Source organism: Oryza sativa, chromosome 10, assembly GCF_034140825.1.
Source record: "Oryza sativa Japonica Group chromosome 10, ASM3414082v1".
Lineage (NCBI taxonomy): Eukaryota > Viridiplantae > Streptophyta > Magnoliopsida > Poales > Poaceae > Oryza > Oryza sativa.
Window position 1 is genome coordinate 515,904 of NC_089044.1, and position 72,089 is coordinate 587,992.

Below are 72,089 nucleotides of genomic sequence, written 5' to 3' on the forward strand. Positions count from 1 at the left end.
CCTTCAGTCGGCGACGAAGGTATTTTTGAACGCAAGAAGCAACGCCTTTGTCTATTTAATTTAGTCAATTCAGGTGTAAAATCCATGAGTGATCTCTTACGGTCACTTTGTTCACTCGCTTGATTTGGTATGATTATAGCATGTTCTATATGCATCGCAGGTTGCCGAGAAAGAATATTTGCAACTCGTCTTTGCCGGCTAGCACGAACTCTGCGTACTCTATTGGTACTTTCTTCATTCATTTGTGAAAACATTTCACACATACAGATTGAAGGAATTGAGGGAAAAAAATACAGGCCCCAACTTAAATCAAGAGATAAAATAACACATGGTCCGTTGTTCCATATTACATTATAGATGTTCATGATATTAAGTTAAGCATAGCTGCAGTCTTGCAAAAGGGCCTATATGGATTTAAAGTACGTACACATAGGAACAATAAAAAAACTACAATGATATGAATCCGAGCTTACTATTGTCAATAAAATAACTAAACTATATTGAACAACATGCGCAAGTGATATCGTTAGAAAGTGATTGTCTGTATGATCGGCATGATTTAAACCGTCAAATACAACCTAGAAGCAGATTAAAGGGCAGATCATCCTAACTTTCTGTGCACTACCATTGACTGAAAACTATAATCGTGCACTACAAAATCATATAGTCAGTAGCTACAGGCTCGTGCGTAGTTTCAATGAGATCTGTCGTTTCACCAAAAAAAATAATGGCTACAACTCAACTGGGACAACAATGGATGGAACAAGTAGTTCTATGGCTACAAGCAACCTATCATCATAATGAAATTCCCAAAGAAAAGAAGGGGTCAGAAGCATGAGCTGTCGTACAGCAATATTCAGTAGGGAAACATGAGAGACATCTATGGCTAACTACAAAGGAAGAAAGATGGCCATGGAAAGTTGGAAACATAAGCTTTGACCATATATCTAATGACGAAATACCGAGGAGAAGGTAAGAAGTATGTATATATAAGAAGGCGACATACTATCATCGCAAGATAAAGTTGAGAAGAAAGCTATGCACACCCATCGACTTAACAGATAGTAAAAGGAACAAATTGGTCGTTATAACAATTGTGACAATTGTAACTTGTAGCGTCTCTCTTTTGCTACTAATACCCAAAACTATAGGGGGAAGAAGGGATCACTTTCAATATATGCACACAGCACAGAACCATCTAATTATATAAAAAAATGACAAAGCTAGGGAGGAACTGCAGTTGCACACACATAAACTTACTGGGGCACACATATACCATATAATATCATGCAAAGAATTAAACAACCAGAGAAATATAGTAATGTATAACAATAAAGAAGAAGAAAATACCTTCAGCACAAAGGCAGACCGAACTGACAGGAAGGGGAAAAGGCAGGGAAACAAGAGCAATATCAACCCCTAATTAAACAATAGACTGAAACAGCAAGCTTCGCAGCAAGGAAAGTTAACCAACACTATCTTGAGCGAATAAACAACCAGAGCTGCATGGTACAAACATCATGGTTAGACACTAGCAAGTTTAAATCTAACGCGTAACAGTAGAAGAACTCCTCAGAGAAATGCCAGACTGAACAGAAGGATGAACTGAAATTACCTGCCAAGTATTTTGTCACATCCTGATTTTCGTCTTAGGATTTATAAATTATTTAATAAATCATTATTAGAATTTATATTAAATGTTCATTAATTTACAAGTGAAGTTAAATGTGAGAAATAAAATTTCCTAAATATAAAGCATGGCTGGATTTAATTTTTATTAAATTCTCCATGGTTAATTATACTCTCTGGAATTTTCTCGGATTTTTCGGAGCTCAATTCCTAATTTTAATCATACAAAGAACATTTCAGTAATTATCCACATATTAAATTAATCATTAAATGGTCTGATTATAATTTTTTTAAATACTTTGAGGGTCCAAGTATTTTCAAGATTTTTCTTGAAATTATTTGAGGAATAGAAGTATTTTTAACAATTCAAAGATCATTTCAGTGATTAATTTAATTAGAAAAGTAATTAAAATTCACCTTTTCCTTTTCGGGCCGAATTAGGAAAAGTCCTCTCACTCTCGGCCCAGTCTCCTCTCATCCTGCAGTCCTTTCCCTCTCTTTCCCCAAGTCTGCTTTTTGTCCCTCCTTTAATCAGTCCTTGGAAGTGGAAGCCCAGGAGAAGTCTGTTTTAGATCCCCTCGCTACAGTACCTTCTTCTTCCTCCAGCCGGCCGGCTGCCAAGCCCGAGCCGCCGCCTCTCTCCGCCAAATCCGCCTCAATCGGTCGCCCTCGAGTCCGATTGCTTGAGGGTAAATCATCTCCTCCTTATCCTCTTCCTTTCCCCTAAGGTTTCGGAGATCAAATTTGCCCGGATAAACCAAATCGAATTCGTTTTGAGTTTATCTCTCCAAACTAACCCTAGTTTTTCCCGGCTTGATTTCTCGCGGTTGGAGTCCGATCTCTTCAATACAAGCCTATAAATAGCATCTCCTTGGCGTCCCCTTTCGTTTGCCCCAACTCCAGAGTTCCCTCGTCGCTCGTAGCGCCGCCGCCGCGTCGTCTTAGTCGCCGCCGCTGCCGGCCGTCGTGCAGCCGCGTCGCGCCGCCGCCAGCGCCGTGGCCGACGCCTCTTTTCGCCGCCGTTGGGTGCGCACGGAGGAGGAGCATCCTGGCCGCCCCTTCGCAGCCGCCGAAGACCGCCGGAGCGCTGCCGTCGACGTCGACCCGAGCCGTGCCGCCGCTAGAGCTCGCCGCCGGCCACCATTCGTCGTCGTCCATCGCGTTTGCTAGTACCGGTGAGTTCGCGTCGTCGTCCTCTACGTGTAGATGCCTTTAGATAGCCCTGCCGACCTCTCTATCGCCGGCGAGGTCGTCGCCGGTGTCGTGCCGGCGATGATGACGTCAGCATGACGTCATATTTCCTTTTTCCAGTTTTTTTTCCAGATGCAAATAGATTAAAACTTCAGAAATTCATAACTAATTCATCGTAACTCCAATTCAAGTGGTTCAAGTTGCTAAATTTTTCTAAAATCGAGATCTACATGTTAAAAATATCCACATATACTATTTATGCTTGTTTTTTACTGTTTATTTGGTTTTTATTAGTCTTTTTCTTCGTTTTGCGTGTTAGCTTGTTGTTTCCGTCGTTGCGAAGGTTCGTGAGTGCGTCGGAAGTGTTCAAGAAGATTAATTGAAGACCGATTATTGCAAGGCAAGTCACAAAGATCCTAAACACAATCCTTTGAGCATGTTGATCCTATATTTAAATTCTCTATTTATTTCAACTGTGTATTTATTTTCGAATGTCACCGGATGGTGTGAACCTATTCCTTTGTTATGGCCAATTTGCATTGAATGCCCTATTCCTTGATACCTTGGGTAATAAATTGATTAGCTTGAACCTTATGTATTGGTTTGGTTCAGCTAAATGTTATATATATAATTACTTAGCCATGCTTAGAAACATTAGCTCACTAATGGGATGAATCATATATACTACATTATTATTTATGGTTATATTTAATGTAGCTCACGATGGTTAATCGTGTTATGATAATTAACTGATAATTAAAACTTGTCAATGGTGGGTTGTGAGCACATGGTTGTGAAGGTCGTGCTCATGGCAATTAAGGACCGGTTCGCGAGCTACTATTGTGAAACATTAACCGTACCAACCAAAAGCCAGCGTGGGCAACGGCCTTATCTTTTATATAGCATGATTCATTACGGGGTGCTAGACTGAGAAGCGGCGAGAAGTTCGTGGGGGTCGCTGGGGAGTCCATTGCCTCTGGTTTTGAGGGGGAGATTATGATCCAGGAATGGTGCACTGTGGTGAGTTGTGTTGTGCGAAGGGTATTGTCACGATTTCCCCCTTTGAAGTGCCGTGGTGGTACTTCGGGGCATGGCAACATGTGTGGAATCGTGCCTTGTGGGTACAGTGGTACACCTCTAGCCAGAGTAAAACTATTCGAATAGCCGTGCCCGCGGTTATGGGCGGGTTGAGCAATGTTTTTCGTGATTAGTCTCACACCTCTCAAATAATTATTGATGCAATAACTGGTAATAATTTGTTTAGCTCCTAGTTTGGAGTTAGATCTGTACAGCCGGGTATGGTTGTTCAGGATGGTTGGGCCTGTGCAGCATTGGGGTGCTGTTCAGTGTTGATTAAAATTGATGATTAATTACTCTACTATTTTACTTCTCTTAAATGTTTGCTAAATGCTGCTTTTGCAAATGAGCCTATATTATGCCATCCTTTGGTATCCTTGTGCACTTGCATATTTGCTGTGTGGCTTGTTGAGTATGTCATATGCTCATTCTTGCAATAATCAATCAACCTCAGTTGAAGAAAAAGGATCCAGAAGGAGAAGACGTTTGGCTTATACCCCAGTTGAGCTGCCTGTGGGAGTGGAGCTGAAGCCATCGCTAGACCGTTATTCCGCTGCTGTTTTCTTTTCTTTTGTAAGTATGTAACGTTATTATTATGATGGATTTGTATATTGAATTGTCAGTTTGTGTACTTCGGCTAATTCCTGGATGAGAGTTTTATGCACAAATAAGTTCGAAAATTACTAGTGAATTTTCGGGCGTGACATATTTCCAGCAGCTCTTGCACGTCTAACTAAAAGTAATTAAGAACCTTTGAAGCTCCGATGCAACCCATGCAGATCTTCTCCCCTAACAAAATGGAAAGATCAAAGCAAATCAATAAGCAATCAAGATTGAACACCATCGAAAGGAAGAGCAGCAATGAATCTTAATTTTTGAGGATTTTACTTTAAAAAAATATGCTCCAATAGATTTCCTATTCAGATGCTAAACTTGTGGAGTTTCTATCCTGTAATATTCGCTCTCAATACTGAGGCTGAGTGAGGGCTCCTCTCCTATTCCCAATCCTACGCTCCCGCGTCTTCTCAGCCTGCGAGGAGTGAAAAATCATCTTTTTCGCGTGGCTATGTCAAGGCGTCTCCAACCACCGCCGCTGACTCGATCTGGTCAGATCGAGCGCCCTCCGTCCAGGTCTCCACTGCTAGCATGGAGCCTCATCTCGTCGGCCCTCTCATCCATGTCCACTGGGCCTGCGCCGATCTGGACCCACCTTTTTCCCTAACGTCACGCTAGCCTCCTCCGCCTCGTCTCTTGATTTTCACCGCCGCCTGGGCTGCTACTACCTTCGTCTGCAGGCCTTCACCCCGCCGCCGAGGGGACGGCGCCTCCTCGCCGTCGGCCGGGGAACACGCCTTCTTCCTCGTCACTACTGGTCGAGACCCACCGCATACAGTCGTCACCATCAAATTGACTCCGCCGCCAGCAACCATGTCCCCTTCGCTGCCTCACTCCTAGTGGCAAGCACTCCAGGCTAGACACCTCAAGCGAACAGGCCTCCTGCCGTCCTGCCTCGTTGGTTCCTATGCTATGAGACCTTTTCTTTCTCTGTTTATCTGGTAGGAATGAGGAGGAAGAGAGGGTCTAGCAGCCTAGCAGGGTGAGAACTGAGAAGGGGTTGACCTGTTTGTGTGGTTATGCTAGCTTGGAACCTCCTATGCGTTGGACATATATCAAAGTATTGGTACTGTATCATTTTTTTTCTTGCTCAGAGAGAATTAAGTCACCCATGGTCTCACTCTCATGGACCTCTACACGTCAACAACATCATCGGCACGCAGCAGGACAAATAAGTTGATTTCTTTTGGTAGCTTTACATCGGACTCACTTTTTTGTTTTAGGGATTTAATTTTACCTAATCTTTTGGAGGAATAAAAAATTTTACACATTAAATTTCATTTAGGATTCCCAAGATTATTTTTTTGGATGGAATATAGAAAAAACTTTTGGTGATGCATATGTGCAAGAATGAAAGAATACATATCGAACCAACTTTTACCTTGCCATGATGGATGGACGATTAAGTAGAGGCAAAATGGATAGAGCTTTGGCAGGAAATAAACGGAGAACAACAAATGTGAAGAAACCGATGAGACTGGAAAAGCGAAAGGGAAGGGAAAAAATGAAAAGCAAAGCAACAATTTTGTAGTGCTGTGGAGCAAGGGGAAAAAAATTAATTCAGACCCTACAAATTTACATCCACCAATAAGCAACAAGCACCTAAGCGTCTAATGGCAGACCGGCCCATCAATCAACCAAACAGCTGTGTCTACTCAATTGTAGCACCGAATAAAATCGATAATATACACTGTAGCATATATCATTGCTAGACCAACACCAATGGAGTAGAACACAGCTCGGGCCCACAATACAGAGATGAAGGATGTATAGGCAATGTCCACCATATAGGAACGATATGACTGAGGAGACCAGGAGTAATCTAGCCAATAGCATCTTGCATACTCTTGCAGTAGTGGAGTGGGCACACAGTGCTCCCACTACAGACGTGGTCTTCGAAGCACGCATTAAAATCCACCCATAAACAAAAAAAAATGTTGTCACACAAGGACAAGGGAACGGCATGGACATATTCTACCACTGTGTGCATCAAACACTGGCTGGCTGTACACGGCAACAGCAAGAGAGAGCCATACACCATGCCTACCCAAAAACAAAGCAACAACTTAGTATTAGCTACTTGTGTTTTTCGTCGCTGCTTGCGTGCTCTTTCGTCAACCATCCACCTGTCAAGGTGGGCCTTGCTGAGTCTGTCTGCCATTGGTCCATTGCGGTGCCGTATCGATGATTGCCAGAGCCACACGATGATGATCGAACGGTGTATGAACCAAGCAACCACATGACTCGAAACCCAGCCAAAATCCAGCGCCGGATGACGTGTCGGCACCCAGCGAGGGCCACGCCAGGGCAAAAGCCATTTTGAGCCGCTAATCCAGCTGGTTTGAAGTATTTAAATAAATGTACCAGTCTACCCACGTGGCAAGCTCTTGTATAATAAAATGGTGATGTACGGACTCCATAAAATTAATGTCCATGAAGCCATAAAATAGGAACGCTTTAATTGTACCAGCCACCAAACAGAAACAAATAGATAAACTTTCCAATAATTTTTATTCCTTGCAAGGCACAGCCGCTTTCCTAGCCCATACTATACCAATTACTAATATTCTACGGAAAGCCTCTAATTACGTGTATGTAATCACATATGGAAATCAGCAACATGATATTTTGCGACAATCATAATTACACATGATCTTCTCTCTAGCATTTTATAAAATATATATATAAACTTTTATTTTGAGAATTACACAGTACAATGCAGACACTCACAACACACACTCACCCTTATGAACGCACGTACGCAAACCCTACCCCTATGAGCATCTTCACACACTCACCTCTATGAACGCACGTACGCAAACCCTACTCCTATTAGCATTTTCGAAAACTGGACCAGCAAATCATGGAGATTGACGAAGTCACCATAGGCGTCTCGCTGTCAATGAGTATGTTGCTTACCACTGAAAGCACAATGTCGTTAAATCCTGGAAAATTCGCTCCCCATGGGAGCGAACCCAGGACATAAGGTGCTACTGAGGCTCTTTTAACCAATAGGCTAGATGCCCTTTCGCAAAATATATTGAAAAACTAATTAACATAAAAATCCTACAAGTAAAAATCCAAAGTTGATGTCAAAATATCAATTTCCAAATGATATAAGCAATGTTTTCTAGTTAAAACATACATTTAAAATGCTGAAAGAATCTATATATTGAAATTAGGGATGAGAAGACTGCTCTGAAACATGTGGAAACTACCTATTTTTGCTTCCATATTTTTTGGAATCAGAATTGGAAATTCTGAAATCCGTCCCTAAATATTTAATACCATTGACTTTTTTAAACTTGTTTGACCGTTCGTCTAATTCAAAAACTTTTGTGAAATATGTAAAACTATGTGTACATAAAATGATGAGGATGTAGGTCCCGATCTTCCGATAGGTATTGATAAACAACGATTTGGGCGAAGTCGCGACACAACTCGATCTGGCTTCTGAACGAACACGCTATTGAGCCCCGCAATTGCAGCACCACGTCTCCTCTGATTATCAACCATGTCGAAACCCGGTTGACCTCGCCGAGAAGGCTAATCCCTGCATGCGAATCAAAGAACACAAGCAAGAATAAGATATATTGCAACACAATTGCATATGAATGATTAAGCACTCGAATTTGGGGTTCCACAAACCGATCTAGCGGCGAAACTGTTCTTGACAGAATTATCTAAGCAAAACCCAACTCTAAACGATGACGGCTACTGAATAAATGTGATTAGGGACGTCCTAGGGTTGCCCTAGGGCGCGCACCCCCTTGGGCTAAGCCCACAACACAATTACAAGGCCCAAAACCCAAATCAGATTCGGACATGGCTTGTTTTGCAAATTCCCGGCAGCTCGGTAGGAATTTTGACGTGGGACCAAAACCATCTAAAAGTAGACTTCATAAGCTTTCCAACAAGTACTTATGGGCCCCGAAATTCCTTCTAGATCATTTCTTGTAGAACTTCATTTCTTGTCTTCTATGGACCAAAAGTGACGTGGTGAGATGAAAGAAGAATTGGAGAAGGTCTTGGTTTGGTACCCAATCAACTTCTTCAATCATCCATGCTTTCCTTAAGCTTGGTCTCTTTTCTTTCGCCCAAGCAAGTACCTCTGCAAACGAAAACACACAAAACTCATTGTGTAGCAACGTTTGTTCAAATATATAACAAGTAAATCTAATGTAGAACATATGCACCTTTGGTTTATTAATACATAAGGTAGTCATGGTTATATCCGAGCTAGTTGTGTCATCATCATAAATAAAGTATATTTAACAATGAATCAAATGACGAATTAATAATTATTTAAATTTTTTAAATAAGACGAATGGTCAAATATGTTTAAAAAAATCAACGGCGTCAAACATTTAGGGATGGAGTATCAAACACAAACACAAAGCAAACATGAATCAAAGCGAACATGGTAATGAATATTTATAGGAATATAAAACCCCATAAACTGAGCTTCAAAATTTTGTCTAAAGCAATAGATAAAAATTCCAAAACTTAGCAACTAACGATACTACGAGACCACTTTATCATAAGGAAATATCACAGATCACAGTTGACTTTGCCAAGTCCAAATTTTCATCTTTTGAGATAGTAAACACTTCCCTTAAAAAAAATCTCAAAGTGAAGAACACCACATCTCATACTGATATTTATAGGGCAGAAGTGCACATCTCAGTATCACATATCACATTTATAAGTTATTAACAATACAACATCTCACGGAGGACAACTGGCATTTATAGAGTAGGAAATGCGCAACACAAACACAGTCATTCACTGACTCACACCACAGACTTAGTTCATTTCCGTTTCCAATAAAAAAAATTGAATTCGTTTCGGTGAAATTTTCTGGAAAGTTTTTGCTTTCCGACAGATAGTGCCCTTCTTGTGTCTCTGTTGTCGAGAAAAAATAAATCCAAATTCGTTTTCGATGATTTGTGAAAATATTCTGATAGACCCTTTTCTTTCTTTTTCGAAAACAGGTCTGGCATCAAAACAACTTTCTGAACCATTTTCAACCAATTTCAAATATACACTTATTGCAATTTTTTATGGGAAAAGCTCAGGTATTGCAAATTTGAGAATTTAAAATGACATGAAAAGCTATCTTTCTGAAAAACATGCATGACGTGGAATAACTAGTTCCCTAATTAATTCCCGCCGTGCATGATTAATTTGGCATGCATGTTACGTGTAATGCTCCTCTCCTTTCAAGCTATTAATTTTTTAAGAGTAAATTGCGTCCGTGGTACACAAACTTGTTAGGTGGGTGCAATTTAGTGTAAAAACTTGAAAAACTCTCGTTTTGGTGCACAAACTTGTATAGGTGCGTGCGGACTATGACTAAATAGAATAGCAAATCTAATTTTGCTGAGTTGGATGATGAGTAGACCGCCAACTAAGCATTCACGTAAGAAGGACAGGTTTGCCTGCTCGTAAGCAATGGCCCTGTTTTATCAGAAAACCCCTTCTATTGTTTGGTATTTCGATCATGTATAATTTTTCAGTGAAACGAATCTGAGAGGTGTTCATAGCGGCGGGGAGCTGGGGAGGTCGAATCCGCGGTGGCTGTAGTGATGGGGGTCGAGCCCGATAGCTACGTCGTGGGGGGAGTCGAGTCCGACGGTGGCTACAATGGGTAGGTCAAGTTTGACGGCAGTGGCTGCAACAGTATTGCCGAGACTGACGATAGTGACAGATGGCGAGGAGGTCAAGTTTAGTGGGAGAGCTTAGAAGTTGATGCTGCGGTAGGCATTTGAGTGGCTTGCTTTAGGCCAACATCGGTTATCTCAGACTCTGACAATTCATATAGCAACTTTGAAGCCTAGCTCCAATGCTTCAGTGCAGACATTGAAGCAGCAAGGAATTAAGCCATTGTGCCGTCAGATTAACAGCATGAACATTAAATCCACTGAAGCAACAAGGATGTAATGCTTAATTGTACACATTGTGACAAAATCTGAACACAATGAAACACGTGAGTGCATATTTTGAACAGAAACTGAGATCCTGAATAAAATTCAGTGAATAGCCTGAATGAAAACTAAATGCATAACTTGACATGAATTTGATTGTGCACTAGTAATGTAGCTCAAAATCGATAACATGGAACCAACTTTATGAATGCATAGTATAAACTACTGTTTCTTTTTCTTGGGAGAGTTTTTCTTCTTGGGTGCTGCACTTCTCTTCCTCAATGTGGCCCTGCCTTGTTTGGTTGATGTGGTTAGTGGTGGTTGAACCCCTTCTCTCCTATTAGTAGCAATGAAAGCAGACTCTAGCACTGCTCCTGGATTCACCCTTTCTTGATGGTTGCTAGCAGCCTGTAAAAGATTATGTACTAATTTTATGATGGTTGCTATTAGCTGACAAAATGCTAGCTTAATGAAGGATTGTTTTTTCTTTGAGAACTTAATGAAGGATTGTCACCTCCTTAATAAAAGCTTCCACCACAGATGAACTCAGATAGTTAGAATTTTGTTGGGGTATGCTAAGCAGGTGCATTTCCTGAAACAAATATATGTTATGTTTAAAATTCCTTGTTAGTGCAGCTAAACATATACACAAGCAAAATGAGCATCAATAGTACCTGAGTGATGACAGGTTCCTAAAACAAATATACAATGAGTTTAAAATTCATAGTTAGTGGAGATAAACAAATACACAAGCAAAATAAGTATAAATATTACCCGAGTGATGACAAGCTCTTCTGAATCAACAATTGATGAAGTCGCCATTTGCTGCATAGGTTGCTTCTGAAGTTTTAAGTCAGCCTTCCTCTGTTTACAACTAGTTTTGTTGTGACCACCATTTTTGCAGTAGCTACAATGCATCTCTACTCCATGCTTTGAAATTTTAGTCCCACCCTCTAGTTCTTGGGGCTATTTTCTCCTAGTTTTCTTTGGCCTCCCCACTTTCTTCTCATATACTGGTGGCTTCACCTCTATACCCTGCATCTTCTCCCAGTGGATACTATCTCTCAGTGGCATTATGTTGTAGCTATAAGCTTGTTCATAGCACCTGGTTGAATAGCAAAATGACACTACATCCTCTGGCTTGATTCTTTCATGTCTTAGACAGAAAATGGCATGGTTACAAGGAATCCCAGTGAGCTGCCACCTCCTGCAATCACATCTCTTTACATTAAGTTCAACAATGTATTGAGATCCTCTGTCGCTAACCTGAAATGCTCCCATCCCAGCAGGCAAAACATAGCATGTATTAGCCATCTCTGTATTTTTCTCGACCTTCCGTTTTATTTTTGGGCAGAGGCCACATGGCCAATTCCTTTCTAGTTCTTTTTGCTTGGTGTACAACCTGTTCATGATCTGATTTCTAATCCTCTCAAGCATAGACAAAATAGGCATCTCCCTGGCATCAAGAATGTACTTGTTAAACACTTCTGAGTTATTGTTAAGAAGGATATCACACTTCGGAAAGTCACTGAAAAAGGCTCGACACCATTGGTTTGGAGGAATTTCTTCAAGGTACTTATAAGCTTCACTACTTAATGCCTTCATCTTTTCCATATTGGCATTCCACTCGGGCACAGTGCTAGATCTTGCAATAGCCCAAAGTTGGTTCTTTAGTGTCTCCCCTTTATGTAACACTTGAAAATTTTGATATAGATGCCTCACACAAAATCTTTGTTCAGCATGAGAAAACTCCCTTCTCACAGCTGGAACAAGCCCCTGGAAACGAATTATAAAGAATTATAGTTAGGAACTAAAATGTAAGTTATGTATATTATGAAAAATCAGACGAAGTTATACCTTCTGCCTATCAGTCATCACTGTCCATGCAGATGTATTCTCAATGCCAAGGTCTTTTTTTAGAGTGTCAAGAAACCAACTCCAGCTTTTCAAGCTCTCAACTTCAACTACTACAATTGCAATGGGAAAAATGCAGTCATTTGGGTCCATACCAACAGCAGTTAGGATATGGCCACCAAATTTTGTTTTAATATGGCATCCATCAAGACAAATGATAGGTCTACACCCAGACAAAAACCCTCTCTTGCAAGCATCGAATGACATATACAAAGTATGGAAGCAACCAAAAAGTAGGTTCAGGTAGAATGAGCTCCTTGGGTTAGAGGTTCTCAATTCTTGTCCATAGTCCCATAATTGGTTGTACTGAGATATTTCATCTCCATATATGGCCCTCATAGCCATCCTTCTAGCTCTACCTAGCTTGTGCCTAGATGGTGTTAAGTGGAGTTCCTTCTGAATTTTCTTAGCAAAGCTCATCAGTGTCATTTTGTCATTATCTCTAAATTCCTCAATGTACCTTTTTGTAAGATACTTAGCTGTGACGGCCTTGATCTCCCACTGTTTAGAGCGGGTGTGCTTCTCTATATATTCCCTTACCACTAAGCATTTGACTCTATTATCCATAGATGCAGACAACATCCATGGACAACCTTCAGCACACTTAGCTTCAATTCTTGTTTTGGTATTCCGTGTCTTCTTAATAGCAACTCGGTTCTTTATAGTATATTGATCTATTGCTTTCCTAAGCTCTACAGCATCTGCAAACATCATGCTAACCTTGAACTCAGGTGTCTCCATGTCTACATCAGCCCTAAAACTCTTAAAACTGAACTTGATTTCTTCTTCTTCTTCTTCTTCTTCAGAAATATCTGGCATCATCAACCTTTCATCTTCAGATGAACCATAGTCTGAACCCTCCTCTTTATTATGTGCTAACTCAATTTGCCCTTCAACACAATTATCAAACAAGTCATCATCCCCATGATCAATCTCATAATCACTATCAACAAAATCTAGATCTTCAGTTCTTGACTCCTCTTCATCATCAATTTTAGCGTCGGTAGCACGTTTATCTACAATCAACTCCCCACCATCACTCTTAGCCCTAATTATTTTACTTGGTTTCACAGCAGTACGCAAAGGATCTGAACCAATAATTGCCACATCATCTAAGTCAATAGCGTCGACTATGTCTTGATGATCTGCATACAAAACAAATGATCGGACCCTAGGTACAAGAGCGACCATACTATTAGTGTCTGCATCACACTTAACCCTCCTCAACCCATCATTTAATTGTTTGCCAGGAAGCAACCAGTAAATTTTGGTGTTATCAGATTTCTCATATCCTAATTCTTCAATGAAATCATCAACCCACAACAGTGACCAAGAATCTGACTCACAATGGTCAAACCAGCTTACTCTACCATCAACATAAGCCCGGTTTACACCATTTCCCATAAAAAAGCCTCCGTGGTGCATCTCAATGCTGAATTCTTCATCTTTGGAATCTACATATATTGTGTACAGATAATTATTCATCTTCAGAATAGTTTACTTTAGGTTCAGATGTTTAAGGGTATATCCAGGAAGAAAGCATAGTTAACAACAGAAGCTAGCAGTACATTAATGATCAAATTGCTCTCCAAAAATACAAATTTGCCATGATCACTTCTATACCATAAATGTCAACAAAAATTATAGCTTTTGTGTACCATGAACTAGCTCTTGGCATAAATTAAAACAACTGATAGTCCTTCTCGTTTGCAATACCTAATAAATCGACAATAAGAGGAAGAAATCTCCATAAAAATTGGAATTGAGAAAGACAATCTCATTTTTGACCATGATAAACTAAAGTACTCACTGTATACAGGAGATCGTGCACCTTCACTTCGCAGCCCTGGCACCATGTTGCCTCAGCGCCGGCGGCAACGTACTGCCACCGCTGCCCTAAACGTGGCCGGCGTGTTTTCTCCCAGCAAAGTCCTACCGCCTGGATCCAATTCGCGGCCTTCCACCTTGATCCAAATATCAATCTCCTGATTTATCTCCTTTTGTTGCTAACTCAATTGGCGGTAGGCTATCGTAAAACTGATCTCTAGCATGGGCATCATCGTGGGCTACAACACAAAAGAAGATTTGGAGGAATCGGAAGATGTATGAGGGGTTATTTGCAAATATGTGTAGCCAACTCACGCCCCCATAACGTGTGTATGCGCCAATGTGGCATCCTAATCACAAGCCAACTCAATAAGATTGGTGATGAAGTCATGTCTTGCCCTTGGTTCGCACGCACTACGCAAGTTTGTGTACCGAAACGAGAGTTTTTCAAGTTTTTACACTAAATTGCACCCACCTTACAAGTTTGTGCACCCACCTTACACTAAATTGCACCCACCTTACACTAAATTATGAGAATTTAAAATGACATGAAAAGCTATCTTTCTGAAAAACATGCATGACGTGGAATAACTAGTTCCCTAATTAATTCCCGCCGTGCATGATTAATTTGGCATGCATGTTACGTGTAATGCTCCTCTCCTTTCAAGCTATTAATTTTTTAATTGAACCATGAAAATACATATTTTAAATTAGAAAAAGAATTACGTATTAATGGTTAGGGGTAAGATGGGGCTCCTTTAAAAGGGGATCATAGCTCATACCGTCTCGGCATTGCTCCACTCCCTCGTCAGGCAACAGCAGCTGGTTCGTAACTGAAGTGAGGCAAGAGTCAACTACTGTCTACTGGTACGATGATTTTGTTCATATAATTTTTTTTAAATAGAGTACAAATCTATACGTCCACAATGTGCATACACTTCTCTCTATTAACACACACAATCACACTCTATCCTTACGAGCAATTTCAAAAATCTATACCGACATATATAAAGATTGACAAAGTAACTAAGACGTCTCGTTAATTCTTATGGACGGATACGCCGCCTACCACTGAAAAAATTAGTCATAAATACGAACACTTATATTAAGTCTAGAACTTAAACTCTAGTAGATTGGTTGCACCACAATAAACGTAACAAGTTGATGCTTTTGTTTATATTTTTGCTTACGAGATGCTGACTTATTGTTAGAGCTAGATATAGAGAAGTATGAGCACTGTGGTGAGCAAGTCGGCGCCGGTAGTCGTCCGACCATCGGAGCCGCCGGTGAAGACTTCCAGCAGCAAGATCGTTCTCTCTCCACTGGAGATGCCTCTTGCCATGGTGCCAATGACAGTGCTGCTTGCGTTCGAGCATCCCATCATCCATCACCATCAGCCCACGGCGGACACCATCAAGATGGCTCTCGCTCAAGCACTCGTCCACTACTATCCTATCGCCGGCCGTCTTTCCTGCAACGATGACGAAGACGGTGGCGGCGATTTCTACATCGACTGCACCAGCGAGCTCGGAGTCATGTTCGTGGCCGCGTCCGCCGACTGCACCATGGAGGAGCTCATGCGTGTCGCCGACAACCAACCTACCGACGACGAGACGGCGGTGGTGCAGCAGCTCGCCTTCAACTGCACGCCCGACGTCGGCGACGACGGCCCTCCTCCTCTGCTGTGGGTGCAGGTGACCACGCTATCCTGTGGAGGCTTCGTCGTCGGGGTGACATGGAGCCATGGCCTGGCTGACGGTGTCGGCATAGCACAGTTCATACAAGCCGTCGGCGAGCTTGCCCGTGGGCTGCCCTCGCCGTCCATCGTCCCGGTCAGGCAAGACGACATCGTCGCAACCCAAGTCGTACCTCCCTTCACCATGGCCCTTCTCCAGTTTCTACCCGGCCTCAAGCCATTAGACCTCACCTTCAACAACGTCACCGTCCCGACAAGCTTGATCAACCACATCCGACGATTCCGAGGACGACGAACCAACGACGATGGTGGGCAGCACTCCACCACCACCATCACGGCGTTCGAGGCAGTCGCCGCCGTGCTTTGGAAGTGCCGTACACGAGCGGTGATGGCGAGTCCAGAGGCTCCCGCCATACTAGTCTTCGTAGTGAACGCACGAAAGTACCTAGCAGGCGTCAACGACGGCTACTACGGGAACTGCAGCATGATGCACATGGCCATGGCGAAGAGCGGCGCGGTGGCGAACGGCGACATCATGGACGTTGTGGAGATCATACGGCGAGCCAAGGAGCGCATACCGGAGCAGTTCGGAGAAGGCAGCGACAGGATGGTACGGGAGCTCAGCGATGGGCAGCAGGTGGATGGATACGAGAGCTTGCTTTACTTGACATCATGGCGAAACATCGGGTTGGAGGAGGTGGATTTCGGCAGCGGGAAGACGGCGAGGGTGATGACTTACCCGCAGAGGATGCTCTTCTCTCTACTGGAGAAAACTACACCCATCTGCTTCATGCTCATGCCCACAAAGGAAGGGGCTAGGGTGATGTCTGGCTGTGTTACGCCCGACCACGTCGACGCCTTCCAACAACAAATACTCAAGCTCAACGCCAATTATACCGCCACCTGATTAATTAGACACGCCAGCTACCTCTATATGTGTCTAGGATCATAAATAAAATAATTTGGTCAAAGGTAGTACTTGTGTTATTGTTATGTACCTTCTTCATGTCATTTACCTTTACAATAAAATTATAAATGTATCGTGTGAGAATGGAAAATTTAATGGCCTCTCCAATCGGTATCCATCAATTGTATATATACTCCCTCCGTTTCAGGTTATAAGACGTTTTCACTTTGGTCAAAGTCAAACTGCTTTAAGTTTTACTAAGTTTGTAGAAAAAAATAGTAACATTTTTAATCCAAGATAAATTTATTATAAAAATATACTTAATTATTGATTTGATTAAACTAATTTAGTATTATAAATATTACTATATTTGACTATAAACTTAGTCAAACTTTAAATAGTTTAACTTTAAACAAAGTCAAAACATCTTATAACCTGAAACAGATGGAGTATAATATTGTAACGAGTCATCTGTAATGGGTCTAAGTGTGCCATTACATACCACATATTTGTAACGGGCGACATTCGGGCCATTAGGGATTAGCACTCATCTTGATAAGCTGTTACAGATGTCAGCCATCTCATGTGTGCCGTTACAGATGTGTGCACCTTATCTGTAATGACTCTATTTTAGGAGCCGTTACATCTGTATCCCTCCTATATAATTGCTCAACATTGGAAGTCGTTGCATATGATTTCTAGTTATAATCAACTCCAACTTACTCAAACTTCTTCTACCCGCCCACTCCCCCTGAATTCTCATTTCCCCTCCCCTCCTTCCCCATATCCGTCACCAGCTTGCAACTCTCTCCTTATCTCTGTTAACGGTCCTCACGTTGGTTGCCCCCTCCTCCCTCCCTCTTTTCCTGTTTACGGCGATTGGCGCAGGTGGCGGTGGGGCCCAGAGCGACAACAGTGGCCGTGGGTGCAGCAGAGGTGAGCGGATCCACCGACGCCACTGCCTTGGGAGCTCCCTCTCCCCATAGCCGGGATGGCATATATATCAACGGCTAAACTCGGCGACGGCGGTGAGCTGGCCTTGGAACCGCCATATCATGCGACAATGGGCGGCAGTGGCGAGCCTCGGCTGACGAAGGGCGTGGGCGTCGGCATGGTGATGGCTAGCGTGAGGGCTGCGATGACGTTGACTACACGGTCACTAGGATCCAACTAAGGTGAGCCACCTTCCTCAAGCTCGTGGCGCCTAGTGGTGGTTTGGATGATGAAGGGATGACACGGCTCACGGTGGTGTGGCAGCGTCGCAGAGAGGAGATGGTAGTCGGGCTGAATGTCAATTCTCTGTGAGGATTCTGGGGGGCAAGGTGATTCTCATGTTCATATTGTAGTGTTGATTCTCTGTGATGAATTCTTGTTCAGGTTCAACAAGTTTTTTGATGAGTTATGTGTTCTAAATGTTTCTAATGATGCTTTGAATTATCTGGTTAATTGGATCTTTTTTTAAAAAAGAAAATGTGCCACAGAGTAGCAACCGTGACATATATTTGTTTACTTAAAATCGTGGGAATGGCTGAGGATTAGGGCGCCACGTCATCGTTTTTTTTTCAGAAAATCCCTTGTTCTTTTCGCTAATAGCATGTACATCCCCGTTAATGTGGCCCGTCGGATCACATGCTAAGGTCGATCTGGCCGTCCACGTGTCCCAGCCTGACTACCCTTCCACCATCGTCAGATCGTTGGATTGGAAACGGATGGTCTGGATTCGCCAGCCCGTACAAACCCTAGCCGCCCGTCCTCTCCTCCCCACGCGCGCCGCCTTGCCCACCACCTCCAATCGTGCCGCAGCCTCTCCGTCCTCCTTCCCTCGCGTGCGTCGTCGCCGCCGCAACTCCCTCCTCCTCCACTCCCTCAACCTACTCGCGGTGCCGCCATTGCCGCCTCACTCCTCCTCCACTCCCTCAACCTACTCGCCGTGCCACCATTGCCGCTCCCTACCAATGAGCCGCCGGATCTCCCAGTGAGGAGGCCGGGGCCGCTGGATCCGGTGACCCCGTTCTCCTCGCCGGCGGATCCGGCGCTCCAGAGAAAGGAACGAGAACCGCCGGTACCGGCGGATCCGGCGTCCTAAAGAGGAATGAGAGCCGCCGTTGCCGCCCGGACGGGGTCAGCAGGCCGCCGCCACCACCCTGTGTAGGCTCGAGCACGACCATGACGAAGACAACCGCGGCTCGGCGACGATGGTTGTCTGGTCATTCGTGCTTTCCTTTTTCCTTTGTCTCACGTTTTCCCCTCCCAGAAATCCTCCGCCGTCTGCTCATGGTCTCATGGAGCCTATGGCCAGCCGCCGCCTTCCCCTCGAGCTCGCGAAGCCGGAGCCGCTGCCTTCCTCTCAAGCTCGCTGAGCCAGCCGTTGCTGCCGCGGTGCGGAGCCAGTGGTTACTGTCGTCGTCTTCCCAGCGAGCTAGCGGCGGCTGCTGCCCCCTTCTTGCGAGTTCGATGTCCACTGTCGCCGCCATTTCGTCTCTTTCTCCATCCCACGAGAACTTGGTTCTGCAAGATCTGTTCCGCATCGAGCGCCTACAAGCACGCGGCAACCAACAGGTGAAACTCGACATGGGTGGCAGCAGCCAAATCTCCTCCTGCTGATACTACTCCTCAAATTGATTTCTCAGTTCTCTTTACAGTCCTGCATCTCATGCTTTCTTCATATCAGGCTTATATGACTGGTGGAAATCTCTACTTGATTTTTCTGTGGTGCATGGTCAATCAAGTCTGAAGATATGAGGTTACAAATGCTTTACCTGCATTATGCTTCTCAAATTTCACTGTTAGAAGGCCATATTTCGTTGATTCAAAACTCATTTTTATGTGCAGGCCTGCATCTATTTTTGGAACCACAGATTTCGCTGTTAGAAGGCCATATTCCGTTGATTCAAAACTTTTTTTTTTATGTGCAGCCTGCATTTATTTTTGGAAGCATAAACGAAAGGATCACATATGTATGTCTGTTTGCTAATTAATACCTTTTCCTGCAAATACACATACACCACTTGGATGTAGATACCCATTCTGCCTTGCTTTACATGTTAATTAACTTGATTGGGTAAATGTTTACTGCATTGATCGACCGGTATCTCAAAGTACAATCAGTAAGTGACTGAAGCTAATTCATTAGCCTTTTATGTCTATATATGATCATAAAAATATCTGTAGAGTGCATCAGACAAGCAAAAAGTATATGGCAAGTGATAGCACATTTCTTAGGGAAGGGATTTATGAGTTCAATGTTAAAATCCTCTCTATCAGTCGCCTCGCATTTTTAACTTATCTAGGTTGCTTCCCTATTTTTTGCTACATAAGAACTAGATGTATGTCACCATATCAGAGTTATTTATATTCACATGTTATATTCTAAATCCATATGTTGTTGAGATGTGTTCTTTAATTGATCTCTTCATCTCTATGCAGAGTATCCTATCATAACATTAACAATGTTAGATCATACTTTTAGTGGGAGTTGCATGGAGTTATTATTATCAAAGCTGTTATTATTATCAAAGCTATTGAAGGTATTGTACATTGTTACATCTCCTTCACCCTTTATAGGTTTCTATATTACAGATGCTCCTGCTATTGTTTTAATTCTTTTTCGACCAGTACAACCTGATTAGCTATTCTTACTAATTCTTTTTATACAAAAAAATATTTAGACATGGATATTTACACCATCAAGTGTAAAATGTTACTTACACTGCTTGCATATGTAAGGGAAAAATACTGCCAGCTCCGTTCAAGTTCCCCAGAGCCATATAGACTATATTGCTATTTTGCTTGATCTTTAATCTTATGATAATGATTCTATGATTAAGGTTAATTATGTATATCGTCGTCATGTATCTTGCATTTCATTTGCTGAATAATACACAAATTGTTGTATAACAACATAACTACATAATTGAGCTTAATTTTTGTAAAGACCATCCAGTACAACTTCTGAGTTACATTGGTAACATAACAACCGGCGTTATTATACTGCTCTCATATGCTCTGATGAAATTTCTTCCATATATACATTGTACTTTGATAGCCTTTGTGTCTCTACTATTTGATCTCACCAATTCGTTTTTAAAGCTTTCTCCTGCTTGCATGAAGAGATTTTTTCTGTTGGTGTTGCTGAGTACGAAGAATTTGTTCATCCATGTGTTGCCAGTGCCTCTTCCAGTGTGATATGATGTGAATTGAGTATTCATGCTCTGTTAGCCTCTTTTAAGTAGCTAATGGAGGAAATGATTCTCACCATTTCAGTAGCTCCATTATGTCATTGATGATTGAGTTACACCCATTTAAAATATTTAGTTTCTACTTTAGTTACCTCATCAAGGTATATTGTTTCCACTGAGATTCACTTGAGATGGAATTTTAAACTAGCATTGATGTGTATCTTTCATGCCATCTCTACAAAACATGAAGGGCGCCAAAAGAATGTTATCAGTTGATTATGACTATATACACTGTTAGGATATGTCTTCAATCATTTTCTTTAAAAGAAGGATGGCTCCATTTTTGAGTCATGAAAACATTAGCAGTCTCGAGAATGACCTTCATTTATTCATGCTTCATCACATATCTCTATATTCTTTTTTTATTAGGTCGAAAAAGACATGGATGGATTGGATCCATCACGGAAAGCTGATTTCCTGTTCATATCTGAGACGAACGTAAATTTCTTTTGAAGGTACATTTCAATTTAGTTTGTGCATCAACTGTTCAATCGGAATGCTTTGCTAGACATATCCTAACCGTTACGATGCAAAGGTAAAGCAATATCATAGTCCATTTTTTTTTATATTTTGTCTTTCAGTTGGTTTGCTTTTACATGTCTGTGCTCAGATAGATTATTTCACTGTTTAGTTCACCAGTCTATTTTACACATGTTTTTTTCATTATTTGTGAAAGCACACTTTTAAATCCTAAAAGTTGTGCAGTCGATCTGTTTCGTCAAACTGTAGTGTAGCCTGCTGCCACTGTGCTTTTACAAGCTCTTTGTTTCCGCGTTGTATATTTTGCCGGCTACTTAAAAGGAACAGGGAAGAAAAAAATGGAACCTAACCTGAAGAAGTATATATGCATTGTAGAACTATAAGGCTTATGTTATTGCATCCATACTTTGGTTAAGTGATTATGCATGCTTTCGCTCATAAACTTTGCCACGTGGCCACATGGTAGCAGCACTTTGTACTACTCCACTCCAAAAAAGATAGAACTTTTGGTAGAAAAATTGGTTGCATGTGTTTAGAATTGTGATGCCAAGCGAAAATATTATCTCTCTATATAAGTGGTTGATACTATACTGTTTTAGCTGTACTAACATTACTATTAAAACTTTCTACTACCTTTGTCCCAAAATATAAAAACTTCTGGCCCTATATCTTGAAAGGTATGTTTAGGTACACAGCTCAAAATTGCGATATATTTTGGGACGGAGGTAGTATACTTTTTTTTAGGTGTACCGATGTCACTAACCGCACATAACGGAGGATTGTTGTTGACTAGGGCACTTGCATGTTGCACTTAAAAAACATCATTTTCTATCTGTTCATTTTAGCTTTGCATATGTTTAATATGGACCAACAGTAGGCATTTAGGTCTTCTGTTTTTAGCATCCAATAGTCCAATGTGATTCTAGCGTATAGAGAGAAAAGGGGTAGCATTGAAACCTATGTAAACTCATTGTAATTGACATGTAATTTGCCCCTTTTTTCTATTTATTCAAACTTCCAATACCTTTTGGTTTTCTCCTTTAGCCTATACACTATATTTTTGTATGTGCAATTTTTTTATAAGGGTAGTTTATGGGATATAGACGAAAAATAAACCAATGCTATGGGTGAATAGTATATGCATATTATTCCTCGAACATATTGGACTTCAATTGATTCAGGCGATTGATTCAGGCGGCGCAGCGTAGTGTGCTTCTATTGCTAGTGAGTTTTATCTTTAACCAAGAGGAAGACCCTAGAACTGTCCCCTCTATGTGTAACGGCTGCTAATTTTAAGCTGTTATAGATGAGTTTTATCCTTAAGGGTCTCCGGCCGTTACAGATGATTGGACACATGTGTAACCAATTGTTTGTAATGCCTGCTGAGCCGTTACAGATAGATAGGTCTGTGCTATATGTTTCTTAATTTTTGGATGTTGAAAAATAATTTTAAATGTCTTGACCGTCAAGTGCACATATTCTACATTTTGTAATATATAAGCCACATTTGTACAAACTACGGTTAATTGGATCATGCTATTACAACTTCTTCGAATTAAAAAATACCATTACTATTCGTCTGTGTAGGGTTATGCTATTACAATTTGACAAAAATTAGAGATATGCTACTACTTACCTGCTCAATGCATTTAACAGAAAAACTATTGATCAGATCCACGATTTGATTGTATTATTAATTATATTTGTTGCAAATAAATCTTCAAAATAAGATCACACGTGGCTATATTTAGAATGAAAAAAATATATTTCTAACTGAAACATTTTCAATTTATACATGAATCATCTATCTATAACTATTGAAAGCGAAATCTTTACTGGATCATTAAAAAGTATGGCACGCAACTCTTACAAAGGAACTAATGAAACATAAAAATAATTACTCATTGAAATATCTAACTAATACTATATATGTGCAACATTTTTAAAGTCCATTGCACTATGGGAAAGGTAAATCAAATCGGGAAGAAAGAGGAGGCGTCCAAAGTAGCGTCTGATTGGACGCTCGATGGAAAGCATTTCCGATTTCTTTTGGGCTGGTTTATTGTGGGCCAACTACTGTTGATAACTGGTTACTGTTTAGGGGGCCTCGTACTGTTTATGTGGTTGGCTGGTTACTGACGATGACCGTCTATTCACATGAGCAGGTCTTGTTCAATTTAGCTGGTGCCAAAGTCAGTTAAATTGTGTGCGGTGAGGACAACAGCGGGTTAAATACGTTGATGGATTCAACGGGTTTGTTTGATAATATCGAAAATATTCAGAATCTGTGGGATTTGCATAAGAGAGATATATAAAATCTACGTTACTAAAAAGAAAGAGCAAACATTATGGTGATAATTTCTTCGAGTTATTCAAGGCAACAGTGAATTTTCTTGCAGTATCATGGGTTTACTCTACAGATGCGAGAAGCGGGAATATTGGATTTATTAGCTCAGTTCATAGGACAGAAGGAAGAAAGGTTTCTCTTAATTAATGTCTGATGAGTTTGATTTATCTATTTATTGATGACATATGTTATCTAGCTATGGATTAGATTAAGAAAAATTTAAGACGAAAGATGGAGGTGAAAATAGTCCGAAAGATGAAGGTGAAAATAGTCTTCAGGAAGTTTATAATGTGACACCTTGAAAGGATTAATTAAATTTCTATTGACAAGATGACTGTGGTGATAGGTGGGAAGTTGAGATACTATTAAAGGTGGAGTCAAGAGGAAAAGGTTGCATATATTGATAGGCGGAGTCTCTTGTTACGATGAGCCTATTGAACGCTTGTTGGGACGGCTTAACGTGAGCAGCAAAAGGACCAACTCAAGTCCGATTGTACACCGAAGATCGAGTGTACGGGATAAATTTAGGTTGGTGTGTCATATTCGTTAAGGTGGGGTTTGTTACAGTTTTTGTTAAATATGTGTATGTTATCGATTACAATTTAGGACTTGTGTTCAACTAGCTATAGAGCAATGGAGCAAGAGTTGGACTTTATCCTAGGCTCTTTCCTAAATAGAGATGCACACCTATTGTACCCGCATAGCGACCTAGCATAGGCGAGAAGGAGCGGCTACCTGTCGAAACATAAATTCGGCAATAATAAAAGGGGGTAGCACATGAGACCTAAAAGTAGATAGATGCAGAGACAAATGATTTAGACAGGTTCAGGCCCTCTCAATGAGAGGTAATACCCTACTCCTGTTTGGGGATTTGAATCCGCCGGGTATAGTATAGATCTGACGATCAGGTTGTCTCATGCCCCCTAGAGGGCCTCCTGCCCACCTTATATAGGATGGGGGGCAGGATTATAAGATAGAAACCTTAACCAATACGGTATCGGTTTCCTAAATCTACTTTACAATATTATCAAACTAGGACTTTAGGCCGTTTCGTAATATAAAGGAAACGTAATACCCAAGTCATGATCTGTTACATATTCCATAGATATAAGTTATCTCCTATAACTAGTCGGATAACCACGCCGTGTGGGTATGGGGTACCCATAATCTCCACACTACCCGCGGTGTCTGGACAAAGGTCGTTGTAACTCTGATAGGCTGTAATATGCTGGATCGGGGACGAACATCTGTTTATGCCATAATTTGGCTAGTAATTAGTTCATTTAGGCATGCCAGATTGTGTAGTTTAGCTTCACGATTCATTGAATGGCTTGCTTGAGAGTTGGTCAAATGTGTGTGCAGTTTGTTGGGTGGCTGTAGAATTTTACCTATTTTGGAGATATGCATATATGTATACAGACCATGCAGGTGCAGCCGGATGATTAGGAGTTTTGGATAGCCACAGAGGTGAATCGGGTGGACTGGTACGTGGTGAAGATTATAGAAGATCATCATTAGCCTGATTACATGCCTACGGTATCGACTCGGATAGGAAGGAAGGATGGATCCACCGAACATGAAGGGAGACCTATGGTGCCGGGTGTGGTGCCAGTATAAATTTACAGCTCCGACGTTGGCGAGAGGTCCGAACAATTTCAATCTACTATTTATCAATCTACCGTTTCCTATTCTTTACTTTCTGATCTTTTCTATTTTGTTAATCTTTACCGTTTTGCGCTGAAAAACGGTCGTGCTTCTCCACGAAAGCGAGAAGGTTATCCTTTACTAGTTTGCTCGGAAACTAGTCGTTCGTCGTCACGTAAGTACGATATTTATCTTCCTTGCTAATTTGCTTATAAATTAGTCACTTGATTCCGTGAAAGTGAATTAATCTTGAAATCGGCTCTGCTAGCCGGTTTTGATCTATCGATTTTGGCGACTCTATTGATTGCACCTCAAATCATTAGGTGATCTTGTGTTGACTAAAAAAGCGTCAATATATTTTGGCGACTCCGCTGGGGACAAGTTTTGGCCGTAAACTTTTTGGCCGAAATCAGCCGATCTACCGCGGCATAGTTTCTCTATTTAATTTTTTTAATCTTCTCTGTAGATCGATTTTGGCCGTCGCCGGCGGTCTGTTCTGCCGAATTGTTTAATTCGGTGGGGAGGTAGCATGCAGGGCTAACAAATATTAAACAGTGCTTGATCAGGAAATTCAGGAGAGCTTTCACGGCTACACAGCAACCAAACCCAGGCATATAGGAGTAACACTTGATCTGTAAGTGCAAATTAATCTCTTTTGGATTTTGCTAGGTGTACGTATCAATTGCACCAGGAAAAGGCCAAGGCTTGCTGAAAATACATGGATGGGTACTGGAGTGCTACACCGCTACCTCACTACGTCAACTGCGAGGTAAATACTTTGTCTATTCCTTCAAATAATTTTGCAAGTCCTATAAATTCTCATATAAATGTTGCTAGATCTACTTTTAATGAATATATACTGCATCGGCTAATGATAGTTAAAATAATTATTTGAGCTCTTTAAATTATGAACACAGCATGTCACAGTCTATGCAAAGTAATTCATATACTATAAATTTTAATAATGCTAGCAATGTACGTGCACCTTTTGATTCACCGGTGATTATTTTGCAACCTATTACTACACAACAAATTTTGCCGATGAAAGAAATGTATGGACATGGTAATATTAGTTATCCAGTTGATTCTATTAATCCATTACATGCCATACCAAATATTTCTCAATCGGAGATTTCTTCTCGTGCTCATGGTTCATCTTGTATAATGTCCAACGCTTATAATTCGGCCTCATGTGCTATTTATGATTATGGCCGAATTAATGAAAATTCAACGAGTATACATACGCCTCTGTCTGATTTTGTGGCATATAGTGCATCACGTGAATCTCTCCAGACTTTCGGCAATTCTCATAGTTCATTGCCGAAAGAACGTGTTGATGTCCCCCCATTGCATATGTCGTATGAAGAGCCCTCTATATCATATTCTTATGATACATCACACTTCAATGCTTTTAGTCCACAGCAAATTGATTGTGCATATACTGGGATCATGGCCGAGCAGAATTCAGATACTAAGAGCATTGGGGGGCAATTTGTAGAGGAATTCAATGTAAAGATAGATAGTCTTACAGAAAAAATCTGTAGAGATGTGGAGGAAAAATTCAATTCTTATATTTTAAGTAAAGGGTCAAAACCAATTTTTTCACAAGAACAAAAGCCGATAAATCCAGAATTATCGGCTAATGAAGACAAGGTAATTTCCGAAATAATTTGTGCATAAAATCCTCGTCCAGGAATCAGCCGAGGTACACAAACTGACAATTTAATATACAAATCCATCATAATAATAACGTTACATACTTACAAAAGAAAAGAAAAACAGCAGTGGAATAACGGTCTAGCGAAGCTCCGGCTCCACTCCCACAGGCAGCTCAACAGGGGTATAAGCCAAACGTCTTCTCCTTCTGGATCATTTTTCTTCCACTAAGGTTTGATTGATTATTGCAAGGTGAGTACATGGAATACTCCGCAAGCCACACAGCAAATATGCAAGTGCACAAGGATACCAAAGAATGGCATAATATAGAGCTCATTTGCAAAAGTAGCATTTAGCAAACATTCGAGAATTGTAAATTAATTACCATCAATTACCACATTATTGTTAATGAGTAGTGTGGGACTAATCATGAAAGACATTGTTCGACCCACCCATAACCGCGGGCACGGCTATTCGAATAGTTTTACTCTGGCCAGAGATGTACCACTGTACCCACAAGACACAGCCCTAGAACATGTCACCATGCGCCTCAATACCATCACGGTACCTCGGAAAGGAGCTGTGACAGTACCCCTCGCACAACACAACTCAAAGCAGTGCACCATTCCTGGATCATAATCACCCCCTTACAAATAAGGCATGGACTCCCCAGCGACCCCCGTGGGCTTATCTCCGCCACTTCTCAGTCTGGTGTCCCGCAATGAACCATGCTATACAAAAGGTAAAGCTGTTGCCCATGATGGCTTGTGGTTGGCACGATTAATGTTTCACAACCGAAACTCGTGAACCGGTCCTTAATTGTCATGAGCACGACCATCAAAACCATGTGCTCACAACCCACCATTATCAAGTTTTAGTAGGCACATTAATTAATTAACCAATCACGATTAGCCATCATGAGCTACCATTATCATGTCCATCATTAAGTAGTAGTGAAACATTAGTTATCCCAATCGTGTGCTAATGTTTCTAAGCATGGCTAAGCAATATATCTAATATCTAGCTGAACCAATATATAAGTCCAACTAGTCAAATTATCACCCAATGTATCAAAGAATAGAGTAAGCAATGCAAAGTGGTCATAACAAAAGAATAGGTTCACACCACCCGGTGACATTCCAAAATAAATGCACAGTTGAAATAAATAGAGAATTTAAATATAGGATCAACATGCTCAAAGGAATTGTGTTTGGGATCTGTGTGACTTGCCTTGCAATAATGGGCTCCAATTAATCTTCTTGAATACTTACGGCGCACTCGCAAACCTTCGAAACGATGGAAACGACAAGCTAAAACGCAAAACGAGGAAAAAGACTAATAAAAACCAAATAAACAATACATATAAATTAAACAAACATGTAGATCATAATTTTAGATGAATTATGAGACTTGAACGGCCTCATTCGATTTCATATGAATTAATTATGAATTTTACAAGATTAATTAGAATTAAAGCCTATTAAAGAAAAGATTATTCCAAATTAATTAAATCATTTACAAATGATTTATAACTGAGACAAAAGATTAAAACAACCTCCGGAAAAGATTAGATCATATTTGGTAGATGACATATATTAAAAAGAAATAATGTCACTGAAAAGAGAGAACGGATTTATATCAATTTTGGACGGCTGAGATTAATCTTGACCGAGTCGACCAAGATTGGATGGCTTGGATTGATCTAGCAAGCGGGCCTCACGAGATATCGACGCAACGAGTCAATTCTACGTGACACGGGATCACCCAAATGATCAACCGAAACCGGTGAACGGAACCGGCGGCTCTGAACAGCTCTAAACTAAAGGACGACTCCACACAGATGAACGAACGAAGCACGGGGAACACCTCGTTCGAACGAATGAGTGAACGACTCAACAACGGCTGCGGCTAAACCGGTGGGGTAGAAATGATTCACAGGAAAGTCCCGGTACGGCAAACGATAGGCCGGTAGGAATTAAGGGATGCACCTACGGCTAGACAACTTGGCTACCGAGCAACGGCTAAAGCGGCGGGTAGGTTAAAGCGGCACACAGCTGCGACACGGTGGCACTAGGGCAACTTGGAGACACAGACAGATGTCTCACCGATCAAAAACGTTCGGAGAGGGAGGGATGATGACAATGTTCAGCAACACACGGAGACGACAACGCTAGACGAACCACGGATTAGATTAGATTGGATTAAGGAAAACCTGACAGGTGAACAGCATAGGAGCGGTGGTTGCCGGCGAACCACGGCACAATAATGCAAACGGAGGGCACCGGGAGGAAGAGGAGGCAACGACGATGCTCACCAGCACTTACGCAGCGATGAACGGCGACGGAAGATGGCCGGCGACGAGCTTCGAAGGGCGGCGAGGTACTGTCCACGGCGGCGACGACTTTCCGGCGATGTGCGGCGACAACGGAGGGGTGGCCGGGCTTCACTTCGCAGCTGCGAATCCAATGGAGGCAGCGGCGAAGCTTGGCGATGATGGGAGGAGCAGCAGGGCTTCACCGGAGATCAAAACGCGACGGCGAGCTTCGGGTTGACGGCGACGATGGAGCACCGGTGGATTTTGGTGGCGACGAAGGGGCAGATGGGGTGCAGCTCCTTCTTGCGAACCCGACGGTGGCAACGACGACCGAAAGCGGCGGCTGCAACGACGACACGGCGCGGCTGGACCGACGGCGACGGTGGAGAGCTTCAGGTCGACGGTGTCGGCGGCGCTCCGGCGTGCTACGGCGGCGGCGAAGCGGTGGACGGGGACGGCGACGACCTCGTGATGCTGATGAAGGGGACGGCGACCGACGGCGACTACCGAAGCGACGGCGCACGGCGGCTGGAGTGGCGGCCAGAGGTGGAGAGAGAAGGAGCTCGCGGGGAGAGCGATTCCGGCGATGACGGAAGACGGGACTTGAGGAGATAGGTAGAGGACGACTAGGGGGTCCTTTATATAGGCATGGGAGCTCGGGATCAAGCCCACATCGACGGGAAAAACTCGGGAAAGTTTTGGATCTTCGCCGGAGAAAGAAAAGATTGAACCGCGAAATTGGAAAAGATTTCCATAGAAACTTTTGGGGATTTCCTAGGGAAATTGTAGAGGAGATTGAGATGATTCTATTCCCGTAACTAATTTGGAAAAAGGAGCAACGAGGAGGCCGGATTTTGGAAGGGGATCGGCGGCAGTAGGACATGGCACGGCTGGCTCGGCTCTGTCCAGGAGTAGAAGAAGGTACTGTAGCGATAGGGAGGCAAAACAGACTTTTGGCTGGGCTTCTATTACACAGCCCGATTGAAGGAGGGATAGAAACTGGACTTCGGGAAAGAGAGGGAGAGGGCTGCAGGCCGAGAGGAGATTGGGCCGAGAGTGAGGACTTTTCCTAATTCGGCCCGAAAAGGAAAAGTTGATTTTAATTACTTTCTAATTAAATTAATCACCAAAATGATCTTTCAATTGTTAAAAATACTTCTAATGCTCAAATAATTCCAAGAAAAATATTTAACATACTTGGACACTCTAAGTATTTAACAAAATTGAAACCAGCTCATTTAATGATTAATTTAATATGTGAATAATTACTGAAATATTCTTTGTATTATTAAAATTAAGAATTGAGCTCTGAAAAATCCGAGAAAATTTCAGAGAGTATAATTAATCATGGAGAATTTAATAAAAATTAAATCCAACCATGCTTTATATTTAGGATATTTTATTTCCCACATTTAACTTCACTTGTAAATTAATGAACATTTAATATAATTTATTAAATAATTTATAAATCCTGAAACGAAAAATCAAGCTGTGACAGATGTGGAGGAAAAAATCAATTCTTATATTTTAAGTAAAGGGTCAAAACCAATTTTTTCACAAGAACAAAAGCCGATAAATCCAGAATTATCGGCTAATGAAGACGAGGTAGCTATGCTTGATTTCTCTGGAGACATAGGAGTTTTTATTTTGCCAGATGAATTTTGTGCCAAGGAAGTTGATGAGCAGCAAGACGATAGGGCACGAAACCTTGAGAACACGGAGGAGATGTTGGAGGGTCATAAGGGGACGAACCAAGATATCATTCAAGTAAATAAATCTCCATGCTTCTCCAACACGTCAGATAAGGTAGCATTCACAGGTAATGTACTTATTTCCCAGTTTGATCATTCATCTAAAAATAATTTATACATCAGTACGGTCATCATGAATAATTCTAAAGGATCGATTGGGGAGATTAATGTTCTTGTTGACAATAATAAAGTATTTAAATTTTCTATATCATCATTGCCAAAGTTTATGTCTACATGGTTTGCTTGTGATCAATCTAGAGCTAGAGGCACAAAACTAAAATTGGAAAATATTAATAAGGTTGATGCTTCTATAGTGGATAACTCTAAATCATTGAACAGGGGAAATAAAAGCAATTGTGTAGCCGAATGGGTAGATAGCAAATCTGAACCATTCGTTTGCTTAGCTTTAAAACCGTCTCCACAAAAGTGTCGGTTAAGCAAAAAGAAGTATACTTTTGATTGGACCATGTGAGATCATATTTTCGATGATTTGCTAAAAAATGATTATATTAAATTACATGATCATTATGTCATGCCATCACTTCCAGATTTAAAAGAACAAATTTATTGTAAGTGGCACAATTCATTCGATCATTGTACTAGCGATTATAATATATTTCGTCAGAAAATACAATCGGCTAATAATGAAGGCCGATTACATTTTGCAACTCCAAGAAAGTCATATGCCAAGGATAACCGTTTTGATAAAAGAAATCGGTCTAGGTGGTCTAGCAGACAGAAGTCTTCAGCATGGGTAGGAGGTAGTTCAATAAGGAAGCAAATCTGGGTGCTGAAGTCTAGAGGTCAAGACATGGGTTTAGCTGCACATGATTTACAAGCTGACGCGCTTGTGGGTGTGCAAATGGCTTAAGTTCATGGAGATGTTGTGGACGCTAGGGGGCACGCGCGTGTACGACAACTAAAAAATTTACACCATGTGAGTATGAAGCGAGAGGCATCTTCGGCAGAGTTAGTAACAAGTCAGAATCCGCCGAAGAGCTCGGGGGGCAATGGCAGACAGCTAAGACACTCACACAGCTTATCAAATTGGCAGAAGAAGCAGCTCCACAAGCTAAGTGCAGAAAAGCTAAGGGAGAGAGGTATGGCATGGGTTTCTAAAGGAAGTTTTCAGGTGCAGAATGAAACATATGTTAAAGTTGAAGTGGAGGCAAATAATAAGAAGGGAGTTAGGAGGCATGCACCAAGTCAGTGGTTTGCATCCAATCATCAGGTTCTTTCGCAACCACATTATTTATATTCTTCACCTATATTACCAATGCCTATGTTATGGAATCCATTCTCAGGTATGTCTAGTTATCCCTCATATTCTTATTATAATTCTTGGATACCATATGAGTCTTTATATTATGGAGGGCTGTTACCATATAGTTTTGCATATTGACCATTATTAGTTGTAGGTGTTGTTATTTTTTCTACGACCGAAATAATTAGGTGCTAGAGATATTTGTGATTTTTGTACCTATATATTATTCTTTAGAATTTATTTCGGTCATATTTTGTGCAAGTGGGGAAGGTGTTGATACTGTTTTCATTTCACCAAATAATATTGCTTATGACATATCGATCCCTATTAGTCCGTTTAGAGTATCCTTACACTTTAGACCGAGTAGATGCTGTATTATTCGGTTTGGAAAGTCTAGTCGATGTTGTGTGAGGGATGTACATGCTTTCGGTATTCTAATAGTTTAGTGGATTAATTGATCTATTTCAGTATTTTGATAGACTGTTAAATACTTATTTGGACCGATGTTTAGATTTAATTAAATTGCTAGATGCCTTAATTATTCATAATATATCAGAGTAGAGGTATGTTTTTGATAATGGATAAACCTGCTATAATTGGCAGCATTGTTTCGGCTAGTAAATCTATGCAAGCCGGTTTGTCTAATGGTGGGGGTATTGTGGTGCATAATGTGTGTGGCTATAGCCATGGTGTTAATTGGATGGTAGTAGAGTTCCTGTACTTGCACTGTTGGCAGGTGAGTCAAGTTGAGAAAGGACCGAGCAGAGAACTAGTAGTTCGGTCTAGCGAATGCCAACACATATAGGAGATTTGGCATGGGGATCATCAGGGACTGCCGAATTATGACATCTCGGCCTAGGGCTTAATAGGATTAATAGAATACTCATATCAACAAGTTACAGTTTCTTTTCCGGAAGCCGATCTCCAAAGAACTCCAGGGTTAAGCGTGCTTAGCCTGGAGCACTTAACCCTGGAGCAATTTGGGATTGGTGACCGACCGGGAAATTCTTCCCGGGTGCGCGCACGAGTGAGGACAAAGTGTGCAATTCTTCCCGGGTGCGCACGAGTGAGGATAAAATGTATAGAAAAGACTTGTGTTGGTATGTGAGGGCAGTCTATGACCTATGAAAGCTGCCAGATGTAATTAGGCCCGGCCTGGGAGAGGCGGGTCGTTACAAAATGGTATCAGAGCCGACTCTCGCGGTTTCACGGGCGCGTGTGTCGCAGTTGAGCAAGCATGGTGCGCATGGCTGGTGTGGATCCGGAGTGGTCACACAGCATGGCACATGTGCTGGCACTGGGCACACAAACGTGCCCAAGAGGGGACGTTCCTGGCCTGGGGTTGATCGACGGGGACGTCGATCTCTCTTGAGGGGGTGAGGATGTGACATCCCGGCCTAGGGCTTAATAGGATTAATAGAATACTCATATTAACAAGTTGTAGCTTCTTTTCCGGAAGCCGATCTCCAAAGAACTCCAGGGTTAAGCGTGCTTGGCCTGGAGCAATTTGGAATGGGTGACCGACCGGAAAATTCTTCCCGGTGCACACGAGTGAGGACAAAGTGTGCAGAAAAGACTTGTGTTGGTCTGTGAGGGCACTCTATGACCTATGAAAGCTGCCAGATGTAAGCGGGCCCGGCCTGGGAGAGGCGGGTCGTTACACGAATCAGTAGTGACTAGGTGATTGGAGTGAATATTTGGTTAATTATTTGAAAAGCCTAGGTTAAATCATATATAGAAAAGTTCGGCGATAGGTTTTGAGATATATTTTGTTGGATGATGAATTATATTGCCGAGCTATAGGATGAGTTGTTTTTAAAATATATCAAAGTTAAGATGGGTTTGTTTTAAAATGTTTTATGTCGAAGAACTGCCCAGAGATGAGCTAATTCGGTTAGGTGGACATTAGGGACAACCGAATTACCAGTTAAATTTATACCAAATGATCTGAAAAATTCTTTGGTTGATTATTTGAAAGACTGGTGAGATAGGAAGTTCAGCGATGGATTTTAAAGTGTGTAGATAATCAGTTATATCACCGAACTATAGATGTGTTGCTTTCAAAGTGTGTAGGTCATGATTGGGTTGAGGCTTATATGAAGATAATAAGGGAAAAATCGTTTCAAATAGATAATTTAGTATGGCAAATGATTTTGTCCATTGATGCTTGGGGTAACAAGTTTAGTTGTTGGTCGCCAAGTTAGGAAGGGGAGCTTGATTATCTCAGGACGATTATTTATTTGAGTATCGTTTTGAGAGGACGACTGTGGGTGGTCTTAAAACGATTACTTATCTGAGTATCGTTTTGAGAGGACAACTGTGGATGTGGATGGGCTCAGAACCGATACCGTGTGTGGTGTATCGTTCTGAGAGAATAATTGTGGTTTGGGTTGGTTAATTTTATAGTGTTTTCGGTAAAATAAAAGTTATACGCATTAGTTATACCGAAAACAGGGGGCATGTGTTTATGCCATAATTTGGCTAGTAGTTAATTCATTTAGGCATGCCAGATTGTTTAGTTTAGCTTCACGATTCATTGAATGGCTTGCTTGAGAGTTGGTCAAATGTGTGTGCAGTTTGTTGGGTGGCTGTAGAATTTTACCTATTTTGGAGATATGCATATATGTATACAGATCATGCAGGTGCAGCCGGATGATTAGGAGTTTTGGATAGCCACAACGGTGAATCAGGTGGACTGGTACGTGGTGAAGATTATATGTAAACCCCCGTTTTTATAACAGGAATCACTCGTGTTAATAGTACCATTTCCCTGGATCAAATAGTCTGGTACTCACGATTACATTGCTGAAATATCAAGTGCACATACAAAGATTGTCTAGCGCGAATTATTACATCATAGGCCCGCATGCATAGACCAGAACATAGGCCCGAACGGTCTGGAATACATGCAAAAGCAGAAATAGATAAGGCAGCGGAATTTAAGCAGCGGCCTTGCCATTGCCACAGGCAACGACCGTAACTAACATCTACGGGGCGCCGTCATCCTCCGCATCCTCCTGAAGATAAGCATAGGGATCCTCCTCGACTTCATTGCCATCCACTGATTAAATTTGTAATAGCAAGAGTGAGTACCAACCGTACTCAGCAAGCTACCACAACAACAATGCGTATGATAGAGGTATTCAAGGTGTGGCCTTTGGTTTATTTGCGTAAAGCTAGTTTCACAATTTTTTTCACAAGCCTAAGATTTAGCATAAACTAGTCAAGTTTTAATTCCAGTGGTTATTACACAGCAACGGTTCTGTTCACCATCCATTGTCTTCCCAAAGATGGCTTCCCGTTACTGGTCGTCATTGTTTTCTGGGGTTTACCCCTTCTCGCCTCTCGAGAAGTTGATCCACCAGCTCAAAATCATCATGCAGATCCCATCCCTTTCATATTTAGGAAATTTGAGTCTAGCCAAGTGTAATACATGTCCCGGTGCTCAATAACCGCGAGCACGGCTATTCGAATAGATTGATTTACTCACACTGCAGTGGATGTACACTTTACCCGTACTCCGTGACTTGCCCAACACATGACCCTACGTCCCAACGAATGAGAATTGCCACGGCAAAGCCTTTCAACCACCTCACTTTGGCAGTACCCGCTCCATGAACTTGAGTCCTCATGCACTCTAGGCGTACACGGTTTCTAGCAGTGAGAGGAGTTCTGGCGCTCCCGGGAAGGAAAGACTCACACATGCATTAAGTTATAGTTAAGTTTAGGTTTACACATGGCAGTCCTACCGATGGCGACACCACTGTAGGCACCCGTCCCTCGCGGTCCTACCAATGGCTGCCCCACCGTAGGCCCTGCCTCACACACATCAAGAAAACCACTATGCAGGGATACTGCCTCCGCTCGGCTATTTACTCCGCTAGGTCTATACCCATACGAGAAGTACGGTTCTATTGGGGTCGTTTCATGCTTAACTTCATGGCTCGGTCCTTAATTGACTAGGGACGGCACTAGCCTTTATCGGACTCCACCCAAGTCACCCAGCCGCCCCAGTCGAAAACAGTTGTTTAGTTTTATTTTTCCTTTCACAAATCCTGTCACAAATGTCATGGCAATATGGCGCTCATGTCTCCACATGCCGCATCTCAACCACCTTCCCAAAGGTAGTTGCCCAAGCATAAAGCATTTTGATAAATATGAATATGCATAAAGTAGCATGGCTAAGCATTTACCAAATATTGAGTAAAGACATACGATATCATGGATTACAAGGATTGCATGGATCATCAATATCAAAGGCATGGCATATAACAAAGTAGGGCATTCACATATATCCATATAACATGCAACTTTATTTTAAATCCAAAATAAGTTCACAATGGGTTCAACATGCTCAAAGATTAGTGATGACTTACCTGGATCACAGTCTTGCTGTCCCTGCTCCTCAGTCAACTCAGCTACTCCCTCGGAATCTATATTTACGTGCGAAGGATTTGATTTGAATTCAATTAGAATTCAAATTAAATCACCAAAAATTCAAACAGTACAAATTAAATTGAGAAAATGGTACCATTAGATAGATCTTGATTTTAGATGAATTTAGGTTCAAGTTTCATTCAAATCCGAGTTAAAATGAGTGAGTTATGAGGGTTTAAAGATTCAAATTTGAATTAATTCGAGAAATTGTGAAAAGTTACTGTTCCTAATTCATTTATTTTTATTCCTAACACAAATCCATAAACCACAGAGGCTGACATGTGGGCCGTTCTCCTATTTCCATTTCTCGGTTTTATTTTCCTAAAGGAAATGCGATGTGTCACTGACAGGTGGGGCCGAACCCTTTGTTGACTGAGGTCAAGCCAGCCCTTTAATCACCGGTGGGACCCACATGTCATTGATACATTTACTTAAAACCTCATTTAATTAAATTTCTAAGCATCCGGGCCCACATGTCATAGACTCATAATAATACCATTAGTTTGGGGATTACTGTGCACTAATGAAGTGGGGTCCACATGTCATAATCTCTCCCTCTCTCGTTCTTTCTCTCTCCCGTCGTCTTCTTCCTCGCGCACGCGGCTGGACAGAGGAGTGGCGCGCGGCGGTGCGACGGCCCGAGCCGGGACGGCTCGGCGCATGGTGGGGCGAGCGGCGGGGCACCACCGAATGCTCGCCGGCGGCGACGGCGAAACGCGGCGAATGCTCGGCGCGACGCGACGGCGTGTGGCGGCGCCGAGATCTCAAAATCGGCGGCGGCACAATGGGGACCAATACGAGCGCAACCGACGACGATTTAACCATCTCGGGTCCACATGGAGCATATAGAAGCAAAAACCTAGCCTAGGTTGCATTGGAACGAGGTCCCTCCACGGTGAGCTCGGCCATGGCGCGGTGGCGGTCGGAGGCGGCACGGCTACGGCGGCTCACACCCCAAATCGAGGGGGCCGATAGCTTCTAGGTGTCCAGGCAATACTACGGGCGCGAGGGCTTACCACGGAGTGGTGGAACGGCGGAGTTCGACGGCGTGCGGCGCGGTGCGGCCGAAATAGGGGCAGACGGCGGTCGGCGAGGCTTGAAGGTGTTCGACGCCCGGCCCTCTTCGTCCAACGGCTCCCGGCTCCCTCCAATGGCGGTAACAGCAGTGCGAGCACCTCCTCTCCACACCCCGCCACCCACATCGGCCGAGAGGCCCTGCGGCGGCGGCGCAACCCCCGCTCACCAGGTGTTCGACACCCGGCGGGCGGCGCGGTTTTGCTCCTTTTCGGAGGAGCAAGAGTTTTAGGAAGGGAAAGAGCTAATGGAAGGTTGGGTTAGGATAAGAACGAGCTAGGGACGAGTTTATACAAGCGAGGGGAGGGCGATTCCTACTGGATAAGGTCAATCGATGACTCAGCCACGTTTCGATCTCTCCTAGGTTTAGTTCAATGCACTGTGCCGGCATGATTGCCTAGATGATAGGGTTCCAGGAGAGGGATCATTAGCTAGGGAAGGAGCACCCTAATATCCAGCGGTCTCAGTTGTGGGCGACAGGATGGCGACGCGACGGCGACAAGAGCGACGGCGACGGACAGTGATATCGGCCTCGATAGGGAAGACGCAGGGCTATGCCCTAGGGTGACGCGGGGTCGTTGTGGCGGCCGTTATCACTCAATCCCGAAGGCGATGTGCGAGGGGACGGGATGACGCGGGCACTCGTGGCAGCGCAGCTTTGGCGCGGGTTTTTGGCGGCTCGGTCGGCGGCGGGCCCACGCGGCGTGGCGCGACGCGGTGCGGCGCACGGGCATGACTAGTGCGGCGCACGGGTCGGAAGGCACACGCGCGGCATGGCAGTGATTGGAGAGGGCTGCGTCGGGTGTTCGGTCGGGTTAGGCGCGGATCGAACAACTGGCGCGCAATGAACAGTAGCGACCCGAGAAAAATCACAATTAGGGCTTTTTCTAGACTTTTTGTGTGAATAATTTTTAGATGGTTTAATCTTCTTATTTCTTTCAGATATTTATCTATATTTTAACACTTCCAATTTCATGATTTATTGAATCCCAAAAATTAAGAATTAATATTATCACAACTAACCTAGATTTCTTTTATTCCCAACATTATAGATTCTAACCTTAGTTTTCCCATATTCTAGTTTTTATCATTTGTCTTTCCATATTCATCAATTAAAACAACCCGTTTTGCAACAGAGAAACGAATAACACCAGCATGGTGCAAAAGTTTTAAAAAGTTTGAAATTTTAGTGATTTTTGTTATTAGGGATTTTTAGGATGTTACATTATAGAAGATCATCATCAGCCTGATTACATGCCTACGGTATCGACTCGGATAGGAAGGAAGGATGGATCCACCGAACATGAAGGGAGACCTATGGTGCCGGGTGTGGTGCCAGTATAAATTTACAGCTCCGACGTTGGCGAGAGGCCCGAACAATTTCAATCTACCATTTATCAATCTAACGTTTCCTATTCTTTACTTTCTGTTCTTTTCTATTTTGTTTTCATGGCCAAGTCATTTGGTTAATCTTTACCGTTTTACGCTGAAAAACGGTCGTGCTTCTCCACGAAAGCGAGAATGTTATCCTTTGTTAGTTTGCTCGGAAACTAGTCGTTCGTCGTCATGTAAGTACGATATTTATCTTCTTTGCCAATTTGCTTGTAAATTAGTCGCTTGATTCCGCGAAAGTGAATTAACCTTGAAATCGGCTCTGCTAGCCGATTTTGATCTATCGATTTTGGCGACTCTATTGATTGCATCGCAAATCGTTAGGTGATATTGTGTTGACCTAAAAAAGCGTTAACAACATCCATAATCAGTGCCAGGTGATGTAGGATTCGGTTGAACTCTGTTACCAAATATCGTATCTCGGTGTCGCCATCAGTTTTGGATTTCCTATGGTGTTTCTTCTGGGTTTGCGGTGGTGATTTCGGGGACAAACTTAAAGGATTTAAATACTCAAAGCACCAAACTATTTCAGTATTGTGAATCATTTCCTAGAAGCCGAGAATAATATTCTTAACATAGTGCCCAATTTGCCACTCTCTAAAAATTTATCTGTAGGATCAATTTTAACCAAGTTTTACTCTATATATCAAGTTATCAACTAGTAGGTTGTCCTAGTAAAATATATGAAGAAACCACATGAGCTGATAACACAAAACCCCCTAAAGAATACTCTCTCCGTCCCACTCACTAACGAGCACACACATTTTAAGATTTAACTGTTTAAATATTTGACCAATAAATATATTATTATAAATTAAATATTATTTGATGATAATAATGTAATTTGATTATCATTTAATTTTACTTTCATATAAGATTATGGTATGTTGCTACAAACGTTATAGTGTGTGTGTGTGTATATATATATATATATATATATATATATATATATATATATATATATATATATATATATATATATATATATATATATATATATATATATATATATATATATATATATATATATATATATATATATATATGAGATGGAAAATCTGCACGCGAGCACACATGTACCCTAGATAGTTGGGTGACACCTATACCAACTTTGGTGATTGTTTTCAACGAAGCAGTGGTTGCATTGTACATCATTTGGTTATATGGGAGACCGAGCGATGAGGGTACGTACCCATTCTGATTGGCTTGACATTTCTACCCTCTTATATAGGACACGATTTGATATTTTGGCGTGTACCCTCCGGTGACACAGGAAATCAAATCAACTGAAACAATGCCATACCAGGGAAGAAAAAAATTTGTTAGAACATCACCAATGTATATAGCTAAAGTGATCTATATAAATGGAATCCATATAAAGAGACTTTAACTATAGCAATCTCCACAATGTATATAGATACAAGGTAGCATTTGGAGATGAGAGAGAAATAGCGATAAATAGTATTATTTATTTCATATGGGTAGTACATATGTGTTGACAGAAAACACGAGGCTTGGGAGATCTGCTTAACTCCAGTGCAGGTTCAAAACTCGCCTTCGGATGTATGAGCGTGACAGTTGATTTGATCCTACAATCAACAAGAAATAAAGACAAAGAAACCGTGATTAAATCCATAAATGATAGCCGATCGGCTAGGTGCCGATGACATATCATTTATCTATAGGCCGATGTCATATGTACATTGATCGGCAAGTGTTAATAAGCAAATCAAAACTAAATCTACCCGATCAGCTGTAGATATTAATGATATATAATCCTTATATCGATATATACTTAAATCAAGTGATTGGGATAGATCGGTCATCTTGCCGAGACAGTATAAATCACTTAGATCGAAATATATGTTAATAGTGAGATTATATATATTCATAGCATAGCCGATCAGATAGATCTAGCATGTATCGGCTAGTACTCCGATACCACTCTATATTAAGATATTAAAATAAGCAGAATATACCAAACAGAAGCTTAATATACTTAAATACAACAATATCTTAACATAAATGGCAGATTTAACATATCGATCAAGCACATAGGATGACAGTAGTTAAATCAGGTAAGATCGGCTGAAACTCCGATACTACTCTAATCGGCAACCAGAAGGCATGCTAGATATTATGGTTCTAAGCACGACTTAATAGGTTAAACTCAACTGATGCAGCATTAAGTATGAAAAGAAGAACAATATCTAGACAATCAAGCCGTTGGATGTTTCATGGAGTGGTAGATATATCACATAATTCAAGTCAACATCGTTATTTAACCTAATCGGCTACCTTCTATTGACAGATGCTAGCCGAATATAGGTTAGATGATGATATTATCAAGGATTATGTGAAATATATGATAACTCGACGAATTACATAAACAAGATTAGAGTATCATAAAGATGGAAGCACTAATCTCGAGAACACAAGTCGTCATAACAAGTTTTACCTCTTGTTGAAGATCGAAACCGATGCAGCTCAACCCGAAAGCAAGAGCTCGTCTAAACAAAATGAAAGTAAAAGGGTGGCGATGCGCCGAGATTGTATTGAACGTGTGTTAATAATTACATAGGGTTCGAGATCTATTTATACCCGAGAATTACAAGATATATCCATACCGGACACGACTATTATCTCTAACAAACTCTAAGATACCATAAGTCTTTGCGGCGGACTTTTGCCCATATTTATCTCTAAGGAATTTACATAAAATATCCTAATTAATAGATACAATTGCCTTCTCAGGACTCTATCCATATATGGCAATCATCTTGAAGCACACCAACTCAAACCCGATGTTGGATACGAGTCATATTGTCGGAATCGGCTGTATTACCTAACCCAGTCTGACTCAAACTTAGCCGATCCTAGTCGTAGCCGATCCGGACTCCAACTGATTCTTGCTCTGCTTCCGCGATAATCCTCATCTTCGATTCCGCTTCGATCTATCCTTCGTCTCCGATGCTGATATTACCAAATTTGGTCATTAACAATATGCTTATGGATACTTTTGGTTATTTTGTCTATATGGACTAGTTGCACAATGGTAATAGGTAGCTGAATAGAATATTATAGGCTTGTTCACTTTGCTACCATTTTTAATCTTACCAAGTTTTGGCATTGCCAAATTTTAGTAAGATTGTCAAAATTTTGGCAAGATTTCATATGTACTTACTAAAATTTGGCAACAAACTAAACATAGCCAAAATTTTAGTAACTTTGCCAAAAAAAATGGTATGGTTGAAAATGACATCAAAGTGAGCAGACCCTATAATACCTATGGAGTACTTTTGTATCACATTGTGGATGGCGTATCGTACAATCGTTTATATATATATATATATAAATATAATTTTAAGCTAAAATGTAGTTTTAAAGACCGTTCCAAGTTTAATCGTGTCTTAGTAAGTGAGACGAAGGGAGTAGCTAATACGAACAAACCACTTAGTTGACTTGAACGTTGTAAATCGATAGCGCTTTTAACCATGGCACCTAGCACATCTCTACTTCCTGAAGCTTGGACATATTTTTAAACTCCCTGGATATGATGTAGATGAAAAGGAGGATGGGAAAACTGCTCATGCCCATAGTTTGTGACTTAGCTGTTTATGTGATTTCCTAGCTTATATTTTTCTTTTTAGACGAAGGCGCTCAGCCCAGCTTTTCATAAAAAGCATACGAGGTTCATACAACAAGAAAAGAAAAAAAATAAACTGGGGAAGCCAGTTCGAGAGAGGGAAGCCAGAGAGATTACATCTGATCACACTAAGAGAAAAAGAAACTAGATTAAGCCTGGACCACGCCTACCCCTGTCCTGGAGCTTGCCGCATCCCCTTGGACCCCCAACGAGTGAATGCTGGCACGCAGTAATACCTGAACCGTATCCAACTCCCCATCAGCTTCTGTTGCGCCAAACTTCTCCACTGCATCAAGAACGACATCACCTTATGAGGTAATTGCGTCACGTCTTTTAACAATTTATCATTCAAAACCCAATCATTACGAACAAGCCAAATAGCCCAAAAACAAGCTGCAAAGAGGCAAAGTATAGCCCTCCTGTTGCTCACACTCTTAGTAATATCCAATAGTTCAACTCTAGAAGTTGGAATTTCCTTCCACAGTAAAGCATCCCTTACACAACACCAAAGGAACTTAGCTGGGGCACAAGTAAACATTAAATGATCTACATCTTCAACAACCCGCACAATTTGCAAAAATGCTCCCCTTTCCAATTCATTTTCTTCAACTGCGCAGCCACCTGGATTCTACCTTTAACCACTAGCCAACTGAAGATTCTGACTTTAAGAGGCGCAGGGATTTTCCAGAGATCTTGCATCAAAACATCTCTTACCCCACCAAACAAAATTTCCCTGTATAAAGATTTAGTTGTAAACTTCCTAGATTTTGTTAGATTCCAGACCATAATATCCTTTTCGTTTGTTAAATGAACTCCTCAAAAACTTGTCCTGGAGATCATTCCACTCCCCTAAAAGATCAGGGCCCAAAGATCTTCTTAATTGAATCTCCCACTCCCCATCTGAACAACATTGCCCTACTGTCCAATCCTTGTCTCCACAGATGTTGTATAAGTTAGGGTACTGAGTCTTTATAGGTGTATCTCCCAACCAAACATCTTCCCAAAACCTCACTGACTTACCATTACCCAGTTCGTAGGCACTGCCTAGACTTAACCACTTTTTGATTTCGTATAACCCCTTCCAGAACTGTGAAGCTCCCCTAGCATTTGATTGAAAAAACCCCCCTTCCTGCATGTACTTATTCCTTAGCAACTTGCAGCAAGCATCATTACAACCCGACTCCAGCTTAATAATCCATTTGCTCAAAAGTGCAATGTTCATCACTCTAGTATTTGAGAAGCCCAGGCCCCCAAAGTCCTTTGGTCTGCAGAGAGCCTCCCATCTGACCATGTGGTACTTCCTTTTCATCTCCAGTCCTTCCCAAAAGAACCTGGATCTGATAGAGTTCATCTTATGATGTGTAGACTCAGGCAGCAAGAAGAAACCCATCATGTACATGGGGATACTACTGAGGCAAGAGTTGATCAGAACATTTTTTTGTCCATTTGATAAGTGTCCACATTTCCATGTGCCCAACCTTTTCTCAATTTTGCTTGGTACGACTTCCATATCCACCACTGTCAGTCTCCCCTCATGAATAGGAATACCTAGGTATGTCATTGGGAGTGACCCCACTTTACAGTAAAACAAATCAGCCACCCTTTTTTGTTTCCTCAGGCCCTCCCCCCAGTACGATCACCTCACTCTTTTGGTAATTAATCTTCAACCCCGACATTTCTTCAAAGCAAAACAGCAAGAACTTCGCCGTGCAAATATTTTCATCTGACAGAGACATAAAAAGAGTAGTGTCATCTGCATACTGCAAATATGTCAATCCTCCTTCAACTAAATGTGGTACTAAACCTCTAATATGATCTGCCTCTTTGGCTCTGGTCAACATTTCGGATAGTGCATTAGCAACATAATTGAACAAGAGAGGGGACAGAGGGTCCCCTTGTCTCACCCCTTTATAAGTCCTGAAAAACTCCTCAGTATTACCATTGATGTTAATTGCCACTTTACCATTCAATGTTGCATGTTTTATCCACCCAATCACTTTTTCATCAAAACCCTTTCTCTCTAGAACATCAAATAGGAACTGCCATTGAACCTTATCGTACGCTTTCTCAAAGCCAAACTTTACAATGATACCCGACTGTTTCTTGATCTTTACCTCGTGCAGGACCTCATGTAAAATTACCACTCCATCTAAAATTTGTCTTCCAGGAATGAAAGCTGTCTGGCTTTCACTAATTGTCTTTTGGGCCACCTTAGACAGTCTATTAGCAATCACTTTAGTCAGCAACTTAAAGCAAACATTCAACAAACAAATTGGTCTGAAAGATTTAATTGTGTTTGCATCTTTAACCTTTGGTATCAGAGTGATCACTCCGTAATTGATCCTCCATAACTCCAAGTTCCCTTCAAATAACAAATCCATCATCTCTTTAATTTGATCTCTCACTTGATGATGAACCCTGAGCTCCACTCGAGACACTCAAGGCTGTTGTTGGCCCGATCTTTCGGTGAGTTGATGATAACTACGATTTGGGAGAAACGTTGATGATCCGACTACAACCGTACAAGACGTTGCATTGCACCTTAGCGATCGATACACCTCTCCGTGGGTTGTTGATCTTGCCGGTGCAGATTAACCTTATTCCTGCAAGCAATCGAGAACAAGCAAGAACAAGATATAAAGCAACTGAATTGCTAGATAGACAAGACGCACAAAGATGAATTGATACACGATAAAGTAGGGTTCCGAACAAGCAGACGGACGGTCTAGCCGACACGCGCGCTGCAAGCGAAGTAGCAATGGCTAAACTTACAATTAATCAAAACCCAAGAAACCCTGAAGGGGTACCTAACTATTTATAGAGGTGGGAGGATGACCAAGAGGGTCCAAGGGTCGTGCTCCACCAGATTGGGGCGCACCCCACATGGGCCAGGGTCTCAAACAAAGTTACAAGCCCATTGGCCCAATATAGGTGACGCAGCACCTTGCTTCTGTGATTGCGGCCAAACGAGATAGAATTCCGAGATGAGGCTGGATCCGTTGGAAGGAGGACTTCGAGAGCTTTCCATCAAGTACTCACGGGCCCAAAACGGAGCACGTATGTAGATTTGGCGGCCGTTTGAAGTTAGCAATGTAGCACGTGGCCGAATCAGATTGCAGCACATAGAGGACTTGATCTTGATGTCTTCTTGTTGATTCATGATGTGAGCAATGGTCGTATCCATAGTAGCCATGGTCACATCATCCTCCCCTTCTTCATGGAAAACCGTCCTCGGTTTTTCCATATGGTGCTCTTCGCTTGGTCCACTGAAAACAACCTGTTTCTTGCAATCAAAACAAGACAAACTCGAGATAATATGATTAGCATTAACATGTCTCTCTAGCTTGCATATTTTATCCAGAACTACAAGGTGTTCTAAATCCGAACAAATGTAAACTCTATGCACCAAAAATATTCCTCTATCATTATATTCGCCAAAGATATGAAAAATAGCATTAGTTGGACATGGCAAATCAGATTTAGCTAATAATTTCTCCTTCAAATTATCGAGCTCACAAAAATCATCAAACTGAACATAGCCCAAAGTATTTAAAGAAGATAGTAATTCACGTTCCTCTACTTCATTAGCAATGTGAACAACATGCTTAGAATCAGCACACAAAGAAATAGTAGAACTAACATGTTCATTCACTAGTTGTGGCATGGATATAAGTGAAACATTATGACACAACTCTTCTTTATCACAAGGAACAACAAGTAAATCAACTTGTGACAAAGGCATCTCAGCAATTGGTTCCACTAATGGTTGCTCTACTATAGCATGAAAAGTGGACAAATTCAATTCATTAACAACACACCCACCTTGATTTATTGCTGCACCATTAAGATTACTTGTGATTCTCTCTTCGAATGATGTGGGTGCATCAATCTTCTCTTCTTCCTTCGTGAGCGATGTAGATGGCATCTCGATCATATTGCTCTTCTCCTCATGGTGAATGTTCTGAGCTCCCTGCAAAATGTCACTAATAGGAGGCACAAGCATAGCTCGTTTCTCCCTTGGGCTCTTTAAAATATTGCTCTCAACACTGCAAGCAAGCATGAACAAGTGGCTTATATGATTATATGTTACGTTAATAAGCCCAGCCTGAATATCAGAATTAAGCCCTCTAAAAAATCTAGTCATTGTGTTCTCATTTTCTTTTAAACCACTATAAGTGATACAAATTTTAAAGTCATGAAAGTACTCCCGCACGGTTTTATCACCTTGTTTTATATGTTCTAATTTCTCAAGGAGAGTACGCTTATAATATGAAAACACAATATTTTTCCTCATCATTGTTTTGCATTCATCCCAAGTTTCAAGCTTATTGCCAACAGTATACCACCAAAAAGATGCAGAACCGGTACACTTATTACTAGCAGCCTTAATCATTTGAGCATTAGAGAAATCATACTCATCAAATTGTTTGTCTACTGCTAGCTCCCAATTAACATAAGCGGCGGAATCATACTTACCATCAAAAACTGGCAAATTAGATTCTACCTTTGCAAGATCATTATCATGTACCTCATATGCTATGCGTGAAGAAGTCACTATATCTCGTTGATGGTGAAGAAGTCGATGTTGAGCATGATCATCTCGTTTCCCCTTGCACAATCCTGCCATGGTTAGTAGCAAACAAGAACACACACAAGAATATGTACGCTCTTATCAACTACTAGGTAGTGGCAGCTCAAATATCACACACACTCAAGCTTTTAACCAAGCTCTTACAAGTTCTTACCAAAGCAAGTGGAATGGTGACATACACCGACTCAACCAAGCACCCCACCGGAGTTTGGATGTATCGATGCCTTGGCAAACACATGCTGTACGGCTGTAATCAAATCTGTAGAGCTCTGGGTAGGCTTAAATATGTAGCAAAGGAATAGAAAATGCTCAATCTAGAGAATAAAAAGTTGAATGATCATTCAAAGTCAAGTACCGTGCTTGTCCTAGGCTAGAATGTACTAGAGACGCGAGCCTAGTACACAAACGAACGACAAGATAGCACAACTCAAGCACAACTCTGATACATGAAAATGGTCTAAAAATACAACTGATTTTCTTTTTTTTTATTCTTTCTTTGTTTCTTTCTTTTTTTTCTTTTCTTTTTCTTTTTCTTTTTTTTGGTGCGGCTTTTTTTTTGCTTTTGTATGCACCTTTCTGCCTTTTCTCACTTTTTTTTATTTTTTTCTGCAAAAACGACTCAAGGACTTCAATGCAAAATTACATGGACTCAAATGTAAATACTAAAATTACAGGGACTTAAATGCAAAAGTCCAAACCCAAAATTAGAATTATACAAAAATGGAATGCTGAATTTGTACTGGTTCTGTTTTTCCAAACGGATCTCCAATCCGACACTCTAAAAATTTTCACTAAGCTATGCGGGAAGACACGGTATGGATCTTAAACCGATAGAAGAGAGGGAGGAGTCGGACTCAGAGGGAGGAAGGTCGCACGGAGAGGTGGAGCTGAATATTGCGGCCAGCACTAGTGTTTGGATTCGATGCACAAAATAAAAGGAAACGGATTTCCACCTAATCCAATCTTCTTTTTCTTTCCTATTCTTTTCTTTCCTTTTTTTTCCTTCCACCCAACCGAATCCAAACAGATCTTCTATATTCCTTTCCCCTTCTTCTTCCTCATGGGCAAAACAGAACCACGCCACAAACACTAAGCCCGGGTAAACAACAAACCCTTGATGCAACACCAAAACCGACCGATAAAAACTTCTGAAAACTACAAAAATAGAACCGTGGCAGCAAGCCGATTCCGTTTTCGTAGGTCCCGACGACAATAGAGACACGGAGGCGATGACGACTGTGGTATAAAACGTGACCAAAACTCGAAACTCTAAACGAACTAGATGCTAAGACCAGCAACACGACGAGACGATGCAACACAAAATTCAACAAAGCAAAAACTGAATAGAACAAAGCAATTGCACAAAGATGGCTAGGTACAGGATGCAATTTTTTTTTGTGGCTATTTTCTGATAATAGGTAGATAAAAACTCACCGAGCAACGAAAGCTCTAATACCACCTGATGAACCCTGAGCTCCACTCGAGACACTCAAGGCTGTTGTTGGCCCGATCTTTCGGTGAGTTGATGATAACTACGATTTGGGAGAAACGTTGACGATCCGACTACAACCGTACAAGACGTTGCGTTGCGCCTTAGCGATCGATACACCTCTCCGTGGGTTGTTGATCTTGCCGGTGCAGATCAACCTTATTCCTGCAAGCAATCGAGAACAAGCAAGAACAAGATATAAAGCAACTGAATTGCTAGATAGACAAGATGCACAAAGATGAATTGATACACGATAAAGTGGGGTTCCGAACAAGCAGACGGACGGTTTAGCCGACACGCACGCTGCAAGCGAAGTAGCAATGGCTAAACTTACAATTAATTAAAACCCAAGAAACCCTGAAGGGGTACCTACCTATTTATTGAGGTGGGAGGACGACCAAGAGGGTCCAAGGGTCGTGCTCCACCAGATTGGGGCGCACCCCACATGGGCCAGGGTCCCAAACAAAGTTACAAGCCCATTGGCCCAATACAGGTGACATAGCACATTGCTTATGTGATTGCGGCCAAACAAGATAGAATTCCGAGATGAGGCTGGATTCGTTGGAAGGAGGACTTCGAGAGCTTTCCATTAAGTACTCACGGGCCCAAAACGGAGCACGTATGTAGATTTGGCGGCCGTTTGAAGTCAGCAATGTAGCACGTGGCCGAATCAGATTGCAGCACATGGAGGACTTGATCTTGATGTCTTCTTGTTGATTCATGATGTGAGCAATGGTCGTATCCATAGTAGCCATGGTCACATCACTTGAGGCCAAAATTCTTTGTAAAAGCTAACAGAGAACCCATCTGGCCCAGGAGCCGTATTAGTCTTCATTTCTCTCAAAGCACCCTCAATCTCTTCCATACTGAATGGTTTAGTTAATTCTATATTGTCTTCTGAAGAAAGTCTGCCTCTTCCCTCCCACATATTATGGCTAAGACAGAATTTAGGAGGTAATTCCATTCCAAACAGTTTCTTATAAAAACCATAAATGTGCTCTTTCAACTCATCAGCATTCTCAATAGGTCCCTCCTCCCCTTCCAAACTCCTTATTGTAGTTTTCCTTTTCCTTCCATTAGCTACTCCATGGAAGAAGGCTGCGTTGGCATCTCCCTCTAACATCCATTTCTCCCCACTTCTCCCTTGCCAATAAATCTCTTCAGAGATGAAAATCTGGTTCAAAGCACCTTCCAGCTCATATCTATGCCCCCACTCTTCACATGTCAGTTCTTTCTTCTCCACTTCTTCATCTATTTTCTGTATTTGACTGATGAGCTCCTCTTTTTCCTTGTTTATCTCCTTCTTCTTATTCATAGCCCATCCTCTCATTTTCCTTCTCAAGATATATCTCTGGCACTTCCAGTGATCTAGGATATGTTTTTTCCTCCTCTCAGGCCATATGTCAATTATCCAAGCCTTAAAACCTTCTTGCTGAATCCACCCTTTTTCAAATTTGAAAGATTTAGGACCAGAAGGGGTTATTTGATTTTCCAACTCCACCAGAATTGGGTTGTGATCAGATCCCACCCTTGTTAGACTCTGAACCACAGTTGTAGTCGAAACGACAACCGCACACGTTGAAGGACGTGGTCACTCAATGGTGGCTGAAAAGAAGTGAAGTATATTAAATTGAGAATTTTTCTGATCCCCCTATTACATGACACTATGGGACTATTTATAGCCCCATTACAGGTTCTTACTACTAGGGTTTAGGTTATACAGGGGATTTTACATGGTTGTCCTTATGAAAGGGACATTTACATGGGTATACATTGTAATTGAAGTTTATGGGCTCCTAATGGGCCGTCAGGCGGTCGTTGGCCCAACGGCCACTAGGCTTGGCATGATAGTTCGGCCTCATCGGCCCCCGTGAGGCCGAACTTGCTATGGCGAAGTTGTCTCCCTTCGACGTACACTCTTCGCCATACATCATTCGCCCAAGAGGCCTTCGGCTTAGTGAGATCCGCGCGATTCTCTGTCCCTCGCCGTCGTTGTTCCATAGTCTTCGCCATGTTGGCTTCGCCTTGACTAATCTAGATGCCTTGGGCTTGAATCCTCGCTGGTCGCATAGTTTCGGCAGGCTTGGTCGAAGGGCCTCATGCCATATCGCCAACAAGCCCCTCACGGGCAAGGGTGAGATAGGAGCTTCGGCCGAGACCGTGCAAACCATGTGGTATGGTATGTGACGCCCTCTTTCGACCGATGCTCCTGCCGAAACCTATATTATTCCTGCAAATAAAATTTGTTGTCTTTTCGGTTGATATTGTTTTCGCAGCCTCCGCCTCCTGCGGATGGTCGAATTATATATATATTTTATTTTTCCCGGGCCGAAAGAAATAGTAATGGGCTTTCCCTTCGTGGGCTTATTATTGTGCGGCTCGGTCAATAGGAATTTACCGTTTCACCTACCCTTGCGACACGTGGTGCTTTCCTATTGGTGGGTAGGCGAACCGTCGCCTACGTGGGCTATATATTCCCCCCCTTTTTCCTTTTCACCACCACACTTGCTGTTTTTACCGCACACGCTCTCTTCCTCCGTTCTTTCCTTCGCCACCGCCGGCACACCCTTCGCCATGGCCCCTCGCAAGCCAAACCCTGTTTCGGTGAAAGGGCCAGACCCCGGCCGAATCGACGACGACACCACCGCCTTCTTGGGGCTCTCTCTCATGGACGATGCCGAGCTGGCGAAGTTGGTCAGCTCTGGAGCATTGGTGGAGGGGCAGGCTTTTGCCCTGGGGAAGGCCGTGGTACCGAAGCCCGTCGACAATCGGACAGTGTTGTTCGCCGTCTTCTTTGAGGCGGGGCTTCGGTTTCCGTGCAACGTGTTGTTGCCGGAGATCCTTCGCCTTTTCTAGGTGGAGCTCCCACAGTTGAGTCCGTCGGCGCTGGTCCGGATCGCCATCTTCGACTGGGCATGCCGGACATCCGGGTTTGAACCCAGCGCCGAGCTCTTGGAGCCATATTTTTCGCCACCGTGAATTCGAAGACGGTGATTACCCTGGCCGGAACGAAGAAGACGGTGTTTGGTAGCGTGAACTTTAATGTTTGCCCCGAGCGCTCCGATCTTTGGCCGGTGAATGCCGCCATGTCGAAGTGGGATCGCCATCGGATGGTGAGGTGGTTCTATCACACCATCCCCTTCGAGGCTGGATCTGAGTCGGTGAAATCCCTCCGGTGTCGGCGCAAGGCGATTGCGCCGAACCGGAAACCCAAGATCACCGTGGACGGTGCTATGGAAGCACGGTTCGTCTTGCTGCGCAAAGTTTACTCCCGCCTTAGCTGTCGCGACTTGGTAGAGGAGTTCTGCATGCTTCGCATTTTTCCCCTCTCCCAGTCGTGGTAGGTCGCGGTTGACCAAAGCGAAGAGGTCGATGGCTTGCCGAAGCTGGTTCTTCCTGAGGGGACGAACGGTGAGACTGCACCTTTCGCTACACACTTCTGACAGCTTTCGCTATTTTGCCTAATTCGACGCTTAATATGGCTACCGATCAGGCCGACGCCGAAGCCCAGAGGATGATCGGCGACGTGTCGGTTGTCGAGTACAGCCAGTTGCTTACACGACAGGCGGCCGGCCGGGCAAATCGGGTTTACGACAGCGCGGGCAAGTGAAGCTGGCCCCTAGGAAGCGAAGGGCCCCTTCCTCCTCTCATTCTGACGCCGACGACGAGGACGACGTCGAAGATCGTGACGACGAGGAGGAAGGCGAGGAGGAAGAGGAGGCGGAGGCCATGGTCGGAAGGGCTGCGGACGACGCGGTCGAAAACCGCGTTGAAACCCCTGGCTACACTCCCACTCCAAGTCCGGGGCACAATGAGACCGGGGTAGAGTCGAATAGCTCCCCCCTTCATCGAAGGGATTCGGAGGTGGCGAGAGCGCTAATCGCGTTTTCAGCTGGCAAGGTGGAGAAGGGGAGTCCAGTTAAAAAGGCCGCCAAGAAGAGAGGACTCGTCAACGTTGGTCGTGTTTTTAGCGACGACGAGTCTTCTGACGAAACCCCGACTTCGCCCGCCGGTCATTGCTTAGATCTTTCGACCGCCCCCGTTCTTTCGATCGACGTTAGCAGAGCGGGTGGCAGTGGCGCTGCCGTGGCCTCAGCCTCCGCTGATCGCGTCGTGCAAGCTGCGGCTAGGGTTTTCGGAAGCCCCTTGTGTCAGCCGGTCGTTTCGCCGCTGGTCTAGCCGAAGGGGAAGGGGGCGGCCGTCGAAACATCTGCCTCGGATTATTCTCTCGTGGCGCCCCACTTTGCCCCTGGCGATTTTGAGACCCGGGCGGAGCTCATTCCCTTTGTCGAGTGGGTAAGCAACCTTGTCTCGCCTGCCAGCACCCCGAGTCTATTCACCGAACTGAATGAGTTCGACGAGGGGTGTTCCGCTATCAAAAGCTTGGCGCTTTGGGTATGCCCCCTTTTTTTTAGCTCTCTTTTTGTTTATTCTTTGTTTCTTTCTTATAGAACCCTCAATTTACATTTGCTCCCTTCGTCTGATTTTCCTTGTATCCAGATTCTTGCGGCTCACTGTTCGACTAAGCGAACCGTGTGGGCCCGTCTTGATGGATTCAGGAACCGACTTCGGGCCAAGGATGACGTGTTAGGCCGCAAGGGTTTGCAGATAGAGGCCCTCGCTAACACCTTCAAGGAGGCGAAAGCCGAAAACAAGCGACTCCAGGCAGAACTGGAGAAGGGAAGAGAGGCCAGAGCTGAGGTTGATCGCCTTAGGGCCGATGTGGATAAAGGAAGAGAGTCTAGAACTGAGGTCGACCGCCTCAGAGTCGAACTTGAAAAGGAAAGAGCCCATTCCGTGGCGCTGACTGACTATTACAATCTCACCGAGCTGAAGATGGAGGCTCTTCGCCTGGAGGTCAGTAAAGCTGAGGCGAGAGCTGCGGAGGAGTCGCAGCGGTTTTCGCGGGAGATGGCGAAAGCCACCGCTTCTGCGAAGACGGCGCGCCAAACACTTCGCCTTGCCCTCTCCGACATGGGGGCGTGGGTTCGAGGAGTTCCTGGCGAGGACGCCTCCGTCTTCGACTTCTCGGAGTGGACCCAACAAGCCGGTGGTGCGATCTCGGATTGTGCCACCGCGTACGGCGATTGCTGTGCGCGAGTGTCAGTGGCCTTCACCATGGGCCTTCTGCAGTAGTGCGGCTGCGAGCACGTGTCGCGACCGAGAAAAATACATTTTCCCGAACGCTAGTGTATTAATCCCCGTCCCAGGAAAAGCCGGGGTACACCACACAAACATGATATAAAAGACACATCTTTATTATATCGATAATATTTACATTATTACAAAGGCACTTAAGGCCTGACAATAAAAAATAAACAGCAGCGGACTAGCGGGCCTACGGCTCCATCTTCACAGGCGCTCAACTGGGGTATAAGCCAGGACTCCACCTAAGACTTCTTCTCCAAAGCTTCTCTTACTGAAGGGGGGGAAAGATTGAGCAAGAATGAGTACAACCACAGTACTCAGCAAGCCACACCGGCAGATGCATGATTAATGCAAGGGGGTACAAGGGGTAATAATATAGGGGTTAAGTTTTGCAGAAAACAGCATTTAAAAGTCACTTAGTTGCCCAAAGCCATTTTATAAAGACGATCCTAGAGTTACACAGTGTTATTAATCAAGGCCGTGAACCCTCACGAACCTGCCTTAACCCAAGGCCTACGATGATTCAGACCGAGCTGGCAACCCGACCCTGGGTCCCAGCTTGTCCCAAGCCAACCCAGGCCACCCATTCCACATTTTAGTTGTTAAGCAGGTTTTAAGAATTAAAACACTAACTTGGGTACATTGCTAGGCTTGCCCATAACCGAGGGCGCGGCTATTCGAATAGATTATACTCTGATCAGAGGTGTACATCTTTACCCACAAGACACATCTTCCTCACGTGTAACCACGTGCCACATACCACCACGGTATACGGACGGAAGACGTGACATAGTTCCCAACCCATCCTAGCCATAAACAAGAGTACCGACCCAACCCACCTACGGCCGGAACCTCCAGGACAGGCAGGCAGGATTGAGCCCCTAGCAGCAGGACACCAGCCCTGTGCCATGACATCTCGACTACCGGGCCGCAGCTCGTGTAGCCTTTATTTGTCCTAGAGATGTCCATCGACCCCCGACTTCATCTATCTCCATCCGTGTACTTTTGTTTATAACCAGACTGAGCCACAAACTAAGCTTTACCCACTAGACATGTGGAAGTACGGTAGTGCTTTACAACAGAGGCCCGAGCTTAATCCTTATAATACCCGAGGTACGACTAACAAAACCCAACCACGCACCTCGAGCCCAGCCTAAAACCATTTTGGGGGTTTTGAATAGAGGGGGAGGTGTGTGTCCAATTCCAACATAAGCCAACCATTCCATAGTGTCCAAATGATATGAGAATTCCCAAAGTCTAAAGTTATAAAACCACCTAATGTTGCCTAATTAATCAGCGAAGCATCTACCTAAATTCATACTAGTGGAACCATGAATAGAGTACCCACTAGTTGGGGTTTTGTTTATCCTAGGGTGAACAAGGTAATAATAACAATAGCAATAATAATAAGGTCATAACAAAGATAAATAGGCATGGCTAAATAAAACAATGATAACGCGGGAATTTAAATAAAGCGATAATGCATTAATTTAAATCAAAATAATTTTATAAATTGGGATTCAATATGTTCAAGGATGATGTGACTTGCCTTGCTCAGAGATAACGGCCTTCCGAACCTTCGGCGACGACCGTAAACCACGCTTCGGGAACCTCCGGAACGACGAAGACTACGCGAAGCACACAAGCAAAGCTACAAGCCTATAAAGAAGCAATAACAATACATAAAAAGAAAGCACAGGGTTCTTTAGGTTATAACAAACATTAGGAGACTTGAACGGATCGATTCGGAGCTCGTATGACCAAGACATGGTCATCCGAAGTTTAATGCTGTTATATGGAGATTTGCGGATTATTATAATTAGGTTTTGCAACTATAAAACATGTGCAAGCACTAGCCTGGAAAAGACAGGAAGGCTGCGCCGTTGACATGCGGACCCCACATGTCAACCTAAAGGACCGCGGTAGACCGAGTACACAGAGACGGTCCACGGGTCGACGGAAGCGGACCCCGTGTGTCAACCGAGGCGAGTGGCCAACAAACGGACTCCACTAGACACCACGCGGGCTGCACACGTGAAACCACGCGGCTACCGAGCGGGCACACTAACAGGGTCACCACACGTACAAGCGAACGACTACCGACACCGGTACACGGGTACTGGGGTCGACAACCGCACAACGGGTACGGGGCGACACCGAAAGGATGAGGACGGGGCAGCGAGAGGAGAGATCCATACCACCACGCGACGAGGCGAGGGAACGACAACGACGAACGGGCGCGGCGTAGACGAACGGCGAGGGAACGACTTCGGCGGCGATCCTTGGACGAAGGCGAGACACGGCCGGCACAAGGCTTGATGACGCGGAGCCGAGGACGAAGACGACAACGGGGCTGCCACGGCTCGCTTGATGGACGCGGACGACGGACGAGAACGGCTTGACGGAGGGACGAACACCACGACGATGAGGACGACGACCGGGACCGGCGAGGAGGCAACGAGGGCAGCCGGCGGCAGCTGCACAGAGACTAGGACGGCGTGGAACACACCGCTGCGAATCCGACGACGGAGGCGGCGCAGCGAGACGACGAGCCGGCGAGGAGGAACGACCGACCGGAGGAGTCGTCGACGAGGACGAACGGAGACGACGATAACGAACACCGGCGGGGTTCAGATGGAGGGGAGGCGAGGTCGAGGGCGACCCTGCCGCTGCGATGCCGGAGGTGGTGGTGGTGCGGCCGACGGTGCACGGGTGGAGGAAGGGCCGACCGGGGAAATTCCGGCGAGGCGGATGGAGAGGTTCGCGGCGATGTGCGGCGGCTTCCGGGCGAATCCGAGGAGTGGATGAGGTGGAGGGCTACGTCACCGTGCCGAGGGAGGAGACGGCAGCGCCGGCTGACGCACGGGCACGGCGGAAGGGGCTGCCGAAGGAACTCCGGCGAGGCGGAGGGCGAGACCGGCGCGGGCGACGACGTTCCGGCGAAATTCGAGCGATGCCGTGGCCTGGCCGGGGAAGAGGATGGCGCTGCTGTGCCGGGAGAGGCAGCGACGATGGAAGACGACGCTCTGGCAAAGCGACACAGGCGGCTGGAGGTGGTACAGTGGCGGCAACGCCACTGTACACCAGCGAGGAAGCGTCTCCGTTGGTCCCCGTGCGAAACGGAGGGCAGGCCGGCGTAGAGGGGACACCTGCGAGGCCGAGGAAGGTGGTGGCGACGTCAGCCGCCGCACGGGAGAGGCGGCACAGGCGGCTGGAGGGTAGCCGGCGCCGAGGAAAGAGAAGGAGGAGGCGGGGAGAGGTGGTGCGGCCACGGGGGAGCTCGGGAAGGGGCTAAAACGAGGGAACGGAGCGAGGGGGTTCCATTTTATAGGCAAAGGGAAGGAGCCGGCCACGGGAGGAGCGGGGAACGGCGGCGGAAAACTCGGCCGGCGGCCATGGAAGGTGGCCGGGGTTGGCGCGTCCGTTCCTGGCGATTTAAGGCGCTATTCAAGGGGAAAATTAGGGGCAATTGAAGAGGAAGGAATGGGGATTAAAACCCCCTAATCAATTTTGGAAACCTCGGTTTGAATCGCGTGGATTTTGGGGAGGATTGGCACTAGGGTTTGCACGGGAGAGAGAAAGGAAGGAGGCCGGGCGGGAGGACGACGACGACCCGGGGATGGGACCCATGCGGGCGCGCCGTCAGCGCAAGCACATGCGCGGCACGGGCGGGAGGGCGCCGCTCGGCTTGGGCCCGGAGGCGGCCCAGGAGGAGAGGAGGGAGAGGCAGGCCCGGGAGAGAGAGGGGAGGGGAGGGAGCTGGGTCGGGAGGGGGAGGGAAGAGGTGGGCCGGGAGGAGGAGGAGAGGGAGACTTTGGCTGGGCTTGGCCCAAAGGAGGAAGGAGGATTTTAGTTTTTCTTTTTAGTAAACTTTGTTAATTGTTGTTGTTGTTTAATAAATATTTTCGGTGCTCTGAAAATTCAAGTAAAATTTGAGGGCTCCTTTTAGACCAAGGAGAATTTAACAAAAATTCTTCGGACCACATTTGAATTTTTCTGGCACGTATTTTAGTGTTTGACAATTTCTTTTCGAATTTTAATTAATTCTATTATTCCTTTTAGGGAATGATTTTTATTTCGGAATGAATTTATCAGGACGTGACAACACGTCACCGAGTTCCCCAACTATGTGAAAGGGGACTGGGAGATCAGTGCAGAGGACGTTTCGCTCGCGCTTCGCGCGTGGCGGAGATAGTTCTGGCAGAAGGACGGCCAATTTGCCGCCAAGGCGCACCTTCTGGAGAAACTAGCGAAGGCGGAGGCGGAGGACCAGGGCGAAGGGGAGGACGCGGCGGCCGGAGTGGGTCGAGGCGATGCCCAAGATCACCCAGAGGTGTGAGGCCCTCCGCCCTCTCCTTAGATTTTTGTAGCTTTTCTTGTGTTTGCCACGGAAGGCGAACAATGTACATTTGGCCGATGGCCCTTTTCCCTCCTTACTGTAGCCGAAAACGGCCTTTTGGATATATGGAATGGATGACTCAAAGTTTAGCCACTTATTATGGTCGATGTCTTTTGGTATATATGCTTGCATCATTCTCGCATTATTTTTGTATGCTGCAGAGTGTTTACTCTTTTCGCCCACTCTCTCCCTGCAGAGTCCTAACTTTGCACTTCGCTCTTTGCCCTTTCTGCACTTATTTTAGCAGGGTGTTCACCGAAAATTGTGTGTTCGGCCCCCTCTTGGTGATTGGCGAAGCAGGAACAAGAAGTTCGTGGCTGTTAAGGGTTTGCCAAAGGCGCGATGTGCGTTTTGGCCTGTTTATCGCGATATGATGATAAACGGCAACATCTATACGGTTGTGAAGGTTGCCGGCTGGATGCGGGCGCACCCTGGGCAGACCCTGGAGGACTACGATCATGTTCATACAAAGCGTTTGGAGGACATGGTTCGCTTTTGGCGGAACCATCAGAAGACCGATCGGCAGGAGGCGATCTCCCAGCGTCGATACAGTCTAGCCTGTGTTTTGCCCCCCTCCCCTCTCAGGGTCATGTACGATATTAGTAGTGATGACGAACCCAGCTCACCCAACCATTCCTTAGGGGGCGAAGGTGGCTGTGGGGGCGAAGGTGTAATTTACTTGTAAGCTGGGCTGTATCATGTTGTAAAACTTGTATTCTTCGATTATTTTTTTGAAACTAATAAAGATGTGTTTTATTTCCTTTTCGCTATTCTTCGCATTGTCACATTTTGCGCTTTCGTTAGGTCAGAGCATGTCGGCCCCTTTGCGTATATTAGCGAAATAGGTCTACTGACTTTTCAGCTTTCGGCGTCCGTTTTCGATCTGTAGCGTTCTGTGCTGAAAGAAGCACTTTTTTTTTTCATATTAATCGAATGTAAGGGTGTTCGGTTGGTTGCTTCCCAAAACAAGCTGTTGCGGTTTCGACATTCGGCGAGCGATGTGAACGGTCTGAACTTGGTTGGCCTTTTGGGGGTTGTCCGAAGGGCCCAGAGAACAGACAGCATTTCATCCGGCCATTTGCCCTTCGCTGCCCCCTCAAGCCTTTTCTTTAGTGCTTCTAGAATCTTACCATTTGTGCGTTCGGCTGCCCCATTCGACTGTAGGTGCGCGACCGATGCAAACCTGATTTCCAGGTTTAGCCCTTCGCACATCTCTCTGAACTTGTCAGAGTCGAACTGCTTGCCGTTGTTAGTGATGAACTCTTTCGGCACTCCGAAACGGCATACAATGTTTTTCCATACAAACTTCTATACTACTGCCGAGGTGATCGCGCCGAGTGGTTCGGCCTCGATCCACCGGGAGAAGTATTCGACGGCCACAATTGCGAACTTCTACCCGTTTCGCGCCACCGGGAACGGCCCAATGATGTCCAACCCCTATCTGGCGAAATGCCTGAGTGCGATGTGCTGCAGCTCTTATTGGGGCGCAGTTGGGCTTCGGCCATGGCGCTGACAGCTTTCGCATTTCTTGACCTGCTCGACACAGACCTTCAGCACGGTGGGCCAGTACACACCTTGTTGAAACACTTTTGAGGCAACTGCTCTTACGTCCTGGTGTGCGCCACAGAGCCCCTGGTGTATTTCCTTCGCCATTTTCTCGCCTTCGGCAAAAGAGATGCAGCGAAGCAAAGGTTGAAGCACCCCGGAACGATATAGTTGGCCCGAGACCATCTTGTACTTTGCGGCTCTGAGTTGAAGGCGCTTTGCTTCTGCTTCATCTTCCGGAAGCCAGCCACAATCGAGGTACTTTACGAACGGTGTTCGCCAGTCCTCTGGATCATTGCCCAGTTCTGCCTGGTCGATTGCCATGACCTCCAAGCTCTCTATGGGCACACTTGGTGCGTATAGGACTTCAAAAAAGATGCCCAGCGAATGTGGGCCCCCACAAGCAGCAGACTTCGCCAAGGTGTCTGCTTCCTCGTTCTGGCCTCTAGGTAAATGTTCGACCGTTATGCCTGCGAAGCATTTTTCCATAGACCGAACAGCCTTCAAATACCTCTTCATTCCTTCTTCCTTTGCCTCAAAGGACTTGTCAACATGACCTTCTACCAGCTTGCATGAAGCCATCACCAGGGCGTAAGCAAGTTTTTCCATTTCAATGTATCTTGTCTTCGCTCCTTGCAATGCTTTAGAGACGAAATAGACCGGTTTCTGGCCTGACTCTGTTTCTTGGACGAGGGCAGCACTGACTGCTACTGGCGAAGCCACTAGGTACAGTAGCAGTTCGCTTCCTGGTGCTGGGCTGATCAGAGCGGGTGGGCTTTGCAGATATTGCTTTGGCTCGTCGAATGCTGCTTGGCATTCGGTTGTCCAGGTGAATTTTCCCGCGCCCTAGAGGGTCTTGAAGAAGGGCAGACCTCTTTCGGCTGCCTTTGAGAGGAATCGACTGAGTGTCGCAATTCGACCTGTGAGCTATTGTACTTCACGTACACTCGACAGGGGCTTCATTTGCTGAATGGCATCGATTTTCTCGGGGTTCGCCTCGATGCCCCTTTCAGAAACAAGGAAACTCAACAACTTGCCCGCGCGAACACCAAAAACACACTTCTCAGGATTTAGTTTCATACCCGCCGCACGTAAGTTGTCGAAGGTCTCCTGTAGGTTGGATGCATGGTCGATAGCCTTGCGGCTTTTTACGACGATATCGTCGACATAAGCCTCCACATTTCGCCCCAACTGCTTGTAAAGGACCTTGTACACTAGCCTGGCGAAGGTTGCCCCGGCATTCCTCAGGCCGAAAGGCATCCTGAGGTGGCAAAAGGTGCCGAATGGTGTTATGAAGGCTGTCTTGGGGATGTTGGCCGGGTTCATGTGGATCTGGTGATAGCCAGAGTATGCATCCAAGAAGCTCATGAGCTCGCAGCTAGCTGTCGAATCCACGGGCTGGTCGATCCGTGGCAAGGGGAAATTGTCCTTCGGACATGACTTGTTTAGATCCGTGAAATCGACACACATGTGTCATTTGCCGTTTGATTTTCGCACTAGCACCGGGTTCGCCAGCCACTCAGGGTGGTTGATTTCTTGAATGAACCCAGCCTTGAGCAATTTTTGGACTTCGGCTTTTGCTGCTTCTTGGCGATCAGCGGACATCTTGTGTAGCTTATGTTTCCTTGGCTTGGCATCCGGCTTGACTGCCAGGTGGTGCATGATGAGATCTTTCGAAACATCTCCCACCTCATCAGGTCCCCAGGCGAAGATATCGATGTTTCTCTTGAGCACCTCTAGGATATTCTTGGCCTCTTCTTCGCCCATGTCACCTCCCAGCGATACGAGTTTTGTGGGGTCGGCATCATCAATCTGTATCTTGATTACCTTGCCATGAGGGGCGGGTTTTGGTGCGTGCTTCGGCCGGTCATGCGGTTCGGCCTCAACAATATGCACAGCTCTGATTATGGCCAGATCGCCCTTTGAGGCGGCCGAAGGCTGGAGCCCCATAACCACGATCACTCCTGTCGGGCCAGGCATCTTGAGCTTAAGATAATTGTGGTGGGAAATGACTTCGAACTTGTTCAAGGTCGCACGGCTGAAGATGGCATTGTATTTGTACGGGATGTCGACAACATCGAACAATATTTGCTCTTCGCGTCTGTTTTCGCCTGTGCTGAAGGTTTTGCCTGAGTAACGCGGGACGGGTGGGAACTTGAACTGGGGTGGGATTGGACGATTCTTGATTCCCCCACTCAGTGGTAGCCCCTTTTCGTCCCCTACCCTGTTCACGGCACCTTGCTGCGGGTATGGCGTGGCGAAGGGTGAAGTCATGGCTTGCGCATGAGGTTGTATCATGATGTTCGGCTGCCCAGCTCCGATTGGTGATGCTTGGTGAGGCGCCATGGATGGGTCAAACGTAGTCTGGGTCCATGCCATGGCGACCTGGTTTGGTGCTTGGTTTGTCCCGAAGCCTGGTGTCGGTGCTTGTGGCCGAGCGGTTGGTGCCGGAGCAACATTGACGAAGTCGAACTGCGGTCCTTGACTCCAAGGCGAAGCCCCCGGACCCGGCTGGTTCGACGGCAACCAACTAGGCGCACCTTGACCTGTATTTCCCTCCGGCTGGGCCGAAGGGGTTGTACTTGAAATGTTGTGGGGTTGGTTGAATTGCTGAAGGAAAGCTTGAAGCTGTGCTTGCAGAGCCGAAGCCCCTTCTGCCATTGCTTGCGATACTTGGCCAGGTGGTTGAGAGTGTGCTTGGGCAGCGACACGCTGAGCTTGCGGCTGCACGTGCAGGGCTGCAGTCGAAGGCTGCCCGGCGAAGTACACTGGCGCTTGCGTGGCCTGTGGCAGAAGGGGCTGGATCGGCGCTTGTGGAAAGACTTGGGGTGGGACATAGCCTGCCGAATACTGTAGGATTAGGGCCGAAGCGGCCTTGGCCCGCCTCGCCGCCTCATATGCCTGCTGCTGTTCTTGCATCTGTCGAAGCATGTCTTGGAGTTGTGTCATGTTTTGCCGCATGGCCTCCATGTCGGCTTCGGCTTGTGTTTCAGGGTCAGGATTGACTTGAGCGGCGGCAAGCGCAGTCGGTGCCATCGCCGGCTGTGCTGATACAGTTTGGGACACCAGCGGTTGGCTTGTCGAAAGGACCTCCGCCCTGGTCTGGAGTGCCCTTGCCGCCGCGGCTGCCTTCGCCATGTCAGCTGTGTTCGGCACCTGCCCAGAGACGACAGGAGCCGAGGTCGGTAATGATGGTGCGGGTGCAGAGGCAGGCGGCGGCCCTCCCTCTTCGGCAATGGACGCCGAAGGCTCTGCTCCCTCTTCGACGGCCATATCCTCCCCGGCTTCGTTTTCCTTTCGCCTTGTAACCTTCTCCTTCACGACCCTCTTCGGTGGCATTTGCTCTCAGTGGTTTCGCTCAGAGGTCCCCAAGGTCGGCACCAGCTGTTGTCGAAACGACAACCGCATACGTCGAAGGACGTGGTCACTCAATGGTGGCTGAAAAGAAGTGAAGTATATTAAATTGAGAATTTTTTGATCCCCCTATTACATGACCCTATGGGACTATTTATAGGCTCATTATAGGTTCTTACTACTAGGGTTTAGGTTACACAGGGGAATTTACATGGGTATACAGTGTAATTGAGATTCACGGGCACCTAATGGGCCGTCAGGCTGTTGTTGGCCCAACGGCCACTAGGCTTGTCGAGATAGTTCGGCCTCATTGGCCCCCGTGAGGCCAAACTTGCTATGGCGAAGTTGTCTCCCTTCGACGTACACTCTTCGCCATACATCCTTCGCCCAAGAGGCCTTCGGCTTGGCGAGATCCGCGCGATTCTCCGCCCCTCGCCGTCGTTGTTCCATAGTCTTCGCCATGTTAGCTTCGCCTTGACTATTCTTGACGCCTCGGGCTTGAATCCTCGCTGGTCGCATGGTTTCGGCAGGCTTGGTCGAAGGGCCTCATGCCATACCGCCAACAACAGTGAAGGGGTCCAGATTATCCCAGGAAGCAGACACCAAAACCCTATCTAGAACTTCCCTCACTGGATTTGTTTGTTTGTTTGTCCTGGTATATTTGCCTCCCCCTCTATGTAACTCTCTTAATTCAGCAGTAGAAATAAAAGCATTAAATTTGGCAGCCCATCTCTTGTTGATTATACTATTAGACTTTTCCTCAGCACTTCTTACTAAATTGTAGTCTCCCCCTATCATTACAGCCTCTTGCTCCACCAGCACCATCTCAGTCAATTCATGGAGAAATCTATCTTTCTTATCTGTTTGAACTGGCCCATATACATTAACAATCCTCCATCTTTTCTTCTCTCTTTTTGATTCTACCAACATACTTATGAAAAACTCCCCTAGGTCAACTTCCACTACATCCACCATCTCCAAGTTAACCCCCATTAACAAACTCCCAGAATGACCCTCAGCCGGTTTAGTTAACCAGTGAAAGTCCCTCCCCCCACAGAATCTATCCAATTCATTGGCTGCAAAACTCACTCTAATTGTTTCTTGCAAACAAACCACCTCTACTTTATTCTTCCTTAATATTTCTGTCAACTGCTCTCTTCTACCAGGATTCCCCAAACCCCTCACATTCGAAAACAGAATATTCATCATGATACAACTGTATTGTTGCTGTTTGTCACCCCCATTTGCACACAGCTCTTTGCCCCTAGCATTTTTTGGGGGTGACACACAGCCATCTATTTCAATTGCACTTGGTAACCTATCTTCTACCTCTTTCTTTTTCAATCTCTCTTGAGCCACACAGATCAAGGCTTGAGCCTCCTCTCTAGCCTTCAGAGTTTGTATGTTTTTTGAAATAACTTCCTCAGTACTACCCAAATTAATGCCAATTTCCTAGCTTATATCACTGCCCAGTGGGACCCACATGTTGGCCTCATGACAGTACCTGATGGGTGCAGCTAGAAAATGCATGCATGCCCTTGCCACCTTCCATGTGTGGGTGCCTCTTGCACTTGATGACCCTCTTCTTAATTGCTGTGTTCTGTAATACTACCAAGCAGCATACAAGATTGACTCGCGCTATGCAGCTCGATGGCGGCGACTTCCCATCTTCCTTGAGGTTGAGGGGAGGAAGGAGGAGGAGGATCTGCTCAAGGCGACCGAACCGTTTTGTGGTCATCGATCGTCGCGTCGCTGCTTTACGCGAGAGGCCTGGCCGGCCACATTGGGTTGAAGCCGGCGCCTACCTGACCTCACTATATCAGACTTACAAGCTACTCAGCTCACCATAGCTACCACATCGGCTCCCTCGAGCTCCTTCGGCTCCAACATCTCATCACCCTGCTTCCGCCCTCTCCTCAACCTCCCCGCCACTCTGCCACCGCTGAAAACACTTTATTTTTTTAGGAGAAAGCGGCCTAGCCGGTAGAGAAGGAAGGAGAGATTGGGGAGGATGATATGTAGATCTCACTTTATATTTAATTTCTATGATGTTTGGACCATCATGTTTACACCATGTTAGCGACACTATAAAAAAAAGGCAAACAAATGTTGGCATTATAGGTCCCAGAAGTGCTAAAACTGACACCTATAGATCTTTTTCCACCTCCATGAGCTGAAGACACAAAAAACAACACCTTTAAGTAACTATAGGTGCCAATCATAAAGGAAAACCTACACCTATAATATAGATGCCAGTTTTTATTAAAACACGGCACCTTTAATATATTTTATGTGTTGGATAATTAAAAACCGACATCTATAATATGCTAAATGTGTCGGTTTTTTTAAAAATTGGCATCTATAAACGAGCCGAGTCAAATTGAGACATAGAGGGCCCCACATGCCCCCACCCTTATCCCCTCACCCACCGCGCGCCCCTCCACCACATACTCCTCTCTCTCTCTCTCTCTCTCTCAACTCTATCGCTCTCTCAATATCGGGAGGCGGCGGGAGCAATGGCCCCTCTCCTCCGCCAGATCCGGCAGGAAGGGAGGCGGCGGTGGCCCAGGGGCAGCGGTGGTGCCTATAGAAATTATGGAAGCGTTATCACCTCATCTCGAGGCCCCAACGTGGCTTACAAGAATGAGATCGGATCAGCCAGAGTTCGGTTGTAACAACCCAAACCTTATCTCAACCAATCCATATCACATGTGTTATTTCATGTAACAAACTAATGGCTAAACATTATCTCTAACAGCCCCCCCTCAATCATAACTTATCCAAGTTAATATTGAACCTGAAATTCTGAAACTGTTGCACAGGAAGAGATTTAGTAAAGCCATCTACCTCTTGATCCCCTAAGGAGATAAACCTGATCTCTAATTGCTTACTTGCAACTCTTTCTCTGACAAAATGATAATCTACCTCTATATGCTTAGTACGAGCATGAAACACAGGATTTACTAACAAGTATGTAGCTCCCATATTATCACACCATAATCTTGCACATGGAGGTGAATCAATACCAATTTCCTTCAACAAAGTCTATATCCACATTACCTCTGCCGTTGCATTAGCAACAGCTTTATATTCTGCTTCTGTACTGGACCTGGAGACTGTAGCTTGCTTTGTAGCACTCCAGGATACCAGATTTGATCCCAAGTAAACAACAAAGCCTCCAGTAGACCTCCTATCATCAACAGATCCAGCCCAATCTTCATCTGAAAAAGCACTTACAAGAGAAGAAGAAGACATGTTAATTCTTAACCCAAGATTAACAATAGACGTCACATATCTTAAAATCCTCTTTACTGCCATCGTGTGTTGCACTGTTGGACAATGCAAAAACGGACAAACCTTATTGACTGCAAAAGGTAAATCTGGCCTGGTCAAGGTCAAATACTGAAGAGCTCCAACTATACTTCTGTACTTTGTTGCATCATTTATTCCTAATTCAGAACCATTATAAGCTGAGAGTTTCTCTATAGTAGAGTGAGGAGTAGAAACAGGTTTACAAGCAATCATTCCTGCCCTTTTCAACAGATCTGAAGCATACTTTTCTTGTGTCAATAACATACCATCACTAACCTTTTCAATGCCAAGAAAGTAATGCAAATCTCCCAAATCCTTAAGGGCAAAATCCTTCTTCAAATCACTTAACAAAGCATCTGTTGCCTTCTGTGTGGAGCTTGCCACAATGATATCATCAACATATATTAAAACAAACATATTAACTCCTCCTTTACTTTGGAAGAACAATGAAATATCAGCTTTTGATGCTTTAAAACCAAGATCACATAATTTGCTGCTAAGCCTAGCATACCACACCCTAGGAGCTTGCTTTAGCCCATATAAAGCCTTATCAAGCTTACAAATATGATTGGGTTTACTCTTATCTTCATAACCTCGAGGTTGTTTCATATAGACTTCTTCCTCTAACAAGCCATGAAGAAAAGCATTCTGAACATCAAGTTGACGAAGTGACCAACCTCTAGAGACAACAATAGATAAAATGGTTCTAATTGTAGCTGGCTTAACAACAGGACTAAAGGTGTCCTCATAGTCTATACCATATCTTTGTTTAAATCTCTTTGCTACTAGACGAGCCTTGTATCGATCTAAAGTTCCATCAGACTTGTGTTTAATCTTATAAACCCATTTGCAATCTATAACATTTTTTTCCTTACTTGGTGGAACTAAGTGCCATGTCCTATTATTCAGCAAAGTACTATATTCTAGATCCATAGCATTTTTCCAGTTTTGATTACAGAGAGCTTCATCTAGGTTTTGTGGTTTACCACTAGCAGCAAGTAAATTATACCTGACTGTTCCATCAGTGTAGACCTTCTCCTTTCTAATGCCTCTCTATAGACATGTCAGGGGACGTGACGGCTGTTGCTGATCAGATGTCGTTGTCGACGACTGCTGCTGCTGTGATGCTATACTACTGCGACTGCCATCATGACTGCCGCCATCATTGCCCCCCTATGTCGCACGGCGACTGGCGCTAGCAGCCGACATGTCGCCACTAGAATGGGCGACATCACCACCAGATGTTGTGTCAGGCTGCACAGACTGCTGTGGCGGTGATCCCAGCATGGAGTCAGGACCAGGAGGAGCGGGAGAATCGCCCTGGGAGTCAGCGCCGTCAGGATCTTCTGCGGCAATTTCTAGATGATCTGCCGCTTCATTTTCTTCACTATTTTGTGCACTGTTTTCGTCTGAATTTTCTGCTGCATGCTCAATAGAGACATTAGAATGTTCAGGAGAATCAAACATATGATCATTCACATTTACACCCGCACTAGCAACATCAGGATTCAACAAGTTAGGTGGAAGAAGAAGAATTTCAGACCGTAGTCTTGCACCGGGCATTGGAATGCATTTGAGAGAAGGGAAAATTTTTTTCATCAAAGACCACATCACGTGAGATATAGATCCTGCCGGTAGATGGATCCAAACATTTGAACCCTTTATGAATGTTACTATAGCCAAGAAAAACACATTGTGTAGATCGAAATTGAAGTTTGCGGGTGTTGTAGGGTCGAAGGTTAGGCCAACAAGCACATCCAAAGGTTCTTAAGGAAGACTAATCATGTTTCTGTTTTAACAGACGTTCTAGAGGTGTGGCAAATTGGATAACTCTAGATGGTGTGCGATTAATGAGATATGTAGCAGCTAGGAAAGCTTCATCCCAAAATTTTAGAGGCATTCAAGCATGAGCAAGAAGAGCAAGGCCAACCTCTACAATGTGTCTATGCTTATGCTCAGCGGAGCCATTTTGTTGATGAGCATAAGGACATGAAACATGATGACTAATACCAATTTTGGTGAAGAAAGAGTGTAGCTTTTCATACTCTCCTCCCCAATCAGTTTGTATGGCAATTATCTTGTGATCAAAGACCCTCTCTACAAGTTGCTGAAAATCAAGGAATTTCTGAAACACTTCAGATTTTTTCTTTAGCAAATATATCCAAGTAAATTTACTAAAATCATTTATAAAACTCACATAATACTTCCTGCCCCCAAAAGAATCAGGAGCAGGTCCCCATACATCTGAAAAAATAAGTTCGAGAGGCACACTTGACACACTTGACTTAGGATATGGGAGTCGGTGACTCTTAGCTTTCTGACAAGCATCACAGACTCCTGACTCACTTATATCTCCTAAACATGGGAGACTATTATTCTTCACAATTTTTGAACTATTGCAAAAGAAGAATGGCGTAAACGACTGTGCCATTGGGTGAAGCTAGGCTTGATGGCTCCAAGGGCTTGCTTGAATGGAGGGATCGACGACTGTCGTAGGAGATATAACCCATTGCGGCGAGGTCCTCTAAGAAGAAGATTCTTGGTGTCCAGATCCTTAATAGCAAAGAAATGAGAATGAACCTCAATAAAGGCATGATTATCAAAGGCAAGTCGATGAGCAGAAATAAGATTTTTGTGTGCATGCGGAACATGGAGTATATTTTTGACACATAAATTGCGTGTGGGTGTATGAATTTGAGAATGGCCTATATGTTTGATTTCCATACCTTCACCACTTGCCGTGTAGATCTGATCTTTGCCATTGTATTTTTCATGGGTCGTCAGCTTCTCTAGCTCTCCCGTAATATGATCCGTTGTACCGGTATCGATATACTAGTTTTGATCAACATTATATGATGCAGCTGCTGCTACCTTGGCATCTGGAACAAAAGAATCATCAAACCTGTGCCAACAGTCGGCAACAACATGCCCTATCTTGCCACAGAGCTAGCACGTGGGGCACGGCTTGGAGTTGTTGTAGCGGCCGCCTCCATTGTAGCCGCGCCCGCGACCACCGCGATCCCCGCGACCGCCATTGTTGCTGAAGTTCCCGCGAGCTGCGCCATTGCTGCCGCCATGGTTGAAGGCGAAGCCGCCGATGCTGCCACCTTTTCCACCGCCGCCGCGCTTTGCGCTATTAGCGCAGGAATAGCCATGATTTGCTGCAATCTGTCGCAGCTTCCCTCTGGACTCGAAACTGAGAAGTTGTGAGTAAACTTCAAAAATTGAAACTGGTTCGTGTTTGCCTACCAAACTGGAGACCACCGGTTCGTAGTCATCACCAAGGCCGACCAAAACATAGCCCATCAGTTCTTCGTCGACGAGGGGCTTGCCGGCTGATGCCATCTCGTCAGCGAGTGTTTTCATCTTGCTGATGTAGTTCGATACGCTGAGGTCGTCTTTGCGCGTCGTAGAGAGCGCAAGCCGTGTGTTGAGGGCACGCGATCGCGACTGGGAGGACACCATCTCCGTGATTGCCCTCCACGCCTGCGCCGCCGTGTCCATTGTCACGACTTGCGTCAGGATCTCCTTTGACAAGGAGGAGAAGAGGTAGCCGAGGATTTGCTGGTCCGCAGCCAACCAGGCTTCGTACGCCAGGTTCATGGTTTCGGTGGCCCTGCCACCTTCCTTCTCCGTTGGAACCATCACCATCTGGGACGGCGACTTGGTGGCACCGGTGAGATATCCTTCCATACGTGCGCCCCTGATCACGGTAAGGAAGTTGCTGTGGGTAAGTTTGTCTAGGATCGCTTGCCTAGAGAGGGGATTGGAGGTGGCACTACTGATGGAGGAAGCCATCGCCCATAGATGCAACCTCGGCGTGGCAGATAGGCCCTGATACCATATAGAAATTATGTAAGCATTATCACCTCGTCTCGAGGCCGCGTAATTGTATTTATATGAGTTGGGAATAGCTCCCAAACGTGGCTTACAAGAATGAGATCGGATCAGCCAGAGTTCGGTTGTAACAGCCCAACCTTATGTCAACCAATCCATATCACATGTGATATTTCATGTAACAAACTAATGGCTAAACATTATCTCTAACAGTGCCCTCCCCTCCTCCAGATCCGATGGGAGGGGATACGGCGGTGGCCCGGCGGCGGCGGCCTCTCCTTACCTCCTCGTCGTGGCCTGTGAAGACTAGCTCTACCCCCCCCTCTCTCCTCTCACCTCAGTGGCCACTAGCGTGGAGGTGGGCCACCGGATCTACCCACTTCTGCGATGTTGTCCTGCTGCTTCTACCTCCGGTGAGTACATGTGCCGACGCACATCCTCTTTCTCTTTCCATCCATCTCTTTCTACCCGCACCATTTCTTTCCCTTAACATTATCTTGATTTCTAGATTTGGAAGAAGCTTTTCTCTAGTAGATCCAACCGACGACGCGCACGGAGGGATGGAGGCGGAGCAATTTTTGAATTTTTTTTAACACTAATTTTGGATTTATTTTTTATGGCTGTGAAGCATCTGCTCGGCCCAAATTGAGTTGAGCTAGTTTTTTTTTTCAAATCATATACATCAAAGGTGCCGGTTCTTAAACTGACACCTTTGAGTCATTCTCATCAGTGTCGTCTCCATGGTGCCAGTTGGGAAATCCGGCACCGATGGGGGTTACCCAACCAGCACCAATAGCCCATTCTTTAGTAGTGCGAATATCACCATCAATACTGGTTTTATCTGTTAGAGAAGTCACTATGCCCGGTTTTACGGATAAGGAATATAAATAGGATTAAACTTATATCTGAGAGAGTTATATTGGCCTTTTTCCTTAGTAAAATGCCCAAAACAGAAAACCCTGGTCTTAACCTCTCATCCGTTACGCTAGCATTGCTCCTATTCCATAAAAAGATAAAAATGAAGAAAAAAGTTTAATCACTTCTAAATAACGATTATACCCGTTCAAACTTTTTTTTATAATAATACACCTTCAAGTTTATACTGCCACTAACTAGAGTGGTAATATAAATAGATCTAAATCCTTCTATCAAATGAGATCGACGGTTTAGATTGCTTCTTACTACCAGTACAGAGCATGAGCATCCTAGTGGGACTATAATTAAGTGAGGGTGTGAGATGGAGTCCAGGCGTTGATCCCAACGAGGAGGTTGCACGTATGCGCGGATATGCCTGGCTCATGAGCGAAGCTCGATTTAAACATTCCTGGCGTCCTAGCTCGGGAGATACGGGCCTGCCTCGCACGTGCATGCATGTGAGCTACATGCAA

The 72,089-nt window shown here is 44.3% G+C and overlaps 1 protein-coding gene, 5 long non-coding RNA genes, 1 other non-coding gene and 1 pseudogene across 10 annotated transcripts; 4 read left to right on the forward strand and 4 right to left on the reverse strand.

The window, feature by feature from the left end:
* Nucleotides 1–2,189: 2,189 nt before the first annotated feature.
* On the forward strand, nt 2,190–4,528 carry LOC136353729 (uncharacterized). The gene is made up of 3 exons (XR_010737127.1): nt 2,190–2,318; nt 3,140–3,220; nt 4,352–4,528. It is a non-coding gene; the product is annotated as an uncharacterized lncRNA (long non-coding RNA).
* Nucleotides 4,529–10,661: 6,133 nt separating this feature from the next.
* On the reverse strand, nt 10,662–11,965 carry LOC136353688 (uncharacterized; annotated as a pseudogene).
* Nucleotides 11,966–14,968: 3,003 nt separating this feature from the next.
* LOC107275569 (acyl transferase 15) lies at nt 14,969–16,951 on the forward strand. Of its 3 annotated transcripts, none has more exons than XM_026020955.2 (2): nt 14,969–15,047; nt 15,392–16,951. In XM_026020955.2, exon 2 carries the CDS (start codon nt 15,410–15,412, stop codon nt 16,781–16,783), a length of 1,374 nt encoding a protein of 457 aa, XP_025876740.1. In that variant the 5' UTR covers nt 14,969–15,047; nt 15,392–15,409; the 3' UTR covers nt 16,784–16,951. The 3 variants fall into 3 exon arrangements, with proteins under 3 accessions (XP_025876740.1, XP_025876741.1, XP_015613490.1); XM_026020956.2 differs by having other exon boundaries at nt 15,398–16,951; XM_015758004.3 differs by having other exon boundaries at nt 15,404–16,951.
* Nucleotides 16,952–19,511: 2,560 nt separating this feature from the next.
* LOC107278993 (uncharacterized) lies at nt 19,512–26,733 on the forward strand. 2 transcript variants are annotated; one of them, XR_010737123.1, is made up of 4 exons: nt 19,515–19,526; nt 19,616–19,740; nt 20,210–20,310; nt 21,391–26,733. It is a non-coding gene; the product is annotated as an uncharacterized lncRNA (long non-coding RNA). The 2 variants fall into 2 exon arrangements; XR_001540334.3 differs by having other exon boundaries at nt 19,512–19,526; nt 19,616–20,310.
* A 1,500-nt stretch (nt 26,734–28,233) lies between these two features.
* LOC136353727 (uncharacterized) lies at nt 28,234–30,434 on the reverse strand. Its single transcript, XR_010737122.1, has 2 exons — nt 29,463–30,434; nt 28,234–28,458 (listed from the first exon to the last, which is right to left on the reverse strand). It is a non-coding gene; the product is annotated as an uncharacterized lncRNA (long non-coding RNA).
* A 374-nt stretch (nt 30,435–30,808) lies between these two features.
* LOC136353728 (uncharacterized) lies at nt 30,809–35,329 on the forward strand. The gene is made up of 2 exons (XR_010737124.1): nt 30,809–31,281; nt 31,937–35,329. It is a non-coding gene; the product is annotated as an uncharacterized lncRNA (long non-coding RNA).
* LOC9269858 (uncharacterized) lies at nt 35,249–38,625 on the reverse strand. The gene is made up of 3 exons (XR_001540481.3): nt 37,931–38,625; nt 36,854–36,910; nt 35,249–35,538 (listed from the first exon to the last, which is right to left on the reverse strand). It is a non-coding gene; the product is annotated as an uncharacterized lncRNA (long non-coding RNA).
* Nucleotides 38,626–70,052: 31,427 nt separating this feature from the next.
* Nucleotides 70,053–70,191, reverse strand: LOC112936750 (small nucleolar RNA Z247). The gene has a single exon (XR_003239174.1). It is a non-coding gene; the product is annotated as a small nucleolar RNA Z247 (small nucleolar RNA).
* Between the last annotated feature and the right edge of the window lie 1,898 nt (nt 70,192–72,089).

Bases quoted from the DNA above. Each gene is read 5' to 3' on its own strand.
- LOC107275569 (XM_026020955.2), top strand. From the start codon at position 15,410: ATGAGCACTGTGGTGAGCAAGTCGGCGCCGGTAGTCGTCCGACCATCG.